Genomic DNA, 62,126 nt, shown 5'->3' with positions numbered 1-62,126 from the left:
CCGATGTACAAATAAAGGATCTATTTTGACATGAAATGAATATATCCATATATCTCTGACTCATATTTATGAGATGATAAAATATGGTGAAACCTATACCAAGAATTGGTGGACCGGCATTTTCGCCATTGTGTTCCACTAAGTTGAGCTGACTTGATAATCTGAGTCATTGACTTGATTTTTGGATCCGATCCGTTGTCCATTTGACTTTGAACTTTGACCGATTTTAGACCCTTTTAGTTTATGATAAATTCAAACACGGTTGGCTAGTTCAAAAGTGAATAAGTTTCTAGATCTTGCATGAGATTTTCTTATGGTGCCACCATGGAAAGATAAAATTCTATCCTACTATGGATGATGGATGCATAATACATTGCTTTATATGCAATACACTTGTCTTTTCATGAATTTAGCCAATCTTGGGTAATTTGACTTGCTTGTTAATGTTATACAACCTAAAAATGTAAAAAACTCCTTTGAAAATCCTTGAAACGCAAAAATGGCAAAAATAAAAATAAAAATAGAAAGTGATCATTCGCATTCATAATAGCAAAAATCGTATGGACTCAACATCAAACAAAGCCCCCTCGACATCAACATGCTGTTGAGTTGAGCACCTTGATGTTGACTCAGGCTTCCAATGTCAAAAATGACATTTTCATTGTTGAATAACCCATTTTGCTGTCAAATTCAAAATTAATAAATCAGTGGGTCCAGCCCCATGATGACTTGGCACATTTAGCACGTCAATACGCACCTTACACGTGTCCCATGACCGCAATCAAGCAAGATCCCAATCTCTAATCATGCCCGCACAATCGATGATTACCAACTTGGGATCTCGATCAACGTATCCCGCACGCCCCTATAACGACAAAATTCTCAGTATGCCCTCACCACAGCCAGAGCTATACAGCCACCTGCGATAATTATAAAATTACCCCTACATCACGCCCTGTCAACGGTGAATTACCCAAAACGCTCATACTATTGGAGACCATCAATTACACCATGCCCTATCAACAATAATATTTTCCCAGTACGCCCATACCATGATAGATACTATTTACAACCCCAACAAAAGAACCCATCTATCGGCAATCTCGCCATCCCAGCCAACACAACCTATACTACTAACTGTCCTGACTTTACTACCAGTTCAACCAATGGAGTCACCTGCGCAGGTACGCCTCTATCTCCCGCACTCCAATGTCCCTGAGTAACACACTGGCGAGTTTTCGTTCAATCCAATAATTCAAAGTGTTCGGCAAAATCACTTCTTTGACCTACGACTGTTTCACAGTCTCAGTCAAAGAGGGGTATTCTATAACACCTCATTTTGTCATTTCCCCTAGAAATTTTCCGCGACGATGATGAGTACCCTCCAAGGCATAGAGCCGTTGTATCTATTGATGTAGCGTCAGTGTGTACTGCACAAACCCATTTAGCGATCGTTTATCCCCTTATCGGAGCCAATAATCAGAGCCTCTAAGCCCTCCAAGATCCCTTGGAAAGGCTAGCCCTGGCCCAGACCCAGACCCCTTGGAATCAGCTTGGCCAGAATAGATCTTGGCCTAAATAGCTCAACGATTCCTGTCAACATCAACCCAACCTTCCATCGACTTCGAGCCATCTCTACTCACGGTCGAGCAGAGCATTTCTACTGTCTAACTTACCTCGACATTCAAAACATTCGCACTAACACCCAAAAATACCCTCTTCGATGTTGAGTTTTGTTCATCGACAGCCACTCGATTTTGACCTTATCTCCCTCTGATGTTGAATCGACCCCTGTTTACTGTCAAATTTGTGCAAATTCGAGAAACCCAAACTTACCACCATGTTTAGCTTTGATTTTGATTCTTTTCATGATCAAGCCCAATTTTGGAAACTTGTATGCGTATATTGGCTTCCTTAGGCCCCAAGAAACATTCCCTTAGACAAGAATTCATATGCCCATATTCCATTGGCGATTACCTTAACCAAACACCCACCGTCGATGCAAAGACAATCCTTTTCGACGATCTAGATTAAACTCAACATCTTTACACGAATTTGAGAGTGCACACACCCCTCTACATCTATAAATACAGCCCCTCACATTGAGGAGGGTCTTGGTTCTTCAATTGCTCAATTGGTCATCCCTTCCAATAGTCCTTGGCCCTCTACTTGACCTTAGTCTATTGTTTCCCCTGCCTTTTGAGTCACATTTGAAGCTTCAAGATCACAGCTTAGAGTCACTTACCCGGTGATTTCGGTGCTTGACAATGAAGTATTTCTTATAAGGAGATAAGAGAAGTCACCATAAACGGCGATACTTGCTCCTATACAAACCTCCTGAATCATACAAGGGAAATCGCCACATCTTCGATTTTCGATTTTCTTCTAACTAGGTAGGCGATCTTTCTCTTCTTTTGTTGAGGGTTCCAATCTAGTTTTATTGTTTATTTTACATCTCCGATGGAGTATGATCCAATCTCTTTAGATGGTGGCCATACGTCCCTTTCTTTGTTTTATTTTTCTTGCATGCAAGCATTGATCCATGATTCCTATCCCCTATAGTCTTAGACTCCCTCATTCTCGCATTCGTGTTATGAATTTTACACATATTTATATGCCATGGCCATCCTCTCCATGCCAGGCATGTAGATTAAGCTGTCGTTCCCCTCGTTTTCATGCACTCATTATTCTATCATACTTAGTTTAGCATTGACTATGCTTATGTCACATAGGTTACGAAATCCTTTATTTTACTTTCATATATACTAACTAACATTTGTTTTGCAACCGAATCTCTGGGTATGTGTTCCTTCACTTTTCCCTGTACTTTACTTTCTTAGTGTATTTTTTTATACTTTACTTTCTCCCTCATGTTATGGCCCTACCCTGTCTAGTAATAGAGAGACCGGCAAGTCCGAGCAAACAGGGGTGGCTAATACCTTTCTTGGACCGTAACTTGACCCATACCTAGACCAACAGACCATTTGTTCCCAAAAGTGCATTTCATGAAATTCATTACTAGACCCTCCTCTAGTGGCGACTCCTACAATAATTCAATTCACCTTTCTCTTTCCCCAAAAGAGGGATGAGGTGGAGGACACGAGGCAAACCCTCGCCATGTCATTGTCCTCACAGTGGCGACTCTGCTGAGGATACTTTTACTTGTGTAAAATAAGTCAGACTTTTGATGTGCTTGACATATATGTTGTATTGCTACAACATGAATTTTCTTTTATTGTGTGCTTTTGGATGTTAATTTGGTGAGCTAACTTGCGTCATATTTTGTATACTCTTTTACACATTGTTGGTTATGCCTACAATACATGGTTTAACCCCATTTTTACACCTCATGGCGTAACCCTGGGCCCTATGTATAGACACGCGGCTTACCTTTAGTATATAAAAAAGGCTTGCACCGTCGTACCGTTTGATCATCTTACTCGTAGGAGTGGTGAGAGTTATATAAGAGCATCTTATTAAGATAATCATTTTTTATCCTATTACCCTCAAACTAGCATGCATCATGTAGAGATTTAGAGCCCAACCCTTAGGTAACAACACACTAACTGTAATATTGTTTGAGAATTGAATCGGCACTTTATTGACCTTATTCTTAACCAGCCTGATTATTCGTAATCTCATCTTGTGCACGTCTCGCCAATATACGACCCTCAATGTATGAACCAACCTAGAACTTGATCAACTTAGCGTTCATACTAACTAACCCATGTTTGGGATTGACGTGCTTGTTGTGAAATTGTTCGTCCATCATATTACATATCATATTTCCTAGAGTGACATATTTGGGGTACAAATTTGTCTTAGGCCTAAGTTCTTCCCAAAGACACTTTCATTCACAAAATGTTTACCCGTTCCTAGCATATCCGTTTTGGTTTATAGAACCTTAGTCATTGATGTACCAAAGTACGTGTTCACATTTTGCAGTGACAAGATCCTCTCAGGTACTGGGTCTTGGTGACACATATCTATCCCAAACCTACATCTGACAGTAATACATGAGGAAATCGACATGAAAAGATTCTTTATCAATACACATCCATATGTATACTTGCATTCATACCCTAACATCAACATGTCTAGGCGTATCCAACTCGATAGCCATATAATAAGGGTGCCCAACCCAAACCCTAATCGTGACTCTAATTTAAAGTATAGACTTAATGACACATAATGCTCAAAAAATTTATATCTCATGTGATAAAATTAAACCAAAATAAGTAAATGATTTAGTTTACAATATACCAGGTTTGATGAGCACATAAATCCAACAGAGAATGTACAGTAGTGGTTCGAGTTATAGGATAATTTTTAATAATATAATATTCTCCATATCCTCCCTATTTTATTGGCTCATCTAATCGAGTTGTATAAACGTTGCATAGACATTGTGCAACGTATCTCAACTTGGATTCCATCTCTCATATTTCTAAGGAGGTGGATTAGTGGGATACTCACTCCCTATAATTTTTAAACATTATGGGAGGCTAAAGGTTATCCATATAAGAGGAGACCTAAATCCTCCCTCTAATATATGCATACACAAGTCCTCATTATCTTGTAAGTATTACTGATAAAGGTGAAGAGGGAGAAACTAATCTCCATTAAAGCTTCAACGAAGGGTTATTATGGTACAAAAAGGATGACATCAATGATTTCATCATTGTCGCCTACGGGAATCAATAATTTGATGGTGAATAGTACAGATCAAAATCCCAATATCTTAGTGATTTAAATATATATGATAAAATCATACTAATTGTTTATTTATCTAAAAGTCATGAATGGATAAAGCCTTTCAGTGGTATCAGAGCACTAGAATTCTATGCATATTTAATTCATAATGATGTTTATGGGATTGTTTGATAATAGCGGTTTGCTCTCATGGGAAACCCTATTATGATATCAACGTATTATTGATATATTAATGTTGAATCTCACTTATAGTAATTATCATTAAGTTGCAACAATAACCGACAAAACATATAGGTTGTTGTTGTCCCTTATAAAACTCTTCTTATTGTTTCCATTGGGACCTTTCTTCCTACTACTACAATTATAAAAAAAAATCCTGCTTAAGCAGTCAAGACCACCATCAATGGGTAGCTGAGGTTGCCAGTGTTGTAACACCTTCATCAGCAAAGTATAGGCATGTTGAAGTTTAAAAAAAAAGACATGGGCAGTTGAGGCCACAATTGTTGGTAGACAAGGTTGTCATTAACAAACAACATAGAGATCGATAGTGGTGGTCCCCGGGGTGAGGTTGTCCTTTCTCTGGTGACCTGTAGTAGAATAAAAACTAATAATTTGGAAGGTCAAACGCTGGTATTAGGATTATCGGAGTCTTGCCACCGTTCGTCGAGGCCAGAGGGTGTTGGTAGAAACCGCAAAATCGAAAAAAAAATTTTAAGTGTTGTATAAGTCCTCATCTTCAATCTCCATCCAAACCATGAAACAAAAAATCCTTTAATGGGATCAAAGGCACACATTTCTCTTGATTATGTTGATTTATTTATGTTTAGTTCTAAATATAATAGTGATATGTCTCAAATAAAAATACAATTAGTTTAAGATTTTAAGACATATAATTAAATACAATGGGAGTATCCAAAGGTATACGTTCCTCTTGGTTGTGATGCCCTTGATTGTTAACCCTAGACATAACTGTGAAACTCATCAATCATAAACAAACTTCTTTAGGGCATTATGGCAAAATCATTAGTCTAGCAATCAAGCTAAAATGGGATTGTCCAAAGGTATACATTTTAATTTGACTGTAAAGATAGATTTTCTAGCCCTGAGGATGACCTCCAAGTACTGTTAACAAAAATATGTTTAAAACTTCGTTTTAAACGCGTTCTCATTTTTTACCGTTTTAAACACGTTTTGACGTATGCTTCCCAAACATACGAATAAAAGGGCAAATGGAAAGCATTCTCGTTTTAAATGTGTTTAAAATATGTTTCTATTTTTTTGGCATTTTTTAAGACCTTGGACTTAAGTGACCATATATCTCTCTCCCAAACTCTAATCGGCCAGATTCTTTCACCAACGTAAAGATGACTCGAAAGGCTACATTTTTTATGATATGACCTTCAACTCAAGGTCAATACACAGATACCTAAATTAGAAGCGTGTATTTCAAATAAAAGTTCCTCAATTTATATGAGAATAGTGCCATTTTTTTTTAAATATAAACGTTTAAAACTCGTACCATCCTTTTTTTATCATTCTCTATTTTTTTGACTGTTTTATTTAACCGCCCATTTGAAAATTTTTACCGTTAAAAATCCGTACTATAATACTCCATTTTTTTGTCGTCCCGTTTTTGCTAACTATGCATTTTTTCAACATCTGTTGAGTGAACCATTAGTGTGTTTCAGTCTAGATCCCAAAGAATAGATTGTAATAATACAATAGGTTGCTCCTTTCTAGAATTAATAGTTCTAGTATTACTGAAACTCAAAGCATTATTGATAGTAAGCATGTATTTTGTTCTATTTCAGTGGGACCATCACCTATTACCGTTCCAAACATTGTCCCTCTCCTTATGATTTGTGCTTGCGCAAAGAGAAACCAACTGAACTCACCAATAAGAGCACTATGGCTGAGAAGGAATATCATGAGAAGTGGGACCGATCAAATTGACTAAGCCTAACTTATATAAAGATGTTGATCAGAAAGAATATAAAAATTCAATCATTGATTCCGAAGATGCAAAGACATTCCTAAAATCTGTTGAGGATAAATTTTCATTAGCTGACAAGTCTCTCGCAGGTACTCTTATGACTAGATTTGTGGCAATGCAATATGATGGTAAGAGTGGTGTTTGAGAACACAATTTTGTGATGTCGAATGTGGCAGCAGAATTGGAAAAGCTGAAACTGACCTTTAATGAAGCATCCCTCGTATAGTTCATTCTGACATCTCCATCTCAAAAGTTTGAAGCATTCAAGAGCCACTACAACACGACTAAAGACAATTGGATCTTAAATGAACTTCAAATCATGTGCGTTCAGGAAGAGATGAGACTGAAACAAGAGGGAAGCTAGGTCGTCAACTACGTATCACATAAGAGAAAGCGAGGAAAGTACAATAAAATTGCACCAAAGAAGAGGACATTCAATCCACGAGACAATGACAATGATAAGAAGCCTGACAAACAGAAATTTTTATTCTGCAAGAAGATGGGACATCTTCGAAAGGATTGTAATGTTCCTTGTAACACAAGGTGGATTGATTTCGGTGCCATTGTGCATATCACAAATTCCATGCAGGGATTCCTTTTAACCCTAAGACCAAGTCTCAAATGAGAGTGTTGTTTACATGTGGAACCAGACGGAGTTTGAAGTTGGAGTGATCAATACTTACAAACTCATTATGGATACTGGATACTAGCTGGAGTTGACGAACACTCTCTATATTCCCTCTGTATCTAGGAATTTAATTTCTTTGTCTAGACTTGAGTTAGGGCTTCCATTGTAGTTTTGGAAACAATGTTGTGAATGGTTATAAAGATAATGATATGATTTTTATAGGATATGTAGTCTTTATAAATTAAACTTGGACTTCGATTATGAGAAATCTCTTCTTTCCCTATATGTGAATGTTGGATCTAAATGTAAATCCAACGGTGATGATTCCTTGATCTTATGGCATAAGCGCTTAGGTCATATCTTAAGACCAATGGAAAGGTTAGTTAAGGAAGGTGTGCTACCTACACTAGATTTCATTGACGTTGGAACATGTATAGATTGCATTAAAGGTAAGCAAGCTAGAAAGAATAAAGTGGCTGCCACAAGGAGTGATGCACTTTTAGAATTAATTCTCACTGATATTTGTGGACCATTTAAGTTTTGTATTACTGGTGAAAGATATTTCATCACCTTTATCGATGATTTCCCTCGGTATTGCTATATCTACTTGCTAAAAAAAGGCTGAAGCTAAGGATGTCTTTGAGACATTTTGTGTTGAAGTTGAAAATAAGTTAGATAGAAAGATTAAGACCATGAGATCTGATAGAGGGGGTGAATACTATAGTAGACATAAAGATTTAGGATAAAGTAAGGGACCCTTTGCCCAATTCCTCAGATAAGAGTATAACTTCTCAATACACATTTCCTGGTACGCTTACACAAAATGGAGTTGCAGAAAGGCATAATCGTTATCTGAGTTTTTATCTGAGTTTTTGTGAGTGAGGCTTTGAAAACAGCCGTGTATATCTTAAACCGGACTCTCAGTAAGTCAGTTCCTAAAATTCCTTATGAATTGTGAATGAAAAAAAAGGAGAAATATCATCCCCCTCCCCTCTAAGTATCCATAATATCAAACCCCACCCCCAAGTTTTGAATAATGATAATGCCCTCCTCTACTTTTGAAAGATTCTATTAACCGTACCTTAATCATTTAAAAACGCTATTAAGTGATGACGTGGGCATTTACAATATTTCTAAAACCCCAAATTACCCTTAATATAATTTTATTCCAATTTTGCCCTCTTTAACCCCAAAACCCCATTTCCTCTTCTTCCTCCTTGCGTTTCTTCTTCTTCTTCTTCTTCCGTCGGCACCACCATCATCGCCACCATTGCCACCGCCGATCCTCTTCCACCACCAGCACCACCACCACCGCCGAAATCCATTTCCATCTTCTAACCCAGCTCCTCCATCCCTTCTATTTTGTTTCTATATTTTCTCCAATTACTTTAAGAGACAACTGGGAAAAGGGGGCTGGAGAGAAAACGCAGCTTCTAGAGTAGAAAGTATCTCCTCTATCTCCTTCTCCGATCGCGTTTCAACGAAGAAGGTTTTATGATTTGGGTTGGAAATTTGGAGTGATTGTTGTGAGAGAAAGGTTCTATTTATTTCTGCAATTTTTATTTTTATTTTGATGGGGAACAAAAATACAGTTCTGGACTTCTGATTCAATTCATGGTTGGTGGGATTTTTTCCATTCTACCCACAAAAGAATATGAAGCTTAGATTTACTGAGATCAATTAATTATCACCATCAACCTTCTCTCTCTCTCTCTCTCTCTCATGAGCCCCAACGAAACACAAGATCTCCTCCAGCACCACCCCCACCACCACCACTTTTACTACCACCAAATCGTGGAGCAACCAGAGGAATTGCAACCTTCGCTTCCGTCATCGCTGTCTCAAGTACAGCCACAAGAGCCCTTCTCTCTCCCTTCAATGCCCAAAATTGTGGGTTTTTTTAGATGAGGACGACAAAGAAGAAGATGAAGACAAGCACGACGACTCACCAAGCCCTAGCTCCTCCGAAGCAGATGACGCTCACCACCACTCCACCACTGCTAGAACCATTCCCCCCAACATACACCAGTGTGCCCCTGTCTACATCAACCCTGAGCCTCATATCTCCTCTCTGTTCTACACCTTTAACTGTGAATCCCAATGCTCTGATGGTCCAGTGTATTCTAGAGCGCCGCCTTGATATGCCTAAGGAGATCCGCCATGCCACTCCTCGACAAGTCCTAAAGAGTTGGCTCTTTATCTGGAAGGACCACAACGTATACCCCTGTTTTCTATCATTAGTAATTTCTAATCCTAACTCTAGATGTAGTCTTATGGGCTTGTTCACTATCTTCCCAAAAATTTCTTATGTTTTATTATGTTGTAGAAAGCTAGATCGATCTACTGATATACTTTTCTTCCTTAGTAAAATTTCTCTACGTTATGCTAGTATATCAGTTGCTTGGAGGAGCATCTTTAGACTGAGACAGGAGAGGTGAGTTGGGAAAGGTCTACTTCTGAAACTAAAACAGGGTAAGGGGTTTCACGTTGGAATCAAAGGGTTTCACGCGGAAATAAAAGGAAGAAAAACAAAGAAAAATACTAAATGTGAATGCCTCTTCTTTCAGTTGTAAGAGTTGAATGGGTTTCGGAGGTGGTAGTAGCGATGGTAGGGGTGCTAGCGGTGTTGTAGGCGGTGGAAGAGGATCGGCGGCGGCAATGGTGGTGATGATGGTGGTGCAGGTGGAAGAAGAAGAAGAAGCAACGCAGAGAGGAAGAAACGTAGAGAGGAAGAAGAGGAGATCTGTGTTGAAAGAAAAAAAAGTTAGAAAACTAGAAGAAGAAAATGAGGAAAAAAAGTATGAGGTTAGCCAATTAAAGGGTAATATCGCCTTTTGAACTACTGTTAGCCTAGGGTACGATTGATAGAATCTTTCAAAAGTAGGGGAGGGCATTATCATTATTCAAAACTTGGGGGTGGGGTTTGATATTATGGATAATTAGAGGGGAGGGGGATGATATTTCCCCACAACAAAAAAAACTAGTTTGAGACACTTACACGTATGGTGCTGTTGTAGATGCTGAATTTTGTCACCCCCTGCGATGATGACAACAGGATACGGATAAATTTCGGCATCTCTCTCAAAGAGGACTCTTACACTTGCACCTAAGCCATATCATCCTCACATCCCTAAAAATGATTCAAAAACCTTTTTTTCCAAAAGCTGAAGGAGGTACTATTCACCTTCTTCGACCACAGCTCCCCGACAGAAAATTTAATGAATAGTCAAAAGAGACCTAAAACCCAAACAAAGTGTGAGCTCCACCGAGTCCTACATGAGGTACAGTTCATTTTATTTATTAGCCACCTAACATCACAACTAAGGCGGGTTACTGCTACTACAATCCCCAATACATGTATCCCTGCTACGGGCTTTTAACCCCTTCCCGCGATACACCCATTCAGTTGTCGGGAGAGGACCGATCAGCTCCCACATCAGTCACCAAGGTCAGCTCGACCAGCCCTCTGGGATTAACCTGTGAGGCATCCATCCTTTCTTTCACATGTCACATTTCTTTTCTGGCTTATAGCCCATAACCACCTTTCCGGTGCATAATATTTCTCTTTTCTTTTCTTTTTCTCTTTCATATGGTCACTGTCACAGGCATCCAACACCTTAACCCCTGTTGGCAAGGGTGCGTAACATGGGAGATGAAACTTTAGCCCAATGCATCTATATGGTTTCATATGAGTCGGGTGGTATCAACTGTATCCCATTCTACGGGCTACCACATGCCTCATTTCCAAGCCGGCTACGACATCTAGTTTAGCAATTCACATACAACATTTAATGTGTAATCACAGAATTCACCAAACAAGTATTCTTTATTCAATAGAATTCACAGTAATTGAATTAAGTGAACAGTGTAATAGTATCATTATAATTTGTGTTGACATATTAGCCGCGTCGCATTTACGTACACGGTGTAATTTCACTCACCTTGTTCCGGTCCTACTGGTTCAGCTGTAGCTTCTGTTCCGGTTGGTGTCTGACTGTGCACCTCGAGCACGGGATCAAAACCTAATTTATCAGATCATAAATGTGTGTCAATTAATATTTGAAGTTACATTAATATCCTAGTGTTGGTCTAGGCTTACTGGTCTGACTTTGTGTTTATACTGATGTTACTTGGAATTCTCTGGGTCTTGCACTGGGCTTTCGGGTCTATCTCTCGGTGCATCATCCAGAGATGTGGAATTTATCTGACTTGGTACCTTGACAGTATAGTCAGCCAATACATGGCCCAAATAGTCACACAAACCAGTACCCAGGTCAGCAGTTCAGCTAAAACCAATCCTGGACATGGTTACTTAGCCCTGTGGGGCCCACTTGGTTACCCAGGGTATGGATGACAGCAAGCATAAGTGGAGAGGGGTATTTTGGTCATTTACCACCTCATCACATTGTCCATAGGTCACTGGTGAAGGTTCAAAAAGACAGGACACAAATTGAGCCCAATTCGTATCTTTGAGTGTTTCACTGGGTGATGCGCCTAGTGCATCGCCCAGAGCTTGTTTGACACGGGTTTGGGCAATTTTTCTTGGATTTTGCAGCAAGGGCTGCCATGAATTCGATCAGGGATGCATGAGGGATGGTCATGGACCACAATTGAAGTAAAATCCATTGGTCATAATGGTTTTGGGTTTGGTTTCCCCATTTGGAAGCCAAGAGCTGTTCTGACAGTACAGAGAATAGCTGTCCAGGCTGAGCTCAAGCTCAAGGATTCGGTTTGGGCTGCATGTAGGGCCTGTTTAACGTATATCTTCATGGTAGGACACTGATCCTAAGCTAAGGTATGCAAGGATCAGCTTGCATGCAAAGATCCATGCCCAGACTGCCTATTCTGGGTGCAACTGTGTTGTGCAGTCAAGCATAGAGACTGACTTCAGTCTCAGCTGTAAAAACAGCAGCAAATCTGATGTATTATGATCAGATCTTACATGCAATGGCTTTGCATGTTAGATCTGATGCATCCCAAGGCATTCCCATGGTGTTCAGGGCATTACAAGTCTGGGATACAACCATCAGAGCAGAGATCAGGGAACCAACACAGAGAACAGCAGCATACGGGGATTAGGATCATTACCTGGAGGTGGTATGCAGCTGGTTCAGTGCTCAGAATTGCAACATAGGTCTCCTTCCTTCTCCTTCTCTTTCTCTCTTTCTAACTCAGCTACAGCAGCAAGGACGAAATAGCAGTCCCCCTCCTCTATTTATAGAGTTGGGCTGACTGAGGCCTGTTTGGCCTTAGGCTCCCTTTCCCAAGAATGCATTTTTGGGTGCATTCTGGGCCATTCTGGCTGCACTAGTGGGGTCCACTTAGCTCCAGGGGTGGGTAATGGTTCCTAAAATTCCCATCTACCCCTAGAGGGTGTTCATGGTCTGTATGGGTGGTCCCCACATGTCTAGAGTCCAATAAACCCATTTTAGCCACTTTGGACGATTCTCCGAGACTTTGGGCCAATCGCCTAGTGCATCGCCCAGAGAATGCAGCATTGTTGTATAGGCCTTGGGCTTGCACAGGTGCTTGGCCTATGGCTTGGGCATTGCACCAACACCTCATCCAGGGTTTGACACACATCTGAACAGGTGTGGGCCCCACAAATATGGATAGGAGAGAGAGTACCTAGGGTTGATGCAGTACATCATGCTGTGGGCAGTGCAGCTGCATGGGTTTGCAATCCATCTTCTGACAGATATATAGGAGGACATCCTCGGGGGTTCTCCACTGAATTCAACCACTGGAGTGATGCTCCACAGTGTGTTTGGGTGACTGGTCACAAGTTCCTGTCCTTCATCCAAAATTCTAGTCAGTCAGGGGTAGGCTTGACAAGGGAGACGGTAGAAGGTGGTGACGGATGGTGGTGGCAGCGCTAGGTGGTAGTGGTGGCACTAGGGCAAAACCGAGAAAGAGAAGAGTCGATTAGGGTTCAGAATCCCTAGGTCTATACCACTCTAATACCATGATGGATTTGGGGAAAATATGATTTGTGTCTAATGAGACACAACTAGCTTTATTTATAATAGAAAGGAGAACATTTTAGAATGGTTACAAGACAGAATTACCCCTATTGACAATTCTACCCTTGTATCCATATTACAACATTACCATTGCGCCAAGGTCCGAAACATGGCACTATATATATTCAGTAAGAATTTTAGTCTGTGTAACAATGGTTGGTTATAGTGAGACTGTCATCATGACAGTGTTGCCCTCCATATAATAGAGACGGTCTTTTTTGTCATGTAGGGGCATAAATGGTAAATATAAATACTATTATAGTGTACAATAATATCATATTTAAATTTTAGAAATTGTGTCCAATGATTATTGAACCACAAATAAATGGGTTAGTCCTTAAATCACATTGACTTTAATCATATTGAGCTTCCAGGCAACAAACCCCAATCATCATCAAATTGCAGTTTTTGAGTGTAGTTGATTGGTTTTGTACATAATTCTTACCATAACAAGATGGAGCATTAAGGCCCTAAACAAACTGGATTTTTTCGAATAGAAGCAAATCACAGGCACTTTTCGCATCCCATCTTTCCCCTTGACTTTAAGAAATTGGGTACACTATATAATTCAGCAGCTCATAAACCAACAGTCACCATATTAAAATACACATAGCCATACTTGCATCAACTATTTAATCTGTTAGTTTTCTAAATTTGAGCTGCAAAACCATGTATCTTCACTATGATCATATCTCACATATGGAATGAGGTGTAGACAGGGAGCACCATCCTCTCCAAAGGTATATGTCTTTTGATTTATGCTGCTGCTTAACTGCAATTTCCTTCATTATTCTGCAACAAAGCTACACTCCATCAGTTCCACTAACACTTCCTTCTCCTCTATCCAAATCACTTTGTGTTCTAGCATCTGAAACACCATCTCTATCAATAGGAGACGAGTCCGGTGTATCTTTAGCGTTTTCATCTTCATTATTTGGTACAGCTAGATACTCAAGAGCAGTTACGACATCACTGATCAAAGGCCGGGTGCTAGCTTCCTCTTGGAGACACATGGCTGCAACCGCAAGAGCTTGGTATAGAGCCTTTATAGGGTAGTTTCCTTCAAGCAGTGGGTCCGCCATTAATGTAAATTTTCTCCTATCCCTAAACAGTGGTTGTGCCTGCAAACAGGAACCAGAGCTGATATTAAGCCATGCTTTGGAAGATAGATTTGGCAAAATGTACCACGAAATATATAGTACATAAGGACACTTTTAGTATCAAAAGGGATGAGAGAACTCATCAATGCAGAACTAATTATGTGGAAAAACAAATCCGATGGCTTTCACAGACATATTGCTTGCAACAAGATATCATACAATGGCAGTAACATCTGATATATCAAATAAATTGTGATAACTAGAACAATACAAGAGATAAGGGGTTCTCCACCCCATATTCTAAAGCAAGGGCAGTTAACCAGCAAGTAGGATGGGGAGGGGTGGATTTTGAACCATTTTCTGGTATCAACACTCTCAGATTTGCATGGATGATAGCTAAGAAATATATTACTTGCATTTTGGCATGAAGTCTATACTAGGAGATGAACAAACCACCCACTCTGCACATGCTTATCCACCAATCATAGCACCATGCCAAGTGTAGATCACATTAAAGATCTATGATGAATTGATCATAATGTAAGCTTGTATTTTATCTCTTATTTTTGTTTTTCAGGTGAGGAAAGTGTGACACATTTCTATGGCCCAAGGGACCTCGGATGACTAACATTAGTATAATGCTTCACCACACAAATATGTACTTGAATACAGGTGATAATATAAATGATGTAACACAGTGTTCACAATTAAAAGAAAATAATGTGATGCAGCAGCACTACCGATGCACTGATCTGTGAACCTCTGAGACTAAGTCCAATTAGCAATTGCACATAGATGTTATAACCCATGGTGGCTTATAAGGAGTAAGGTCATAAGAAACACCAAGTGGGATCAATGTATACATATTTCTCTTAGGAAGAATCCTTAGTTGATTAATCTACATTATGAGTTCCTGGATTTGTTATTCTATATCACTATTGGTATCAGTACACTAGAAGAAACTGCTATGGTTGTTTGTGGAATTAATTGTTAAAACATACCCAAGTAACAAGATTCTGTTCGCATGTAGGTCTTGTATTGTCAACAACTCTCCTTCCTGTGATTATCTCCAGAAACACGACTCCAAAACTGTACACATCGGACTTTGTTGTCAATTGACCTGTCATTGCATACTCAGGTGCACAATAGCCATAGGTCCCCATCACTCTTGTAGACACATGGCTTTTATCACCAGTTGGACCCAGCTTGGCAAGACCAAAATCAGAGAGTTTTGGGTTGAAATCCTCATCCAATAGTATGTTAGATGCTTTAAAATCACGATAAATCACTGGGGGGTTGGCCGTTTCATGCAAGTATTCAAGACCTTTGGCTGCACCTTCAGCAATTTTCATCCTAGTAGTCCAATCCAAAGGCTTCTTATTTGGAGGCAAATCTGCAACATCAGAGCAGCTTCATAATTACCTGTTAAGAAACTTGTACCAATAGAAAGGAGGGCTAAAAAAGGCACCAATTGGGTCTTATAGAGAAAGGATAACCAACCAACTACATGGGTATGCAGCAGTGGTCTTTCCTATTGATGACACCTAAATTATGTGGTATAGTTGGTTAGGATGGTTAGGACGGAATTAAGTCACTGCTTTCCTTGGCTAAGGAGATCTCCTAATGTGATCCTTCAAAGGGTCTGTCCTGCTCCGTGCATCTACATCACATGTAATGTTTTGTTTTCTACCAGGAGTGAACATAGTGTCTTTAAGCATTCGAAGGTGATTTTCATACAATAGAAAATTGCAAAGGGTGTCCTCATGTTTCAGAAAGTTACATAAAGCTAATATATCATACCGAGAAGGTGATCTTCTAAAGACCCAAGTGCCATGTATTCATATACTAAAATCCTTTGATCGCCTTCTGCACAGTAACCAATCAGGTTCACAAGGTTTGGGTGGTGAAGAAGACTCAGCATCAAAACTTCCACAAGGAACTCTCTGGTTCCTTGCAATCCATTCCGGTCAAGTTGCTTAACAGCCACAACCTGAGCAAGTTAGCATTATTACTTTAGCTGATTCAGATAATTGCCTTTGATTTTTCAATGTGGAGGAAATGAAAAGGTAGAGAGACAGACAGAGAAAGAGAGAGTACTTGGTTTGTGCTCTCGATGTGTCCCTTGTACACTCTCCCAAAGCCGCCTTCTCCAAGCTGACATTCAGATTTGAAATTTTTAGTTACAGCTGATAACTCACGGAATGTGAAGGTTTGAGCAGCAATCTTCCCATTTCCAACTTTCAGTATCTCTTCAGCTATCTTCAGCCTGGTGCTTTCTGCAAAGCAAGAATATTTGTAAGCACTATTTTATGCGTGAGGTGTCTAACTAATTAAAAGAAATTCGGGTGGCAGGATAGATTTGAACTGCTCAATGGGACCACATGAACGAAATCCCTAAAGTAAAGAGTGACATTGTTTGAAATATTGAAGATAAGCAATCAATTCTCCCTTATAAATGGGTTTTCATACAGAGCCCCTGCTATGTGCCTAGATGTATAAATCTGAATGGGATGGCACGAACAGCAGTAAATGTTGATGTGAGAAGATCTTAACTTAAATTTTGATTGGTGGCCTAACTTTGAGACTCATCTAAGAATCAAGAAAACTGAAAGCCATCTCAGGAACACCTATGATCTCAGTTTGGTTTCATTGTACGTTCTTCTTCCAGAATGATTTGGGGAATATGGCTTGTCTCATATCACTGGTTAGGTATTTAGACAGGCTTGAATAAAAATAAACATCTGGGATGGAAAATTGGTCTACTCAATCAAAATATCAAACTCTATGAGGACATCAATAAAATTATATCATCTTGAAGGTAAAAGAAATCAAGCCCATTTTGAATTACTTTAATAATGAAGATTGACATCGAAACAGAACCTTACCAGACTTAAAAGATATTTTTTTGACGAATGAGGCTAATGTACCTCCGTCTTTAAATTCCTTATTGCATTTCTTCAACGACTGCCCATTTTCATCCGGATTACAGCATGAAAAACAACTCATCTTCCACTACCTCGTGCCTTAAACAATCATCAAAATCTCTTCTTCTTTTCGTTAAAACAAGAAATTCGTGTTACCATCACTACCACCACCATCACAGGGGAATATCCATCACCATTAGAAATTAAGGCCCATACCAAGACAAACCCAGACAATCAAAATCAAATAGGTCGGAAAAATTAATCACGGACTGGGAATGTGGCTTGGAATTGCAGAGAAACCGGAAAGTTTTAACTCCGGGCAGAAAAAAAAAGTTTCCTGGTTGCTGAGGAACAGGAAACCATATGCATTCCTTTTCCTCAATCTTTCCAAACGGACCAAACCCCACCATAAAATCGGGAAAAAGGGCTTTGACGCAGTAGTTCTTGCTAAATTTAGTTATCTTTCGGACTTATCTTGAACGGGAGAGAGAGAGAAAACGCGGGCGGCCGTCAAGTTTCAACGACTTTATTTCAAGGATAAACGGATTTTAAAACTTCCCACCCTTTGTCTTTCTCCCTGTTTATGTTCTGTATATGGTCTGGATTCGGGGCGGGTCATATCAGAAGGCTAGGTTATGATTTGACCCACAAATCATTATCCTCTCCTGTAACTGCGGGGTGCAGTATTGCATCGTACGCCGCAGCAAAGGCCATATAGCACAGCAGGCCCCACATGATGCACATGACCTCTGCAGCCGTCGCACGATGCATTACTACACCGTGTAGTAACTGCATAGGATAAAAATTCTTTAACCCACCGATCCTCTAACTCCTAGAAAGAAAGCACAGATCATAATATTTAGATCAGGTTCACAATTCACAAAAGAAACAGGTAGGTATCGATATCGTTCTCTGTTGATACTAATCCATATCGGTCTATATCGGTTTAGATTTTATTTTATAGTTTTATCTTTGGTTGTACCAATCCACCGATACAGGATCCGCTAGGAATCGGTATTAGTCTCCTCTAATAATAATACGAATTGATCAATCCAATATTGATTCCTCAAACCGTTTACCCCACAGGTCATACATATTGATCTTTGTATGCGTTTAAGTGAAAATTTAGGAGGGGAAGTGATTAAGATTGTCAACAATTAAAATCATTTGCAGTGCACCAATCTGTCCGGAAGACAAGCTAAAAAAACATAACCAAGAAACAAGGCTTGCTTAATTTTCGGGAAGTTACAAGTTTTCTTAAACTTGCGGAGAAAAAGTCCAATAAATGATGTGTAATGATAATTTAGAGTTTTTATTTTTAATTAATGATTCATTATGTAATTAATTATGTGGTCCATGTAGTTGGGCCTTTTTTTTTTTTCTTTTTTTTTTTTTGAGTAAATAACATCCATGGTATCTAACATTTTGACAAAATGTAACATAGGTACCCGACGTTTCACATTTTGCATGTGGGATAATTTTAGTTAATCCCATTACCTATATATTTTCTTTGTTTAATTTACCTGTATTATGTAATTGAATTTTTTATTCTTAAATTTAAAATATTAAACACATTATAAATAGAGCAAGAGATCGTTGTCTGGTCGTATAGCGCTTGCAACAACACAGGGGTCAATGAGAGCGGATGTAGGGACATCAACATAGATGCAATTTTTTATTTCATGAGCATTAGTGCAACACTTTTGCATGCTCCTATGTCTAGGAGCAGCAACCACACGACCAGAATGGGGTAGCTTTAAGAATGTAGAAGAACCAATTTCTGTCACTTGTAAGTTGAAACTCATCTTAGATGGATGGGGTAGCTTTGTTTTTTTTTATGGTCTTCAAAGTTTCTTCTGGTCAATATAGATACTATGGCATGTCCAATACATGCATAATCCCACTTCTGAGCACCGGGTGGTGATAAAGCGAGTGCTAAGTAGGCTTGTAAACGGATTGGATTCGGCTTGGATACGGATCGGATGTAATCGGATTTGGATATTTCCTGGTCGAATATGGATACCTCTAAACGGATTCGGATGGATTCCGATGCGGATCGAATTTGGATTTTCGACCATCCGTTTACACCTCTGCATTGTGTAACCCGAACCTTCCTCCCCCTAATGGATACAATTCACTCTCAATCCATAGTTTTAGATCATGATTCTCTTCTCCTCATATTCTACAACATGTTGAATCTTCAAAAACCCTCAAAATCGTTATTTACTTAATTTTTTATAATTAAGTATTCGGATTTTTATCGAAGTATTCGGATTTTTTTTCTGGATATCGCTAATCGAATACGGATGCCCCTAAACGGATATGGATGCTGATCGAATTCGAATTTTCGGTTATCCATTTACAGCCCTAGTGCTAAGGTACTTACATTTTTCTGTCTACGAGTGGTCATTGTATTTATCTTGGTAACAATCTTATCTCCTAGTCTTTTACCGAAATCATTTGATTGCAATCCGTCTTTATTAACCTCTCATTTTATGGTGTGACAACATAAGAGCAACTTACATAGTTGCCAATCAAGTTTTCCACTCCAAAACCAAGCATATTGCTCTTGATTATCACTTTGTACTAGAGAAGTTAGTTGGAAAACACTTAGATGTCAAATATATCTCTACTCCTGATCAGGTGACTATCACTACAAAGGCTCTAGCATTTACCTGTTTCAAGTTTCTTCGAGACAAGCTCACAGTCTATTCTAGACCATTTCCCTTAAGGGGGGGTGTATAGAAGATCAAAACTAACATGTGCTACATACATTAAAAAAAAAAAAAAAAAAAAAAAAAAAAAATAATGTATCCAGTGCATGAGGCTCCTGCCACTATGGATTCTAGGGAGGGTCATAATGTACGCAGCATTACCCTTGCTTACGCAAAGAGGTTGTTTCTAGACTCCAACTCATGACCACTTGGACACAATGGAGCAACCTTAACATGTGCCACATCATCTCGATTTAAAATCTAAAAAGCAATCTTCTTAGATGTTACAATCGTTAACGATATTGTACCACATTATCTCAACCCTTACAAAATTCAAAATCTTCTCAAATGGAGAGCAATCTTATCAGTTGTTACCGATGCCACAATCTTGTATTCTATCCATAGATGTATAATGTAACTGAATGTAAAACCACCGATTAGTTTTTTTTTTTTTTTTTTTTTTTTTTTTTTGTCACTTGTAATTTGTAAGTTGAAACTCATCTTAGATGGGGTAGCTTTTGTTATGTTCTTGGAAGTTTCTCCTCGTCAATATGATTAGGATTTGAACCCGTGATCAAATGTTCAACAAGTGAGCACTTGACCAACGCACCAAGCACGACCTTCATATATTGGTATAATATATATATATATATATATATATATTATAAATTTTAAACGTCACCCATATTTTGTTATATATTATATTATATATAAAAATAATAAGTGATATAATACATTTTATTATAGTGTTATTTTATGTAAAATTGATAATTTTCTCCCCGGCCCATCCCAACCCATGCATTCCTTCCCCCTCCACATGATTAGGGCCAATCAGGGTCAGCCCGGCCCAACCCTAAGGGCGAGTCAGAATTGGATTTTTCAGGCCCTGAATCATGGTCGGATTGGGTCTGGGCCCAGCAAAGGGGACTCAGGGTTGGGCTAGGGTTCTATAAAGCTCGGCCCAACCAGACCCTGTTGCAGCCTTAGTCGCTTCCATGTCTGTAAATTTATGTGCCAGAATATTTCACTCCCCTACGGAAAAATGATGCTTCTCTGTCTGGATAACCTTCTGTTTCAAGATAAAATTTGGATTTTTTTTGCTGTGAAGCTGAAGCCTAACACTTCTCAACTCATACACTGTATTTCAGGGTTTCCTAATTAACAGGTGGCCAAAAAGGTCTAATCTTAGTAAACATACCTAATCAAGATAGTCCATCCAGCCCTCTAGTTTTCATACTCCATCCCAAAACCTCTGTAAAATGAAGCAAAAAATTTAGAGATTTAAACCCAAAGAGAAGTGAAGTAAGCAATGCCACATATCATTCTTTGGTTACTGAAACCTTTTAACATAACTGACCAATAAAGAGAATGAACATAAGCTGCACACCCCATTCTCCCATTCCATGCTGCCTCACGGTTCAAGTCATGAAAGCTGCTTTCTCAGAATTTTTTGTTTTTTTTTTTTTGACAGAGACTAATCAAACTTTGAAAATCCCCTGCGGCTTATTTTACACCTGAATATGGTTCAGTGTTTCACAGTAGAATTCCAATCCAGAATGGTTCAGAATGGTTCAGAATGGATCCTGGGACAAGATAGCTCCAGCAACTAGTCTGTATACTCTATACTTTATGAATATATTTTTCCAAATATGATTACAGAAACGGCCAACCAGCTTTCAATTTTGCTTGTTTCAATTGGTTCTACATTATAACTTCAATTTTATTTCATTTATTGAAGTTCCTCGTCAATTACCAGTCAGCATCGTCAAAGCTAGTGTTTCAGAATGGACCCAGCATCCTCAAACCTTTAGATGAAGTCCATGAGCTCACCAAAAACCAGTCAATAGTTTCTAATGAATCATGATTCTGATTGCCAGATGCATGTACTTTGATTGGCATCCAAACCAAAAACCAATTCAACTCAAGTATAGTTAGGCATCACTCATTTTTTTCGCTGATCTTTTTTCAATAAATAAGAAATCAAACAACTGCCAAAATTTTCTTTGGTTGAACAAAACTGTCAAAATTGGGGGTAAATAAAATAGCAAATTCATTACAAGTCATGAGCAAACAAGCTGCCAGCATCTTTGAGAGTCTTTCGAGCTCGCCAAGAGACAGCATTGGCAGTTTCTGATGTTCCAACCTGTAAAATTGACAAAAACACTATCAGATCCCCATCAGATAGACGCCATTAGTTTTTGTAAATGTTCCAACCCGCAAAAAAAAAATCCACCCCCCTACCAAAATGCATATGAAAGCGAGAAGTGCACCAAGAGAGGATGAAGTCCTGCCTCTCTTTGCATTACATGGTTTAATTTAGGGCAAGTGCAGCCAACAATTCATAGGGTTGCACCTAGAAATTCTTTGTCGAGCTACCTGAATAGAATAGTCCTAAGAATCCAACTCATCCAGCACTTCTGAGCCATAAAAAAAGTGCTAATGCTCAAAGGTTGGCAAATTTTAGAAGATTTCCTTGGGAGGTCCATTGAATGGGATTAGCCTTTCATTTGATCAATATATGCAATAGGAGAATGGAAGATGTCCTCCTCTGTTAACCTATCCTCATGCACAAATTCCCTACTGGTACAGCAGAAAGAATATCACCTTACTCTCCATTGAGTAATAATCTCGCCATAATCTCGAGTCTTGGCTGTAAGTTGCAAGGGCAGATTCATACAACTTGCGAGTATTTATAAGACCACCATTATCACCAACAAGTGCGAGGTTCGTTTCCAACTCGATGCAGTTCTTATAGATTGCAAGACTTGGATGAGGTAAAGAAAGGAATCTGGGGAGGGGGGAAATAAAAAGAGTTTGTCAACCATCAATGACCAAAACACAATGCTAATTACAAAGATAGATTTTGTCCTGCACAAGTGATGAGTAATTAGAAGGACCGTAAAACTAGTTTAGATGAATACGTAAAAGATGTAAATTTCGGCCACAATGATTTCTTGACAAAGGTTTTATTTGTATCAATAAGTTATGGGTTTTACAATCATAATATAGCAACATACCGTTTATACATCTCCCTTGCTCGTTGAATACCTTCCTTCTCAAGAACCCAGTTGACAATAGCAGAAGAAAGAGAAAATTGGCTACCACTTTCACCAGCTCTAGCCAGTAAATTGAGAGAAGTCTGCACCAGCTTGTCAAAATAATCTTTTTGATTTGAAAAAAATTTGAGGGCCTACATAAAAAGACACGAAGAAAAATACACTTAGAGAATTGCTCATATATGAACTGCAATGGTATACCATTTCACAAATTGTGACTGTTAATGCTGTCCAGGTCTCTCTTCAAAACAGAAATAAAGTAGGTTGTTGCAGCAAGCAAATATAGTATCATGAAGGTTGCCTAGAAGTGAGTGAAAAGAGCTGACAAGACCTACGATTTGTATAAAAAAAAAGGCGTACCCAGTGCACAAGGCTCCCGCCACTGCAGGGTCTGGGGAGGGTCATAATGTACGCAGCCTTACCCCTGCTTTCGCAGAGAGGCTGTTTCCAAACTCAAACCCGTGACCGCTTGGTCACAATGGAGCAACCTTACCGTTTGCACCAAGGCCCACCCTCAATACCTGCAAATTTGTAATGACTCAAAAAACATTCGCACAATGAGAACCATTTAAATTGGAGGGCAGGGTGGTTGGTTATATCAGATGTTAAATAGATTCATGTCAGATATGGATCTGATGCAATATCTTTTAGCTGGATCCAGTCAGGATCCAAGCATGGCTTTGCTATAGAGCACACAGAATATGCAGAACTGAAAGCTTCAGTAAGGATAGGCAAGACACCGAATGCTTCAATATGAAATCTGATCCATTAATTTAATCGTAGTAACATATCCATTTGGATTTCTAATTTTCGATGGGCCAAAGGTAGGTTTTGATCTGGCTATCGCTCTCATTATTTTTTTTTTTTTAAAAATACAAATCTGGAGCTACATGAATCAGATGCAATCAGTTATATGCCCACCAAGTAGCATCCATTGTCGATCTAGTAAAGGTGCTTAGAGAATAGTTGATTGACAGGAATCATCAAAATCTCTCAAAATTTATAAAAAAAAAAGTAGCCATCAGAGACAAATTAAAATGCTAATGTGCTGAACTGTCACTGTTACGTTGATCTGGGGCGACTAGGGAACTTGATGGCTAGTGTGGTCAACATTGGTCAACAAGGATTCTCATGGTCTCTTCTAATGAGTAATTATATCTAAGCTTTTGATTTTTTGTACTTTATATTCACTTGTCCTTGGATGGTATAGTTTTACTTCTTACAACAAAAAATCTTTCTTTTCTTTTTTTGGGAAAATGTTTTCTATCTGAGAGAGTGACCTACACCAGCGCTCCTGTGTCTACCTCTCTCCTCCTCCCCTATGAAATGACATTTATGCCCCTATTGGGGCAGCAGAGATAGACCCAGGGGCGCTGTCGTACGCCACGCTCCCAGACAGAAAACTGCTCCCCTTTTTTTAATAAATAACAGCTTTTATTGATAAATGAACGGGAACAAAAACAACTGTAGAGCAGCCCAAACAAAGTAGTTCAGAGCCACCACCCAAAATGGATTACTAAAATCCATATTACAATAAATTACAATCATGAACACATGAATACAATCCCAGACTAGTCTGCCACGGCAAAAGAGTGGCAGCCTTCCAGCTAACTCTACCAACCCCTGGCTTAGCCAAGAGATCTGCCCTGTCATTCACTGTCCTTGGCTTGCAGTGGACTGAGCAGTTCACCTGAGAAGCAATGTGCTTTATGCATTTAAATTCCATAAAGTGGAAGTATTGGATGTCCAAGGGAATTTCCAGAAATATTTAGAGCTTGCCTGGATGAAATGTGGTTGTTTTAAGGTGTGTTTACTTGCACCCAGGTGCAATTTCCTACATTCTTCTTCACTCTGACATTTCTTTCAAATTCCTTGCTGCTCTACCCTCATTCACACCAGACAACTTAGCCGAGTAACACTCATTCATCTAGTTTCAGACTTTCAGACCATAGCAACCCAAGCCACCAATCATAGCCGATGTCTATATAACAGTCATAGGACCCCAAGCTTGGTGATTTTCATGTTACAGTTAAAACTTAAAACCACCATAAAACCTCTCTATCCTGCTGATGCAGAATCCAGATTCCAGCTCAAATATCAAAGGAGAAAGAAGAATAACAGGCCAGAATAACGTGCAGTTCAGCCTGGTCCGATTTTGGCCCAGCTTTTCAGCTTTTCTGGGCCTTGCAATTTCCAGTTTCTGGTTCTCTCCGAAACCAGAATCGTGGGGTTGTTTTGGGAATCTTATTTTCTTTATTCTATTATTACTAAGTTGCTTTGCTAAGGCTAGAATTTATTGATTCCAGTCCTTATTTGAGTCAGTTTTCTATTATTTGTCAGTTTTGTAGTTGCATTAGGAAACCTCCAAATACAGCTATCGACTGGAAGGTTTCCCAATCTATCTTTGTTTTTGGTTTGTCTATTCTGCCTAGGATTGATTTAAGCCTTTTCTTTTCAGAGTCTGAGTTAGTCACTTAGTCTAGCACATATCTAGAAAGTGCATAGGCTACAGCCTACTCCATAAAATTTTATGGATAAGAAAAGCTCTCTGCTGCTGGTTCTGAAGATTTCAGATCAAATACTGCTGTGAGATTCAGCAGTGAAGCCCTGGTGGACTCCAGGAAGGCTTTGGTGAGATTCTAAGCCTGCAATCAGGTGGATTCCTGATTTGCTTTTCTCTCTCTTATCTCTATTCTTCCTTTCTCCATCTATTCAGGTCAGGTTTTCTGAACTTCTCCTGCACTGTGACTTCAAGTTTCTAATTTTACTTAATCCTGTTTTGCTATACTTATTAGCTGTCCTGCTGAATAGAATTCTGCCCTAAATAATTTAAGTTTATTATTCTGGTCTACTAGTTCTAATTCCAGTTCAGTTCTTGTTTTAAATGCTTAATATCAAATCGATATCTGGTTTCCTATCTGAACTCTAACTCTTCAAAATTTCAGTTTTCTGGTTTGATTTTTTGATTCTGATTTCTGGATACTGTTATGGTTTCTGTTTACCATTAACAGTAACATTAGACCATTACTTGATTTGTTCTGGAACCCTAAAGATCTGCCATTGAATTCTTCTGTTCCGGGTTTCTAATGAAGAATTCTAGTTCCGGTAGGATTTCTCAATAACTTGAAAATTGACAATCAGAATTCGCTCAAACTTTGCAGGCTTGTTTACCCTTCTAAACTTAACATTTGACCTGAATATCCAACCATTCTGAACTGTTTTTGACTTGCTTTTTGAATTTTCTCTCTAACTGGTTTTGTTCCTTACTTGTGGTTCTGGGTTTTCTTGGGTTTTCCAAATCCTAATCCTTGAGTGATTAGAATTACCATTACCAGCTGCACCCAAACCACCATTACAGAGCTTTTCTGAACCCTTTTTGATCAATTCAATTCCTAACACCTAGCTAATCCCATGAAACCTTTCTAATCCACAGTACTTTCCATTTTAAAATCCCTCTATGTTATTAAATGTATGTTTTAGACCCATGATCAGCACAATTTTTTAACTAATTTAATATATAATATATAATGTAGGGCGATGCAGCCTTGTAAATACATAAGTTGTACACTTGTAACACCCCTCCCCACTTTTTCCTCAAAAACCTCAACCTCCACAACAGTTCCAATCCTTCGTGTATATCATATACATGGCAGGCCATTAGGAAGCATTCCAACCCCCTCCCCCTTTTTCAAAACCTTCCATAAGGAATAATACCTTTGGTTCAAGAAAAGCAAAAGTTATATTGTGATGTAATGCAATATCCCTATAGTCTAATGTGTTACAAGGGATAATACATTCAATTTGAGTGACCAATTTTGGAATCCTCTAGAATGCACGTGCTAATTTTCTTAATCCACTTTATTTTGATGATGTGGTTAATATATAGAGCCCAAAATTGTTGGAGTTTATACAACCCATAATGGGTTTGTAACATATTTGGTAAGCAAAAGACCCAAGCCTGATTCCTTACAATCATGACTTGGAAAAGCCCCAGCTTAGCTACTTTGTCACATTAATAAGTGATTTGTATTCACACTAATAAGTGATTGGTCTTTATCGACCTGGAAAAAGCCTATGACCAAGTCCCTAGAGATCTAATCCAGCATGTTCTAGTGAAGAGGGGGGTGTCAAGTAAATATGTGGATGTTATTAAAGATACGTATGAGGGCGTGGTGACTAGTGTGAGATCTGTGGGAGGTCAGGGTAAGGAATTCCCAATCACGATTGGATTACATCAGGGTTCAACCTTAAGTCCTAACCCTTTTGTGCTTATCATGGACGATATAACCAAGAGCATTCAAGACGAGGTCTCATGGTGTATGCTCTTCGTTGATGATACCATTTTGGTAGATGAGACAAAAGAAGGGATTAACTCTAAGTTAGAGCTTTGGAGGTCAACCTTGGAAACACGAGGATTTAAGATTAGCAAAAACAAAGACAGAGTATATGATGCGTAATTTTAGTCACACTTTGATGGATACTGATATGGTGCGAATTGAGGAAAGAGAGATACCGCAAAGTGACTATTTTAGATATCTGGGGTCAATCATAAATAAAAAAGGTGACATAGAGGATGATGTGTCATAGAGAATTAAAGTGGGATGGATGAAGTGGAGAGGTGCGTCATGAGTGTTGTGTGACCGACGTATTTAGCTGATTATCCTAACATGTTGGGTTGTGCCTTTTTCCTCTTACTACCTTTCATCTTTCTTTTATTTCCCATCTTCCATTTGTCCTTTTCCTTTGTCATTTCTCATCTCTTTCCCCATCCCTCTTCTCCCATCATTTCTTCACCTTTTATCTTTGAGTATAACTCTGGTTTCTCTATTTTGTTTAGTTTGGATCCATGTAGCCGAACCCATTAAATTGGGATAAGGTTGAGTTTGTTGTTGTTGTTGTTTGTATTCTTCATAGATTATGATTCAATCACCCACCCCATCTAATGGATATGATGCAGTATGACTTATTGGTTTAGGCTCAGCTTCAGTACCTGAAAACCTACAGGGCCTTGCCTTGGTTGTCTTGTAAACTCAGCGGGCCATGCACATTCATGATAGGGCAGGGTAAGTTAGGGGTCAGTATAGTGTACATATTATTAGCAAAACCCACTCTACACTTCCCACTTACCACCAACCCTAGCATCGTCATACCCCAACCAATTGCTAGCTATATTTTTGAATGATTGGCCCCCCAGATGAGATCCTGGCTCCACCCCTACTCTTAACATAACAGTATTGTAGGCTAATCTCGAACCAGAAAATCCAACAGAAGAAATATAGGCCAGAACGAGGAGAAAGTTTGTAACTCATGACAGATAGATTGGAATAGACAAGAAATCAGGTCGAATGGTCTATTCTAATAGAACAGATGATGCAGTAAAGAGTGTCCAATCGGGCCAATAAGGCCTTGGAATACTTTATTTTGGCCTATGGTTCAACTCTATGGGCTTTGGGCCTTTTATTTTTGGGTTTAACAATGTAATAGGCCTCTTTTATAAGCCCAAAAGTTGAATTTAAGGGGGTACACGGGAATAAGTATATAAATAAGATTGTGTGGGACCCATGTGTTGTTCAGTAATTTAATTTAGTCTAGAAAGAGGTTTTTTTAGTTAAATATTTTATGTCTTAATGTTAGGTCAGTTTACTTTTAGTTAGCATCCTTTTTTGATTTGTTTCTATTTTGGAATAGTTTCTATTTTCAAGATACATGGGATGGTGTGGTCCTATGAGTTGTTAAGTAAGTTAATTTAGTCTAGAAAGAGTCTTTTTAGTTAAGTATTTTGTGTCTTAATGATTATGGATGAACTAAATCTCGGTCGAAACTGACCAAAATCTCCAAGGCTACATTTGGTAACGGTCCGAAAGCTGTTCTTTGAGAACAAAAAAACATGAAAAAGTGTTTGAGTTGCTGGTTCGTTTTTTTGGTCTTTCAGAACGAACCGGAATGAATCTTTGCTAAAAGAAGGTTCTTTACAGACCGTGTCTGAGACGGTGTAAAAATCAAACAAAACCCGTGAAGGTCTTGGTTTTGAGAAAGCACCTTGTGATCAAACGTTTGGAAGAGAAGGAGCAGAGGAGGAGACCTCTCTCTCTCGTTCGTCCCTGTTGTGTGAAGATCTTCATTTTTTCTCCCATTGTGTCTCAGGAATTGGATCACCATCCCTATAATTGGAAGGATTCAGCCAAGAAGGTATGGATTTTACGGATTTCTTGAGCAAATTAGATTTTTAGGGATTTTATTGTTAGCTACTGTTACCTAAAATTGATTTTTAGGTATGGATTTTTGGGTTAGATCGATCTGTAGTTTAGCTAATGTTGTATGTGTAATATGATGTCTGATGGCTATATGATGTCAAACCGAAATTCTGCCTGTGTTAAAATATTGAAATTTTTGTCGGACAGAATGTATCTCTTCCTTTCCTCTCCTTGATTTGATGCTAAAACCTACTAAACCTTTTATTATGAAGATGATCACATGTAAATCAACACCTCCATGCATTTGCCTTTGCCCTTTAAGAGATAAATAGTTGTGTGGGTTTGAAATTTTTTTAATTGTAGGATCAACAAGGTATGATACCCTGATATGGGAGAACACCATGGTGTATTGGTGTCCATAAGCAAATCGTATTGCAGTTGTGTTCAGTGATGAAATCAGATATGATACTTTAGCAGATCATGAAGGAATACCAAGAAAATAGGCTAAACAAAAAGAGGATCTCAAGGAGTCCACCTCCAACACAAAAAGTCCACACTGCAAATGCTGATATTTCAGCAGTAAAAACTGAGGAAAACATACCTATAAGCCTTTGTAGACAACTTGCCAAGACTGACTCCAAGTGGAACTAGGACAACTAAATACATAAATTTACTCACTTTCCAGATCTCAGGAACACATCAAATACTGTCCCGCACTTTCCCATCTACTTCCCATTTGCCTATTGAGATCTGGGGAGATATTCTGATTCTTGTGGATCCCTTGGGTAATGCCGGCAATATGTGATTAAATGGGGAGCCTTGCAATTAGGTTGGGATTGACAGGCTTTAGGGTTAAAAGTATCTGGTCTTTCATACTACCGGCCCCTATTTGTTGCATCTGATCAGCTTATAATGGCAGGCTTTAGATGGTGAGTTTTTTGTGATATTTTGGATGGACTCCATTTTCTTACTTATTAAGAATTCCAGATCTAGACAAGTGAAGATAAGAAAAAGAAACAGAAACCATATGCTCTGTCTATGTGGAAAAGTTGAATTTGTTATTTGTATGATTATGATAGCTCCGGCATTTTTGAGTCCATGAGTTCTTATTGAGTTATTTGAGTAAATAGGAGGGCTTTAGGTGTTGCTGTGAGAAAACTCCACTGTCCATACTTCAATTATGGAAATCTTGCTTACTAACTTTCTCATACCTCCTTCTCTCTACTGTTAAGGAGGCTTGGGACAAGCCAGTTTTTGCTTTTTCCACCCCCCTGATTGCCTTCTCTAAAAAGCTTAAAAATGTGAAAGCAGCCCTTAAAGATTGGAACATCAATACCTTTGGAAATATCTGAGCAAGTCAAGGATTGCAAGGATAGGCTTGCCTCCATTCAGTTTCGGCTTCAGACTGATCATCTCAATGTTATTCTTGCTGATGAAGAGAAGGTGGTTTCCCTTGAGCTCTCTACTTTGCTTTCCTGGGAAGAGTGCTTCCTCAAACAAAAATCTAGAATTAAGTGGCTGGACTTGGGTGACTCAAACACTGCCTATTTCCATTGGTCTATGAAAGCTAGAGTTAACTCCAACTCCATCCTTCAGCTTACTTCTCAGGATGGTTCTGTTGCCTCAACAGTTAAGGACATCAAAGATCTGGCGGTTAAGCACTTCAAGGATCTCTTTAAGGGCTCTCAAGAGGTCTCTAGCCCCATCCCTAATGGCTTACTCAACAAGTTCCTCCCAGCTACTCATTTGGACTCTTTACGCTCCATCCTTAAGGAAGAGGAAATTGTGGCTGCTATCCAATCCCTCAAGGTAAATGGTGCCCCTGGTCCTGATGGTTTCAGTATGGGATTTTTTCTAGCTTCCTGGGATATCATTAAAGTGGATCTTATGGCCGCCATTGAGAGTTTCTTCTTCAATCCAAGCCAGATCAAGAGCATCAACCACACTTTCCTTTGTCTCATTCCTAAGAAGGACGGTGCTTCTTCCTTGAATGACTACAAACCTATTGCTTTGTGTAATCTTCTTTACAAGTTCATTGCCAAGATCCTCGCTAAAAGTGTTTTGGATCTTCTTGTCAGTGACAACCAATCGGCCTTCATTGGTAGGAATATTTCTGACAACATTTTTCTTTGCAATAATATAGTCCGAGGATTTGACAGGAAGAACCATTCTCCCTCCGTGCTTCTGAAGATTTATCTCCACAAGGCTTTTGATTCCTTACGATGGGACTTTATAGTTCAAGTGATGACCAAAATGGGGTTTCCTTTGATCTTTGTCAACTGGATTCGCTCTTGCATCTCCTCAATGCTCTCAGTTTTAGTTAATGGAAGCCTGGCTGGTTACTTTGAAGCTTCAGTGGGGATTAGACCAGGATGCCCTCTCTCTCTGTATCTATTCACTTTGGCTTTGGAAGTTCTCACAAGGGAAATTCAAATTTGCACTGACCACCATCTCATTTCTCCCTTGCCCAAGTGTAAAGCTCTCAAGCTCACCCACTTGGCTTTTGCTGATGACCATATGATTTTCTCGAAGGCCTCCATTGCCTCTCTTGAATCCATTATGCTTTGCCTTCAGCACTTTCATGAGCTTTCAGGGCTTCGTATCAACCCTTCCAAGTCTCTATTAGTCTTTGCTGGGGTACCTGACCAAGACAAAGTTGGCTACCTTGCTACATCGGGATTCCTTGAAGGGCATTTACCGGTCAAATATTTAGGGCTTCCTTTGATTCCAGCAAGGCTTTCGACTCATCATTGTACCCCCATGTTAGATCTCATCAGGAAAAGACTACAGCTATGGAAAGGCAAGTTATTATCCTATGCAGGCAGGTTAGTCCTTATTAAATCACTCTTGAAGTCCTCTTATATCTACTGGTCTAGCACCTATGGTCTCCCTCAATCTACTATCAAGTGCTTGGAATCTCTGCTGGCTTCCTTTCTTTGGAAGGGAAATGATTCTTCTAGATTTTCCCATCCTCTAAGTTGGGTTGTTGTTTGCCTGCCTAAGAAAGAAGGTGGTCTCGGGATCAGAAGAATTAAAGAAGTGAACTCTGCTGGCATCATCAAGCTAATCTGGAAGCTTGTCTCGAAAAAGAAAAGTATCTGGGTCGATTGGATTTATTCGGGCCTTCTTCGCCAGGATTCCATTTGGATTGCTTCAGTCTTGATTAATGCTTCCTGGATTTTGGCACAAGATCCTAGCTTCTCGTCACCTGGTGCTTCAATTCATTCACTCTTGTATTGGTGATGGCTGCTCTACTTTCCTTTGGTTAGACCATTGGCACCCAAAGGGGATTCTCCTTCACTCAGTCACCCCCATGATTGTTTATGCTTCTGGTCTTCACAGGCTCTCTCTGGTTACTGATATCCTTGATCTGTCTAGTTGGACTCCTCCCACTTCAAATGCCCCTATGCTGAATCTTATTTGGAATGACCTTCATACAATCTCCAGAAGACCCCCAAGTCGTGGTGACTGTGTTTCGTGGCCGTCAAACAATTCAAAGTCCTCCTCTAAAGCAGCTTGGGAGATTATTCGTCAGAAAGGTCCTTTGGTTCCTTGGAGAAAGCTTCTTTGGTTCAAGCATCACATTCCTCGTCATTGCTTCACGGCTTGGAGGGTCTTCACCAACTGTCTTCCAACTCAAGCCTTTCTTCGCAATCGTCAGATTTCAGTCTCCCCCCATTGTGGCCTATGTTGGAATAACGTGGACGAATCCGATCATCTTTTCTTTGATTGTCCTACTTCTGCTACCATTTGGAAGGGTATTCTCAACAAATGTTGGCCTGCTCCTAGATAAATCCTCCCCTTCGCTAGAGAGTGGATTTGGATTGATATGACTTTTGGGGGATCCTCTATCTATGATTCGATCGGAAAGATGGCTTTTTGTGCAGCATTAAACCACATTTGGATGGAGTGCAATATCAGGAAATGGACCTCCAAATCTCGGTCCTATCAACAGATTTGGGACTCCATTTCCTTTGAAATTTAAAGCCAAGTTGTCTTCAACTCCTCCCTCTTCTTGTCCTAACACCCCAAGGAACAGGCTCATTGTTGTCTCCTGGGGTCTCTCTTCTGTTTCCCTTGTAGCTTCTGCCCCTCCTCCGTGAGGTTTGGCTCCTTATTTTTGTTGTTGCTCCCCAAGGGGATCCCTGTATTTTTTTCTTCTCTGGTAATGAATTTTTTATTCACCCCAAAAAAAAATTTCTCATGCGAAGATTCATTGCATTGTGACTCTCTTGATGTATTTCTTTTTTTGACCTTTGCTCATTGCTTTCCTCATGTAGAGATTCATGCTACTGTGACTTTTTTTATCGTATTTCGGTTTTGGATCTCTAGTTGATGGGTCTTTAGCTCAAATTGGTAGAGCACTTGGAACATGAGCATGTTCCAAGGGGATGGTGGTTCGAATCCACCAAGGCCCTCTTTATTCAACTGTTCATAGCATAGTCAGTTATGCCATTAATCCACACAAGAACCCAATTTTAATGGCATCTTTGAAATTTGACATATTTTTATAATTACTTTGGTTATGTTAATGAGATATTTTAATTTTATGCTAAGGTTGGTAAGAGAAGGATTTGACAAGTATTTTTTGGTATAATTTACAAGGAAATGGCATTATTGTAATTAATATCAAATAGGGAAGAACAGGTTTTACCAAACACCATTTTCGTTATGAACACATTCTTCAGACCGTTACCAAATGGTCTTTCAGTCACAGAAAGATGTTCCAGACCAGAAACGCCAAAGAATGTTTCTAGTCAAGAACAGGTGTTCTTTGTTCAGACCGTTACCAAACATAGCCCAAGTGTCTCGGTTTCGGGCCTGCCCGAAACAATACCCAAGGTCAAAACCCAAGTTTCAACCTAATATCAAAACCTAAAAATGAGATCTGGCATGTCTCAGTTACAGGTTGACCGAAACCGGCTTCGAAACTGAGATTTAGAATCTTGTGTTTAGGTAAGTTTCATTTTAGTTAACATCCTTTTTAATTGTTCCTATTTTGGAATAGTTTCTAGTCTAAGTTTTCTATAACATTTAGGTAAGATTGGGCCTATATTGAGTTACTAATTTAGGTTATTCCTAATTTGTTAAAGGACTGCTCAATCTGGTTTTAGAAACTCCATAAATTCTAAAAGGTTTCTATTTTCAGATTTCTTGGTTCTAAAGTTTAGGAATTTAGGAATGTTCCTAATTTGTGAAATGTGTTAAGAATAGAAAGTTGAGGGTTAGTTAATCGATAAGTTAATGGTGTGATATGCTATGTAATGGAATGAGTTAAGCTTTACTTTTATTTTGAAGTGGAGGTTGGTGCCTCTCCTCTCCTCTCTCTCCTCTTTTTTCTTCTAAAATCACTGCACATGGGTATTGTTCACAGCCCCGGATCTTCTATTTCTTCTTCTCTTATCCTCTCTCTTAAGCCCACCACAGCAGATCCTTCTTTCAATCTGCTTCATTTGGTACCAAAGAAAACCTGGCCGATGGATCTAACCCTCTTGCTGGCTATTCGTCAAACTTTAACTTATGAGAGAGAATCTTGAAGAGACTCAATGACAATGCAAGGAATTCAAGAACCAATTGTTGGTCACATCTAATCATTGACCAAAGGGTGGAAGAGCCAGAAGACGAGCCATCAATGATGGGGAACGAGATGGGGACCGCTGATCGTTGATGATCAACTTGTGGAAGAGAATAAACCAGCTGAGTGAACCAGTCGATTTAATATTTCCAAGTTGCTACTTCAACGACGATCTTTGTGTAGCAGATTTCGTCTTGTTCAAGCGTTGTCTGATTGATGATTTCAAACAGTCAAGGATGGATGCCGACAGAGTGATGATTCTCCCGTTCTACAAACTCGAGGACTACGTGGGGCAATTGATGCAGTTAAAAGTGTCCAAACAGGTTAATTAGGCCTTGGAATATTTTATTTTGGCCTACAGTTAAATTCTTTACACCCTGTGCTTTTATTTTTGAGTTATATCAATGTAATGAGCCTCTTTTATAAGCCCAAAATTTAGGATTGAAGGGAGTACACACGATTAAGTATATAAATAAGATTGTATGGTTCCCATGTGTTGTTAAGTAAGTTAATTTAGTCTACAGCCTTTTTTAGTTAAATTTTTGTGTCTTAATGTTTAGGTCAGTTTCTCTTTTGTTAGCGTCCTTTTTTTATTTGTTTCTATTTTGGAATAGTTTCTATTTTCAGTTTTCTAGAAGATTTAGGTAAGATTGAGTCTATATTGAGCTACTAATTTGGGTTATCTCTATTTTATTAAAGGACAGGTCAATCTGGTTTTAGAAACTCCATAAGTTCTAGAAAGTTTCTATTTCCAGATTCCGTGATTTTCAAGTTTAGGAATTTAGGAATGCTTCTAATTTGTGAGTTGTCTTAAGAATAGAAAGTTGAGGGGTTAGTTAATCAATTAATTAGTGGCCTGATATGCTATGTAATGGAATGAACAGATAATGGAGGTCTCTCTCTCCTCTCTCTTCTCTCCTCTCTTCTTCTTCTAAAATCACTTTTCACGGGTACTGTTCACAGCCCCATCTCTTTCTTCTTCTCTTATCTTCTCTCTTAAGCCCACCACAGCATATCCTTCTTTTGATCCGCATTATTTGGTATCAAAGAAAACCTGGCAGATAGATCCAACCCTCTTGTTGGTTATTCAACAACAACTTCAACTTATGCGACAGAATCTTGAAGAGACTCAAAGACAATGCAAGGAAATTAAGAACCGACTGTGGGTCATATCTGATCGTATGGACTCTTCCTTCAACAACTTCATCTCAGTCATTGAGCAAAGGGTGGAAGAGCTAGAAGACGAGCCAACAATATGGGAACAAAATGGGCACGGCTGATAGTTGACGATCAACTAGTGGAAGAGAATAAACTGGTTGATCTCTTGAGTGAACCAGTCAAGTTTATAATTCCAAGTAGCAACTTCAACGATGATCTTTGTGTCGCAAATTTACTGGTCGATCATGGTCTGATTGATGATTTCATACAATCAAGGATGGATGACGATTGAGTGATGCTGATTCTTCTATTCAACAAAACTCGAGGGTGAGTTTTTCTCAACTACGGGGTATTTTGATGCAGTTAAGAGTGTCCAATCGGGCCAATTAGGCCTTGGAATGCTTTATTTTGGCCTATGGTTCAATTCTACAGGCCTTGGGGGCTGGGGCTTTTATTTTTGGGGTTTATCAATGGGCCTCTTTTATAAGCCCAAAAGTTAGGATTTATGGGGGTACACGGGATTAAGTATATAAATAAGATAGTGTAGATCTCATGTGCTTAAGCAAGTTAGTTTAGTCTAGAAATAAAATTTTCTAGTTAAGTATTTTGTGTCTTAATATTTAGGTCAGTTTCCTTTTAGTTAGCATCTTTTTTTTATTTGTTTCCATTTGGAATAGTTTCTATTTTCAGTTTTCTAAAAGATACACGGGATTAAATATATAAATAAGATTGCATGGTCCTATGTGTTGTTAAGTATGTTAATTTAGTCTAGAAAGCATAGTTGTCAAGGCGATAGGCAAATCAAGGTGGTCGAGGCATAGTTGTCAAGGCGGCAAAGCGATCCAAGGTGCTGGAGGGGTGTCTAAGCGCTTAGGCAACCAAGGTGCCCCCAAGTGTTATTTTTTTAATATATAAATAAGATTGTGTGGTCCTATGTGTTGTTAAGTACGTTAATTTAGTCTAGAAAGCACAATTGTCAAGTCGATAGGTGAATCAAGGTGGTCGAGGCATAGTTGTCAAGGCGGCAAAGCGATCCAAGGTGCTGGAAGGGTGTTTAAGCGCTTAGGCGACCAAGGCGCCCCCAAGTGTTATTTTTTATTTTCCCCTTTTCTAACATTATTTAGTATGCTACAATATTTTAGTATGCTACAATATATACCTATATCATCAAAAATCAACATTAAGCCTCCTCAAGTCATCAAAAATCAACATTAAGCCACATTAAGTCACATCAAGTCATCAAAAATCAATATTAAGCCACATCAAGTCATCAAAAACCAACATAAAACTAGAAGACAACAGAATTGAAGAATCAAGCTATTGGAAGTTTGAAACAATCAAACACACATTTGGTTTATACTAGTCTTACATTTGGTTTATATTGTTCTTAAAAAATATGATCTTATCTATAAGTAATTAAATTGTTCTCAATTTAGAGAAATGTTATTATTCTCTAAGAAATTTAACTACTCATATGATTTTAATTTTACATGAGACTTTTAGTATTAAGTAGAACACAAAACCAGCTTTCCAACAAATCCAAAAGTGCTTAAATCTAATTTATATTGAAGAAGTTATGTTCCAGTCAAACCTTATTTGGTATGTGCACTGTCAAAATCGCTCTGAATGAAAATATTTGTTTAGATATCAAAACAAATGAATATTTTACCACACTTTTGGTTTTTAGCAATGTTTTACCATATTAAGATTTATAGAATTTTTCGATTTGAGAAAAACCGCAGCATTAGAAAGTTGAAAATTTTACCTACCGTTGAAAATCCAGTTTTTGTTCTTGAACTGGGGGATTGACTTTTTATCCTATTGGAATTGATGCAGTTAAGAGTGTCCAACCGGGCCAATTAGGCCTTGGAATGCTTTATTTTGGGCCTTTGGCCTATGGTTCAATTCTACAGGCCTTGGGGGCTGAGGCTTTTATTTTGGTGTTTACCAATATTATTGGCCTTTTTTAAGCTCGAGTTAGAATTTATGGGGGTACACGGGATTAAGTATATAAATCAGATTGTGTGGATCTCATGTGTTGTTAAGCAAGTTGGTTTAGTCTAGAAAAAAACCTTTTTTAGTTAAGTATTTTGTGTCTTAATGTTTAGTTCAGTTTCCTTTTAGTTAGCATCCTTTTTTATTTGTTTATATTTTAGAATAGTTTCTATTTTCAGTTTCCTAGAAGATTGGGTTTATATTGAGTTACTAATTCGGGTTATTTCTATTTTGTTAAAGGACTGCTCAATCTGGTTTAGAAACTCCATAAGTTCCAAAAAGTTTCTATTTTCAGATTCCTTGGTTCTCAAGTTCAGGAATTTGAGTTGTCTTTAAAGTTGAGGGGTTAGTTAATCTATAAATTAGTGATCTGATATGTTATGTAATGGAATGAGATAAGGTTTATTTTATTTTAAAGTAGAGGCCCCTCCTTCGAAAGTCATTGTTAATGTTACTGTTCACAGCCCCCGAACAGTCCTTTATCTTCTCTTTCTTCTTCTCTTATCCTCTCTTTTAAGCCCATCACAGTAGATCCTTCTTTTGATCTATTAAGCCATTAACAGACCAGCAAAATTTGAAGAAATTTTGACAAAAAAATATGGAATTACGAACAATTCTTATTGCTACTAGGAAAACTAATAGCAAAACTAGAACAGCAATATCGACCAGTATTCTTAAGGAATCAGCACCAGATTTTGAGAGAAAACAAGATCAGAAACTAGTATGTGAAATTTGAAGTAGAACAAACCAGTAACTGGAGAGGTATTGAAGAAGAATGCAATCTAAAAATATATCTAAAATATGGGCATTGCAGATTAGAAGAAATAATGATAAGTGGGAGAAGAAGAATGGTAGAAGAGAAGAGGTAACACTTGATTTGACGTAGAATTCAGAACTAAAAGAAGAAGAAGAAGAAAGCAGTAAGCCAGAAGAAGATCCTTCACCCATGTTTGCAGAGCTCAACAACTCAAAAACTCTTGCAAAAAAACTCCAATTCTATTATTCAAATCATGCTTCTACATATAACCTTTTAAAATTCCTAAACTGACTCATAAAATGACTCCTAATCCTCACACACTGAACTTAATTGACTTGAAACAAAACCCTATCTAGCTAATAAGTATCCTAACCTACCTCAGCGTCTTTTAACTTAGCAACCCAAGGGTCAGACTACTAGTCTACTACTATTCCCGTATGCAGATTTAACCCCCATAACTGGCCTTATAAATTAGGCCCGTTACAACAAATAACCCATAAAAAAGTATCCCAGGCCCATAAAACCTATCCATGGCCCGAATTCTGGACTTCCTAAGCCCAATCAGGCAGTCATGACTGCATCAAACAGTACTGGTGCAAAACTTAATTTAGCAGTTACCTAGGCACTTTAAGGAAGACCAACATCATTAAAATATACAAAAGATTAGAATTTAGAAAGAACCCCGGATAAAGATTTCACTCAAGAGAAACCTTAGCCAAAAAGGATATTAAGGCAAAAGCATATGAGTGCTCAGTGATCGATGCACACAATTGATGTGGTTCATAGATCTCAAAGGATTCTAGAGGCAAATTAATGCTTGAACCACAATTTAGGACCAGGATCAGATCTGACAAAACCTGAGTATCGATATGACCACAATTGAAGTAATTTGGATCGATGCACACAATTGATGTGGTTCAGAGATCTCAAAGGATTCTAGAGGCAAAGTAATGCTTGAACCACAATTTAGGACCAGGATCAGATCTGACAAAATCTGAGTATCGATATGACCACAATTGAAGTAATTTGGATTGATGCACACAATTGATGTGGTTCAGAGATCTCAAAGGATTCTAGAGGCAAATTAATGCTTGAACCACAATTTAGGAGCAGGATCAGATCTGACAAAACCTGAGTATTGATATGACCATAATTGAAGTAATTTGGAAGATTTCCAATATCTAACAAAATACAAGTTAAAATGCTCTAATTTTCTGGTCGAGTATGCTATGAAGGATGGCCTATGTACTGATGCTGGAATCTTCATAAACAGATGCAAGAAAATAGATGAAACTCAAGCTGCTTTACAAGAAAGCTATATTCAACAACTGAGAAATTATAATAGAGATGAATTATCAGATTTAATGAACAGATCTGGGACTATTCAAATAGGCCTCAGATATTAAGCTTTGCAGATCAGATTTAATAATCAGCAATTATAGAAGAGGATGCAGGATGAAAAATTTGAAGCATTAGAGAGGAAAATGAATAAATCGATGGCAGGAAATAAGAAAAAAAGAGATTGATAACAGTACTAGAAGTAAAAGAGAGGCTAGATCACACCTGATAAGGAATTGATCAGAAAGAGAAGGAAAGGAAAGAGCAATCGATCAGATCATAGAAGTAAGAAGAAAGAATAGATCACACCTGATAAGGAGTTGATCAGAAAGAAAAAAGAAGCAAGGAGAATCGATCAGATCTAGAATACCAGTTAATGTATGCACTTGCTCCACACAACATAAAACCTTTATATATATAGGGAAAATCTTGTTGTAACCAAGGTTGGTTACAACAAGATTGTAACCTTGCTTTTTTGCCCCTTGTCTTATTCCCAAAAGTCACTTAATGCTTTATTTAATGCAGGGGTAAAAAAGGTTCGTCAAAAAGTTGAAAGTCATTTAATACAGCATTTAATGCAGTTTATATGTGAAATGACAGGATTACCCCTGCATTAAATACAGCATTAGATGACTTTTGGGAATAAGACAAGAGGTAAAAAAGCAAGGTTACAACTTCTTAGTTCACCTACTTGGTGACAACAAGATGCACCCATATATATATATATATATATATATATATACAATCTGTTTGTAACCACTCTTCTGTATCCTTGTGAGATAGTGATCATTTTCTATGGGTTTGCGATTCAAATGCCATTTAATTTGGCACGGAATGTACGATTATCAACAAAAATTAAAAATCACAGCCTTAATCATCAGAGCGTAAGAAGGTCATTTGAAGCAATTTTCAAAGGCATCACCTAGGTGCCCTAGGCATGCAGTATATGACTATGTAATATAGCAATGATAATTTATATAATTATGCTTATATGCAACATAGAAGTTATATCAATGCAACTGATATAATTAAGCTAGTAATGACCTACAATGAGAAAACCAACATGTAATAAAGATAGCATAGAATATAACATAAGCATATTCATAAAAAATAAAAAAAATAAAAAAATAAAAACAAAACAATAAACATAAATCAACGTAAACTCGTAAAGTGTCAACAAGGCGTATTGGGCGAACACTACGCTACAAGCCCTTGACCAATTGGACCTGATTTTAGGATATTTTCTCTTTAAAAGAAAGTACCAAGACTATTCAGGTTGCCAAACCGGTAAAGAGTAGCTTCTTTTTGAAAAACGGAGGAGCTCCATAGGAGCAGGAAAAGAGCTAATGGAGATGGATAAGAGCCAGGACGACTAGGCAACGCCTTGACAACTATAATCGTGGGTGCTTTTTAGGACTCTTTAGTTTCCTATCTCAGGTATGTTTCGTCTAATCTTCTAGTCCTGGTTTCTATTTGATTCATAATCTTCTAGTTGCTATTCTGTCCTGAAGTTCTCCTAGTTTATGTTTGGGTTTATAGTCTTTAATCACAGATCTGTTTTAGGTTCAGAATCTCTGTTTTCTGGTGTGATTTCAAGTTTCTTACCTGAGATCAACTCTTCTAGAAATCTAAGACTCTGCAATCTGTTCTGAGTTCCGATTTCATGCTTCTGTTTTCTGGTTAGACCTTAAGGACATCTCAATTTCAAAATCTAATCTTCTTGGCTTAATTTCTGGTTATCGAATTCTGGGTCTGCCGTAAATTTTCAGTTTCCTTAATCAAATAAGATTTGATACGATCTTAAAATCTGATCATCAGATTACTCTGAATTTTCAATATCCTGTTCTCCCTAGTGAAACAAGCCTTCGACCAGGATTTCGCCCTTATCTTAGTTTCTGATTTTGCTTTCTTGGGTTTCTCTTGAATTCTGGAATTTCTTTATGCTTGCGATACTGATTTCTCGTTGGTTTCTGAAACCTATCATTTATGTGTCCTAGAACCATATTATCCTCCTCAGACAAGCAAATGACTGAGGATGTTGCACATCTCTCCAGTAGATGGAAAATAAATATATATTGCATAAATGTACAGATATGATCAAGTCTATACATTAGACAAAGTAACACATCCAATAATTAATAATTAACAATAATAAAGAGGGATAAAAAAGCTGGATTGAGAAACGCATAACTGGAGAAGATTCAGTTAGCAAATACCAGGAAAAGGAGAATGGTAACTTTCCAGTCTCTGCAATCAGAGTTTTGTTAAAAGAAAAAGAAAGAAAAGCATTGCCAGCATACCATTATCCACAAGCTCTCAGCTTCTGAAATGGAATTTTTTGTCAAAACATTTCTCAGGAGTTCAAAGATACAGCGCAAGTCATCATTACTCGGAGCAGCAGATTTCCTTGTAATCCATCTCATCTCTATTGAAACCCTTAGAACCCACAATTTTACTGCCCCAGAAAGTGTTCCATCACAAAGCTTTTCTGCCAACTTCCTGGCTTCTTCTAATCTCCCAAGTTGCAGGTAGAAAGAGATGTATTGGTATCCAATATCCTCTGTAATGAGTCCCATTGTTTCAGCTATTTCATACGCCTTCAACAGATGTGATATGAATTCTACCTCATGAGCAGAAGTACTGGGAAACCATGAATCTTGGGAATCTTTTCTTTCAGGAGCTATTATATCCATTAAATATTTTGCATACAAGGAAAACATCTTTGCAGAAGCCACAACCTTCAAGGCTTCCTCATAAATCTATATACAGAAGCATGTGAAGCCAGAATTAGAAGAACATAGAAACAGAACAGAATATCACTTCACTACTCCTACATAATTTAGCTGCATACTGAATTAAGCATGGTTTTCAGAGGCTGTCAGGAGGCACATATCAAATAGACGAGGCCAAATAGATAGTAAGAGAATCCATATAAACCGTCAAATTAGTCATCAAAATTATACTACATAACTAAGCCCTGGATAAATTTTTCATCATATTCTCTTGTCTTCTCCTTTAGTTGGGATAAGGCTGAGTAGTTGTTGTATTCTTTTGTCTTCTCCATCTCAAACATGCGGATGATGAACCACAAAAGCAACTCTATAATTAGTGGTAATAAGCTAACATTCTGCAATTGCAGTCTTGGAAGCTGAGATCCATATTTTCAATGAAAGAAGAAAAGCATCTAGTTTATCCACACAATATGGAAAATTGCAAACAAGATATACAACATCAACATCACCATCACCATCAGGCAACATAAGAGGATCGATGCCCATGAGCAGAAAGACAAGATATGGAGAATAAGTAATCTGATACAACTTCTTACAGATAACCAGTTGATCCACATCCTTCTAGTGGCTAGAAAATTAGGTTTCCTTCTGTTGTTGTAACATAGTGAATCTCCAAGAACTTGTTTCTGGCCTCAAATCCTAATACATAGGGGCAGGTCTTTGACAGGCTGCTTTCATGAATTAAAGAAATTTAACACTCACACTTTCCATCCCTCTTTCCCTATCTCTCTTATTTTTTTTAGACATCAGTTTTCCCTACTTTGTTTTGTTTGGATCCATGTAGCCGACCCAATTAAGTTGGGATAAGGCTGAGTTGTTGTTGTTGTTGTTGTTGGTGGTGGTGGTGGTGTGAGTGAAAAAAAAAAACATAAAATTACAAAATGCAAACAGAGCAAATACATGACCGATGAAAACCATGGCTTTTCATTCAACCTGTTGAGGATCCAGAAAAATATAAACTTAAAATACAAGAATCAACTTAAATCAGATTTAAGATGCAAAATTTTGGATAAAAAAATGTACGTAAGATTACATTGAAGTATCACTAGCAATTGAACACAACCAAGGACATGAAAAATCATGGAGAAATCCTCCTCTCTGCAATTGACTCAATAAGTTCAGGATTACATCCCCTTTTCTTCTCTGTCTTTGTCCTCCCTCTGCTCTATCCTAGTTTTACGGTTTTTCATCCAGCTGAGTAAAGGGTGTCTTCTCTTTTATAGCCTTCCAGCCACATCAATGGTCTCCTCGTGGTAATGCACTTACTGATGTTCAAAGTACATGATAAACTCCTGAATGTGTATCTCTTCTGCAAGTTTCCCAATCGGTTCAACATTATCACTTACATGTTCTGCTCTTGCCAACTTCTTTCTATGAATTTCAGCATAAACACATAAATGTACCATGGTCCATGCATATCAACAGATATAGTTTTGCATCTTTTTTTAAGAAAAGCGAACCACAGTTGGATCCAGATTTGAATTTTTTCAGTTCGTCTGTTCACATTTTATGATCTGAAAGCAGTTAAGTCTGCATTGAAAAATCAAATGACAATCAGCTGGGTAGAGAAACCACTCTTCCGATTTTATCTTAGTAGGTATAGAAATAATGGATGGCAAGTTCCATTTTGATTTCTTCTCAATAATCGACGATACTACAGGGGTCTGTTTCTGACAACTAAATGAACAACTATTTTTATATCTCTATTTCAATTAGAGTTTTATTTTCCTCTATTATTATTTATTATGTAGGAAGTTATTCCCCAAACCCTCCCCCCTTCACCTTTGCTATCTTAATATGGTTACATCTAGAATATCTCCCTCCTACATATATCAGTAAGGCTGCCTAGCATGCAACTTATTTGTAGTAATAGAACTTTCTGAAACCACTTTGGGCCTTTCTTGGCATATGCTTTCGGATAAACTGTCTGGTCCTGTTACATCATTGCTGATTATAATGCTTATACCAACAAAGAGAAATAGAATTAAGTACTTATCAATTCTTCGGACGTACTTTGGTTTTATCATAGCATACTATGCTAACTAATACATACTGTTGTCATATAGGAACTTCTCCTCCACATTATGATAAAAACAGAATCATTCTTCCTGTTTGTTATCCACCAATTACCATTAACAGATAGAAGCACTTGTTATGCAAAGTTTTTGAAAAAATTTCCATAGGTCTCCACAAGTGATTATTAAAGGAGAAAATCTCCTTGAAAAAATACACCCAGAACAAATAAATGGGAAAGAAGAAAGAAAACATAAGAAAACAATTATAGTCAGATCTCACTAGCAACTGCACATAAGTCAACAATTTTCAAGAGAAGGTTTCATCAGTACAAAAGATATATACCTCAACAGCCTTATTCAACTGACAGGTCATAGATTCTTTGCTCATGCCTCTTACATTTGCAGGGTTACTAATTTTAAGCCTTGCAAGCCAGTCCCAATATTCTGGTTCATTTGAGAAATCTCTCTTCATGCTGCTTGTTATCTCTTCCTTCAGTTCTTCAGAATGTTGCAAATCTGTTGCATCTACTATCTCTAAAAATCTTTTTCGCAAACTAATACTAGATGGAAGAGCCTCAATCGCCTTACTGTAGATAGTTTGAAGCAAAATTGATCCTTTCTCACGAAATACATCTTCTTTCTTTTCAACCTCCACTTTTTGGACATCTGATCCATCAGCATTCTCTCTTTCTTCATTAAAGGCCATAAACAAATCCTTGTTTTCATCTCTCCACTGTTTTTCAGCAGCATCTCCATGATCTCGAGCCAAGGTACCCTTTTCTTCTCCTATAGCAACCTTTCGAGCATTCAACTTATTAAGATATGTAAGCTCCATGCGGAGATACTCAACCCAAAGATCTTCTGAACTTGGGCATGCTCTCAAACCACTATGCATGAGAGCACGAGCAGCTGCAACGTTTAAGTTATGGTCAAACTCCCAAGCTGCAGCATAGATCCATAGTCCAGGAACCTTTGGGTGGAACCTAATTACCTGAGCCAAAACCTGCAAAGAAATTTCAGAACATTTCCAACGCATTAGACTGCATTATAATTTAGTTTAAGCACAGCCTTAGGCATTAACAATACCAAAAATAATAATAAAAATGCTTGCAGAGTAAACATGTCCCCGATGTACTACAATATAACGTATAGAAGAATTAAGGAAATTGTTTCAACATGTCATCACCTGTTCTGAGGCCTAGCTCAATCGACCAGAAGGTTATTGTTGATTATACAATGCGTTAATTAGATTCAATTTTAGCAGCACATAGAAATCAATACATTGCTCAAAAACTGAATACCTTTTCCTGACTAAGTTTCCAAAAGTACCACCCCCCCCCCCCCCTCTCTTAATGCAAGGAGAGATGGTTCGCTGTAAGGTCCAATTTGTCTTCAACATCAATAAGCCAATAAGTCACAGACACAGACAACTAGTCCGTACAAGCCTGATATCAACTGTATCAAATAACTGATGCAAAACGAAGAAAATACAGAAAATTGAACAGCAACATAAAACTGTTACGGTTCATACCGAAGATTGAGCAGCAACATAAAACTGTTATAGAACCATAACAAAAATGCAGAATACATTTCAGTCCATCCGAGAGCGTAAGAATCTAATCCCATTACCCATTTATGAAAATAAACGCATCATTTCCTAACAAACTCCCATCAGTTTAGCAGGGAACAAAAATCTGCAAACGAGTACAATACTAACACAAACACATAAACAATATAATGAGCTTATCCCCGAATACCTGCTTCATCCTTCCATGACCTCGTTCACGGCAAAACTCGAGATAGCGAAACCAGAGATCGATGTCGCCTTTAAATCTCATCACAGCGAGACGGTAAATTTCCAGAATCCTAGACACGCCGGCAAAATCAGAGACAGACTTCCTCAACCTCTTTTTGCCCTTCTGCTTCAATTGCCGAACCACGGACTTCTTGCGAAGGCGACGGAGAGAATCGAGCTGCTTCTCGTACTCGATATACGCTATGTAATCCTGCTTGAGTGGGCTCGGACGCTTCAGTCGGTACTCGAAGTTCCTTCTCTTCTTTACAATCTCTGCAATTTCAGGGCGGGTGAAGAGACCTCTACGCTCCAGGTCATCGAGCTCGTCGACCATGCGCTCGAGCCTATACTGAACCACGTCCGCCATCTTCGATTGCTAGAAGAAGATTCGAGTTTGTTTTTAGCTCTTTCTACAGATAATTTATAAGCGGAGCGGAGCTAAGAGGGACGGGAAGATTCAAATGCAACCTTTCTCTTCGGTTCGTTGCTGCTGAAGTTTCAAGTTTGGGTTGGGGATTCGGCCATTGGTGAGCATTATATTGGTCCCTGACAGAGTCTCTCTGGTAATGGACATAATAAAGCCGAGAGAGAGAGAGAGAGAGATGTTTTAGGGTCTGGGGTTTTTCTCCCCCACGGGCCAGCACCCCCGGGTTCCACAAATTGAGAATCGGATCGGTGAATCGGTCGATTTGAACGGAATTGGGGCTGACATCAAATTCCGATTTTCACCGATCTTGATCATCACAGCTTGAATCAAATTAGGAACGGCGATTCTATGATGACTGATTCCTGATTCCTTGGTATTTTCAATCGAATCAAACTGATTTTTTAACCGATTCCAGGGTCGATTCCATTCCACCCATATATTGCTAAGAACCTTTTGAATCGAACTGATTTCTACTGGAAAAAAAAAAAAGAATCGAACTGATTCAGGTGAATTCATATTGAAATCGGCTCTGAGCGATTTTGTCACCAATTACGCGTTTTAGAACCTTCCCCCCCCCTCCCCCTCCCCCCTTTTTTTTTACTTTCCTCCTGCTAACTTTATTTTTGTAAATCTCCCTTGGAATGTTATGGAAGGAGCAAGAACTAAATAAAGGAGAGAGTTATAGGATGTGTCCCGCACAATGTTGATGATATCAAGTGGCGACAATGGTTGATGACCTGAGAGATAAGACACCAAATCCAAGTTGTTTGATTCTACTATAATACGTTCAATGCCGACGGAGGTGCAATGCAATAAGCTAGCTTGTAGAGCTAAAGCTTCACCTTGAATAATGGACTCGAATTGAAATGGTTCTGATACTACCGCTATAGAGGTTCCAAATGAGTCTCGAATGATGAAGCCCAAGCCCTTTTTTCCTCCAGCATTGGACACATCTAAATTCAGCTTATAAGAAGGGGAAGTTAGAGGAGCCCAAGGATTAAGAGGATTACGATTGATGGGGTCATGCTGTCTAGCCTGCCAAGGAGGGGGAACATGGGGAGGCAGAGCATACAAAACTCTTCAAATTCAGCTTCAGCTCTTCTGCAAACTTCCAGGGGACTCTAGAATTTATTTTCAAAAAGCAAATCATTGCGATCCTTCCAAAGAGACTAGCAAATAAAGGAGCTAAGCCCAAAATTTTTCTTGGTGAGCTACTTATCGGTTGAGTGGAGGGTACCCCCGTTTTGTATAACTTTATGCAATTATGGTTCATTGTGTGGAGGGATGAAGGATAATTGAAAAGCAAACCACAGAGCTCTCGCGAATGGAAAATCCTAATTGATATGATCTAATGTTTCAACTCCTCCACATCAAGAACAACTTGGATCAATCGGGACATGTCTCCTCTCAAGTCTATTGGCAGTGGCTAAACCATCAGAACATGCTCGCCAAATAACACTTGTAAATGTCATACTCCCTTAACCAACCTTAACAGAAAATTAAAATAATATCATTAACATTCCAATGTCTAAAAATAATTATAAAAAGGGTTATTATTCATGTAACAAAGATGGGTTACATTTGGAAAAATAACAAAATGGTGAATTGATCAATATGCAATGAATTCATGAGGTATTAAAGCATTAAAGACTCAATTCGGTGGGGGTAAACTTGACATTTTAATTTTTTGAATTAGAATCTCACGAATTGACATTTAAAATGGTATTTTAGTCATTTCATTTTATTTCCATCCTTAACTCCGCCTCTCCCACCTAGATTTTTATCTGATCCAAATGGATAAATTTGAATTGAAAATTTTTATGCATTGAAAAGTTTTACTTTCATTTTTGACATACCTCCTCTCTCTTCTGTCACGAACTTCTCTTCCGTCTCTCTCTACTCCTCCCACTATCAAGAGAAGCCGCTGAAGACGTTGCTGCTGTGAGCGCTAGGATCTGCAGCTACATTATCTCTTCGAAGATTGGTGGAATCCGTCCTTTGAAGCGATTAAAGGAGGAGTTGAGCAGCTGAATCCGAGAAGAGGCAGAGAAGTTACAGGCGATCTAAACTGGAGAAGGCGTTGGATGAAAGGTCTAGGTACCGGAGACTAGGGGGAAGATCAGCTGGGATTCCGCCGGAAAGGAGGTTGTCAGATACGTTGAAGAGCTGAAGATCGGTGAGGTTGGCGATCTCTTGTGGGAAACGGGCAGAGAAAGAGTTGTACTGAAGGAAAAAGGCACGGAGTTGGGAGCATTTGAAGATGGATTTAGGTATAGAGCCGTTGAAGTGGTTGGACCGCAGACTAAGCTTGCAGAGCTCCTGAAGATTAGAAAGGCGATCAGAGATAGGGCCAGAGAGCTGTAAACGAGGTAAGCGGAACTCACGGACTCGGCCATTGTAGCAGAGGATACCACGCCAGTCGCATGGGGGCGGAAGGAGTAGGTGAATTCCAGCCGGTTAAAGCACCAAGAGGGTCGTTCAGATTAAGCTTGAAGGATGTAAGGGCTTCAATCTCTGCTAGAACAAGTGGGCTTCTTTGAGCGTAGCAAGAGAAGAAAACAGAGATTAGCCTCTCTCAAGAAGAGAAGGAGACGCCATGGATGATAATGAAAAGTGAAAATCAAAAGTAAAAGTACTACTCCCTCTATGTCTCTCTCCGCCGATCACCTCACTCTACTGCTCGGCTCTTCCCCTGCTGCTCACCCGAGCCTCAGTCCGCCAATCCCCTCACCTTGCTGCTTCCCCTGTGTTAAGGTGGTACATTTGCTTTCTCATTCTGCTGCTCCCTCCATGGTGGACGGCTCTCTCCGCCGATTGCCTCAGTCTGCTGCTAGGCTCTTCCCCTGCTGCACACCCGAGCCTCTCCCGTCTGGAAACCTAACCTAATCGATTTGGGAAGGTAAGGTTTCTCTGTTTTAATTTTTTTGAATTTCCTTAGCACATTTAGTTTGATTCATTTCTTATATCCTTGTTAGGTGAGATCTGTTCTGGCATGATTATTAAATCCAGGGGTATTTGTTGCATTTCTTTGCTTTATTAGCTATAGTATGCTATTGGTACTGGTATATCTCTATTGGCTCACTCTTCCTCTGTGTAGTCTCTTCGGGTGTTTGGTTGAATTTTACAATTTCTCTCTTTAAGAGATACCCATTTAGTCATTTCTCATATCCATCCTTGGCAATGCCATGCAGAGAGTCTATATGTTTGTATTTGCTTTTGTTTTTGGTACTGGTAGTTGGTCATTGTCAATTACCACTCTATGCTAAATGAATTCTTGCTTTCTGAGTTCTTGTTAGACTTGCATATGCATTTGTTCCTTATAGATGAACAGACTTATGCCCACAGTCATTCAACAAACCAGGCTCTTTCTGGGTTCTTAATTCTGAATTATTCTTGTTAGACTTGCATATGCATTTTTTCCTAATAGATAAACAGACTTACGACAACAGTTATTCAACAAACCATGCTCTTTGCTCTTTCTGAGTTCTTAATTCTGATTTATTCTTGTTAGACTTGCATATAGATGAACAAACTTATGACCAAATGCATTTTTATGTTAGCTAAACATAAAACAATGAAGCCCTATGGAACTCTGAAAGATAAAGTGTATACCAAGGGAAATTTGAAGCTGACCAACCAAAGATTAATGGAGAGAGCCACTATTTTATTTGACAGCCTCACCAAGAGAAATATTGGCATAAGTCTATTTTTCTACACTTTATAGTCTGACAATTTAGATTTTTTTTGATTGATTGCCCCTGAACTAACATGGATTATGCAGATATGTGAGTCTTTAGCTCAAAAAGGAAGAGCACCTGGGTTTGGTCCCAGGAGATGATGGTTCGAGTCCATCAAGACTCTCATGTATGATTGAGTAGGTTCTTTATTTACTGTTATTGGATTTCTATTTAAATCTGGGTTCTTGATGATGGTGGTGAGACTATTTACATGTCCTCCTACTTTAGTTTCTTTTACTGTGTTACTCAAGAATTCACTCAGTTTTGGGGTCGGTGATCCTATAAATCAGCTATTCACTGTCTCAGGTATTATGAGTGCACTAGGTTTTGGGGTTTTTTTGTAGATTTTTCTTCGTACTACTGGTATAAGTTTCTGTCTTCCCTTTTGATTTTCTTGGTGAATAAGATCTCTCAAAATGAAACTAGCTTGATTAGGTGTCTCAAGCTAATATGACCCATTTTGAACCTTCTTTCCTTCTTTCTTTCTTCTTTTTGATTTCCTTGTGAAAATTTGCAATCTTATGAAATGTGGGAACTGGTATATAACTTCTGATTTTGCTTCTTACCAGCTTTTCTTTCCATATATGTAGCTACTTATCAATGTGGCAGTTTAATCGAAGCCGTGGAACTTAGAAATGCTCCTACAAGTGCCATCAAAGACCCGAACAATGGAACAGACAAGGCCACAATGACTGCTAATCAATAATAAACTCTGAATCTGGAGGCTTATGGGCTTATTTTTTTAATGACATGGAAGCCGATTCTCAAAGCACTCACGATTGGTGTAATCATCAATGCATACTTTGTTATCGGATTGACCAAAGTGGTGAATATTGCTACCTTCGAGCTAAGTTTCCCAGTTGGCAGGTTCAGTGTCATTTGAGAATACACATTTGATCCATGCATAAGATATCCCAATATAGCCATTGGTGCGTAACTCATAGTACAAACAACAAAGCAAAGCAACACGACCTGCAACAAGAAACAAGGTTAAAAACAGAAAATTAAAGCCTAGGCAGCCAGAAGCTGTTCATTTCAAGGTTAAGTACCTCAACATTCACTTGACAGATTTCTAGAAATTTATATAGAAAAAAAAAAACAGAAGAAATTGATTGTATTCCTTATCTCAAACATGTAGTCCTTATGAAATTGAAAGAGGGATAAGTTAAAAACAGATCTACAAATGGGAATATGCTTGATTTAAAGACTTGCTTCTAATTACCTTAGAAAACTGATGTTGGTGTTTCATTGAAGTATTAAGGTGGGGAAAACTGGATGAGCACAATAGCTGAAAGAATATAAACTAACAGCAGTAGGGATACCACTCAAATTCAAAAGCCTTCCTCTTCCATGAAACCCAACTCCATCAACTTCTCCAGTCTAGAAAACAGAGCCAATGATAACTTAATAGCATGGTTTCTTATTTTATTTTCCAAAGCCATTGGACTATTGGAAAAAGAGCTCAAGGGGAAGAAGTTCTTCACTGTGCTGGCAGCACAGTGCAGAAGATGAGCAGCCTTGTGCTGGTCAACAGCATCAGTCTTTGACAGTAATCCACACCAACAAGAAAAAGAATTTAAAAAATTATAATAATAAAGACAAGGACATTTCTACATTGCATACTAGATAACAATAGCTGGTAATATCATATCAGTTCAGCAGTATGAATCCTGATGGATTTGAACCATCATACCCTGGAATTCCCAGGTGCTCTACCATTTGAGCTAAAGACTCACCTTAAAAAAAACATGTTAGATCTCAATCAACATCTCCACCAAATTTTCAGGTGAAGTTTTTGGCCATATCCTAAAATAGCAGCAGCAAGCAATGTCATTCATGAGAACAAGAAAGAAAAAAAAAACGATTAAAGTACTTGATTTCATACTTCCACTGATTAGACAAAGGAAACAAACCTTTAAACGGGTTGAGCCCTCTATCATGAAGGCATAAGGTTGTCTGCCAAATTTTATTAAGTTATTCAGTTGCCATTTTATCTGTTTGCTTTGTCATTTACAAGAGTCCATTTTGGTTCTACATACTGGTTAGCAGGAAACTTTTCGGCTTGAACAGCAACACTTGAGCTGGTCAAGTGAGATAAGATTCTTTTACACTTATCTCCTATGGCATGCTCAACAGAACTCTTCAAGTTAGGGTGACAATTATTGATCTGACCATCAACTTTACATAAACCAAACAAAGAGGGTATTGAAACGCTAGCAAGAAAGGTGAGGAATGGGAAGGAGATCATTTATGCAGAGATGGTAATATGGAACCATAGAACAGATAATAGGAATGATTGGTCAAAGAAACAGTTAGTTTAGATTCATGTTTATGTTATATCTTAAGTAGAAACAGCAATGACTGAAGCCACACCACATCTCAAGGCTTCTGTTTCTTTAGTACCTCCTCCACCACACCTCATCCCTTTTACTTTAGTATTTTCCAAGTCTATATTTATTAAAGGGCCTTGGCTGGGTATATGGAAGTTTTAGAAATTTTCATTTCAAGTTAGTTTAGTTAGTGAAGGGTAAAGATTTTGCAATGGGTTTATCTTCAATTAAAACCAAGTGGCTTGTCCTTAATTTAAAAGGGTTTGATCAATCTCAGACATTACCTACTATTGTAAGATAAATTATTCAGAGAGAGGGGGGGGGGGGGGGAAGACATGATGTGCACATTAACAGTAATGACATGGCACAGGATGTCTGAGACATGCAATGTACTCAAGCTGTCAAGCATGATAAACTATAATCAATCCAAACGGCCTAGATTTTAGTGCTTTCATGGCGATACCTCTAAACGAATTTGAATGCAGATTGAATTCGGATTTTCAACCATCCGTTTACATCGTTGTTTTGTGAAACCCGGACCTTCCTCCCCCTAGCAGATACAATTCACTCTCAATCCATATGTCTTAGATCATATTATCTTTTACTTGTATTCTAGAACGTGTTGAATCTTCAAAAACCTTCAAGAATCATTATTTACTTAATTTTTTATTGTTAAGTATTCGGATTTTTTTTTCGGACAGATTTTATCGGAGTACTTGGATTTTTTCCCGAATATCTCTAAACGAATGTTCAAACTAACAGTTCACAGAAGAATATTCAAACTAAAGTTATGATTAGATGAAGATGGCAATGGTCTGATTGAGTTCTACACAGAAACCAAACCAAATCACCAAATAGGGTGTTCTGATTAACAAAACATTGAATTCTAATATCCTTCTTCATAGTTAGGGAGATGAGAGAGATGACAGAGAGATAACCTTACCGTAAATTGCAGCGGGAATACCTTCCTGAGAAATCCAAGCCCCCAACTTCTACTTGCTACCATCTCAGATTATGGGTTTTCAAACATTGCTCACAAATCCAGATTTGTTGCCTCTGGTTGGAACTTGGAACTCAAGAGATTTTGCTAGTTAGAATAGTTGCAATCATGAAAAAGGTGGAGTTTCCAGAAACTGAAGTGATGCCTAGAATGGGAAAACAAAACATATTTCCGTTTTCAGTATTCAATCAAATGGTTTTTTTTTCCACATAAAATACAAAAATAATGAGGAAGAAATCAAAATTTTGATATGAGATATGGTTCCTTTCATTGTTCGGTCTTTCTTTTCTCCAGAAATCATTTATTCTCTTCAGTGCAACTTCTAGTGATATGTTTAGCTTTGCTACCTAAACCAGCCTAGTTCGGAACAATGGCGTGAAGATCCTAGTGATATGTTCAACATTGCTACCTGCACTATCGAATTCCACAAATCCAATTTCTTCTTCTCTTGTGGGTTTCTCCAGAAATGGACTCAAATTCGTCCAGCAAAACAATCCTCCATTTCCTTTCAAACACTCAATGCCAGCTTTCCTCAAGCCTTCTATGATCATTTATTATGTAAAAGCACATCAGCTCCAAACAGCCCACTAGAAAGGAAGTGAGGATTAGGAACATTAACATGGACCCAAGGATTTTCCTCAAAATATCCACTGCTTCCTGATTTCCTACCCTGTTCAACAAATATAAGAAGAAAAATAAAAAACTTACAACAAGAATATTAACAAGAAAAATAGAAAAATAAATAAAGAGATAGCAGGCTAAGAAATATATATGATGTGCAATTATATGAAACTAAGCCACTACATGGTTGTAATCGAAGAAGTAAGACAAACAATGATACAACAAAGGCTATCTAGCTTCTAGCACATCACTGATTCTTTCTTCCTAATCTGATCTTGGTGTGAAGGAACAAAAGCAGAGATCCATATAATGCATGCAAAATGGAGATAGAACACTGGGTTAGACGGAACATGTATTAAGACAGTCCATCAGAACATGAAATTAAAGCACATAGATTGCACAAAATTACGACAAACAGTGGCCCTAAAAAAATGAAAACAGGACTAGAATAAGATGAGAGAAAAAGATTGTACGAGTCCCGATGGGTTCGAACCATCATCTCCTAGGAACAAACCTAGGTGCTCTTCCTTTTTGAGCTAAAGACTCACATACCTCCATAAACCATTTTAGTTAAAGTCTATAATAAAAATTTAACGAGTCACACATGGAATGATGTAAAGACCAAATAGTTCAAAGTTCAAAACATATTCTTTCTTTAATTGGCTTCCATGATTAAATAATCAACTAACCGAATCTTTTTTGGTGCACTGATCTAGGAGAAATAAAAAAGGAAAACTCGAACTAACATCTTTCTACCAACTAAGATGCAAGAACAGAGAAAATGATACTGTAACTAACAGCTTTAATCCATTTAAAAAAAAGAACTACATTTGTCGAATAATTCTTGATTAATCTCTGCTATAACTTGACTACAATCTGCTTGAATAATTAATGAAATCAGTTCCTTGATTAACAAATCTACTTAGCACACATAACATGAAGAAATCAAAGTAACATATTTACAGCATGGCTTGAACTATAAAATTTTAAAGAAATATTACTCTAAGAAATTTAATTCATAGGTCCGGAGACCTTAGATGATTATTCCCCCCCACAAAAGCACTAGTGACAAAGGTCTACAGTAGTATTCAGATAAAAAAAATTGAAAACTAAGAATTTGAGATCCTTGAAAAAGGGATTAATTGTTTCATTTCAGATGCGAACTCCAAAACTGAAGGTCAAGAAAGGGGGAACAAAAAAAAGCAAAGAAAAGCTTTGAAACCCCATCCTTCTGCATATTTCTCCTAAGGTCTTTCACCTAATTTTTGCAAGCTGATAGGTTGAAAGATCAAACCTTTTCAGTCCCTGCAGGAAATAAAAATTAAGATAAATCCTTAAGAAGTACAAAGAAAAAAACAGTGAAGTGACCATCACTTAATACGAGAAAATCATCAAGCACAAACACTAACACTGATCGGCAACCATTTTTGAGGAAATAAACAGAAGCGAGCAGAAACAAAAGCTTATAGCTTTTTGGAAACAGATTCCCCAATCGTAGTGGATATGATTTCTCAGAGACAACAATTACGAAACCCTTGTTTGTGTAGATGAGAGCAGGTGCAGAGGAGTGAGAGAGGCTCTCATATCGGGTACTTGAGGATCGAGATTCAGAAACAGAGTAAGAGAGAGAGAGAGAGGATACCGTCAGGGTCGCCTGGAACACAGAGAGGAAGCATGAGAGAGGACGTCGCCGTCGGAGAACTGTACAGAGTTGAGAGCTCATCGATAGAAAATTGGAGAAGGTTTCTACACTGATCGAAAGTCTCCAGGATACCAGTCATATTACGTTTATACCCCTAAATTTAAAATTTAGACCTTATGTTCCTATTTTTATTGTATTCCAACTATGAAATGATCTTTCTATCCCCAAATTTTATTTTCTATTTTGTCCTCAACTATAGTTCAACAAGAGTAGTTGACGTCTTGTTATATTTAGATAAATAACAAACCCTTGTAACGCTAATAATTTCCCTTATAAAAATATATCAACAGCAACGGAGAAATGAAGTGTGGAATCAATTGAGACATTAGCTAATTTCAGAGTACAGGTCTGCAATGCAACAAAGAGATTTAATTAAAAAACAAAAAAGGGAAATTTTCATAGACACCCCCTGTAATTATATTAGATATCACAGACGCCCCAAACATTATCAAAATATCGACTTTCCACCCTGATATTAAACACAGTTAGCTTCTACAGTTAAAATATCCATTTTAACCCCATTACTTAAAATATCTCATTCCGTCTTCTTCCCTCTTCTTTCTAATTCTTCCCCTAACGTTAAGCACAACAGGAACATTTTGTTGTTGAATGCTTCACCAGAGTAGAGTGGAGGCTCTGGTGGAATGGATTAATGGCTAAAATATTAAAGAAAACAGAGGATTCTAGTAGGGTTAAAAACACTTGCATTTTATTCGAATCACCATATAAATGAATTTCTACTCGGTTTTATGGAAAAGATAAGATCGAAACTCAACTCCGACGATAGACGCAGAAAGAGAAAGGTTGTGTTTCAGCAAAAGGAGTGAAAGAGATATGTTAAGCATTTGTGGCAAAAAGGAAAGCAAAGCAATTAAAGAGAGGCGATGTGGGTTATTTATTTCGCTGTCCAGGTATTTAATGCTAAAACCGGCCGCTTTAGTAAGACGTTCTGAAGAGGATCTCATCTAACAAATAAAAATACCCAGAGAGAGCTATTTTGACTTTTATGACTGCCTTAGGGTAAGATCAATGCACCTTTTTTTCTTCCTCTTCTTCTTCTTCTCTCTCTCTGAAACCAAATATATAGTATCTTCTCCTCACCGTCCGAGCTTTGATTTATCCCTTTCTTTCATTAATTCCAGTGAGGATGTTTCTTTTTCTGTTTTTATTTAGTTTCTGAATTCCACAATCTTGAAACGCCTTCTTCCTTCTGCCCAACGAAGACGATGAGATAGAATAGGGGATTTTACCTTAAGGGTATTATGGGGAGTTCATACTCTGGTAAAGGTAATTTTTCGATTTACAAAAATTAACAGTTAAGTACTTAACTGCAGAGACCTAACGGAGTGGATTACATTGAAATAAAATCATAAATTAGGGGTGTCTGTGATATTTTGATAATATTTAAGATGTTCATGATATTTGATATACTTATAGGAGATGTCCGTGAAATTTTCCCAAATTGCTATCAGCAACATAATGACTATTACAGCAACACAAAAGAAGGAACAACTGCCCCAAGTTAAAGAAGAGTGAAATTGAAGTTCCTTAAGTGTAGAAAGGGTTGGGGCTCTCCTTCCCAAGGGAAGACAAGAATGCATTGTGGTTGTTTAAACGAGCAGAATTATGAAACGTGGATGGGGGAATTGAGCCATCAGTTTCTATGAAGAGGGGTTTTGCATCTGGTGGAAGTGGGCAAAAACAATAACCGTTATTGTGGAATGAAAAATCAATATCAGGACATTTTCATAAATAAATAAATAAAAAAAACCTCTTCCAAATCACCAAATTTCAGCAATTCCAGTTCAAGGAAGGTAACTAAAAGGCAAAAAAAGGTAAAAAATCTCAATCAATTATCAAGAGAAGTGAGGTCCCTCATACAGAAACTGAGACAAAGAAACTCGTCAGCTACATGTCCAAAAGAGAAGAAATTTAGGTGGTCTCTCAATTCTGTTGTGCTTAACTACTCAAATAGAAGTCAATCATCATCAAAGAGAAAAAGACAACTTCAAGAATCTGAAAGCAGAGGTGCTAGAAAGGATTGTACTTTTGTTCCATTAGATTTAAACGACTGCGAAGTGCTTCAAACAGAAACAGAAAGAGCAATAGAACTATAGTGCCAAGTGAAGAAAGGGAAAGCCTCTGTTTTGCTCAAGGAAGAAAAGGTGGACACTGGTGGGAATACATAGGAAACTATGAAGAATAAAAAGTGGAAGAAGCTGGTTATACTTTAGTGTAGAAATCAGTATACTTTGAAAGGGAAATGATATATCAACAATGGAAAAGGAAATCACTGACAAACTTTGCTTGTTGATTTTATGGTACAAAATGAAAACAAGAGATTGATGAATGCATTATTCTACCATTATCAAAGTGTCAAGCATAAGTTTTACTAATTGTGTTTGTCAACATTTCTATATAAATCTCTTGTTCCAATGTAGTTGTAGTAAAGAAGCCATCAGCTCTCCAATGTGATAATGTGTGAATTATCACAAGACAGTTTAGCAGCTATAGTGACATAGGACAACAAAGAACAATATTGAATTATAAGACCAACCAAAAAAATCTACAAGCAACACAAAGTAGGAAGTTGGAGAAAAAAGAAGACGAATTATCTGTACGTAAGCTAAGAACTGATGAAGAAAAAGAAAGAGATGGGGACTTTTCACCATTGACGATGTTATGGCTTGAACCACTTTAGAAGAGAAGATCTCTAACACACATACATACAAAATCAAACTCAAATACTCCCATATACACCGTAAAACTCAATTAAGTTAGAAATGCATATGGTTTTCTCTTTTCTGATAAATCAAACTCAAAAAATTACTCAGAAATTTAGGTGGTCTCGCAATTTGTTGTTCTTTTATTAGAAGTTGTGACAAAGGATGGGAAATGGTTGTGCTTAAAGCTAACTAATGAGTGGTGATTGCAAATTTATACATAGTGTATGGATATGAAGTTGTTGCGAAAACGTGACATGCCTGAGCAAAGATAAACGGACGCTTTTCTTGGATATGGGTCTGATGATTCCAACATTTCTCTGCTGAATTTTAACAACCCTAGTCGCAGGTTAGGGTTTCGGTTTACATAATTGGCAAGGAGAGGAATTGACGCCGGTAGAAGGATCTCAGCTATGGTTTCAGTTTAGAGAAGGACATCAGCCAGGGTTTCAGTTAAGAGTCATGCACAAAGAGCAAGAGAGAGAGAGAAAGAGAGCTTTAGCTTCGATCTACGGTCAAAGATGGAGATGTAGGAGAACTCTGAAGTTCCTTCGGTCTAAGGTGAAGAGAGAATGACGTCCAGCAAGCGAGAGAGTCAAGTTTTACTTGACATTTCGATTTAGTTGTGCCCTTTATGTTGTTCTATGGAACAACAAAACACTTCTAAGGTGTTTCGTCAAAGGCATTCCACAGATCAATATCTTGTCCAGTTTGTTCTTTAATAGTTCTTCCACACTTGAGCAACGAAGGGATTTGAAGTAGATCAACTATTGAATCTCTAAATCAAAGTTAACAATCAACTTGAACTAGCACCAACAACTTGAGATTCAAAACCTCAACGCACCACACCGCAATCACACTTGATGAGAGAGAGAAATGGAAAAGAGAGAAAATTCGTCCAGGGAGGTGGACAAAAAAATTCGGTCAAGACTGCTCTCCCCTCCCTTTGGTGCTATTATATATAATTACAACCACTTAGGATTATGTTGAATTCCTTTATTCACTTTCCTAAATTGAATAGGAAACTGTTGATGAAGATAAGTTTGACTTGCACTCTAACTTGCTTCTAAAGAAAGAAGATATAGAATCTACAAAGGATTTTGTGATATTTTAATTATAAACAATTATATTTGTCAAATAAAATTAATGACAAAAAATAAAATATTACCAACCAAATTTTAATTTTTCAATTAAATGCTATACATAATTAAACTCTTTAATTTGCACATAGGATCCTTCGCTAAAAATATCTCATGATGGACTATAGGGTATGTAATAAAATACTGTCAAACCCCAATCCATCGTACATGTCTTTAATCAGAGATCATATGATCATAATCGGATAACAAAAAATGTAAAACATTATTTGAAATAATATACTACTATGTTTAATAAATAGAAAATAAATTTTGTAAATCATTTATAAAAATGCCACAGGATCCAAATTATGTCTGATTAATCACATGCATTCTTCTCTACTTGATGTTTCTCAATCAAGGGTAGTGGATTCTGTAGACGCTGAATTTTGTTACCACCCTCGACAATGATGACAACTGGACACAGATGACTGATGACGTCCCCCAAGAACTCCTGCCCCCGCACACAAGCCATATCACACCCATATCCTTAGAAATGATTCACAAGACCCTTTTACCAAATGTTGAAGGAGGTATTGCTCACCTTGCCCAATCACATTGGTCCCGCTAATTGGTTAGCGGGTCGTGGGGGTTGTAGGGGGCGGAGCCCTCCGACAGATATTTTTATGAAGAGTTAAAAGAGAGAAAAACCCAAAAAACCCGAGCCACTCTAAAGCACCACCTTTGTAACACTACACCCGCGGCGCCACGATATTGCTTGAAAGTTGAAACCCTTTAATTTACACATAGGTCTTCACCCCCCCTTATTCGAAAGAATTCCAAACTTCGGGAAGAGTGTCCCTAGAGCCTTTTTTCACCCTTTTCGCCTCCTAAGGCCTTCTTTTGTCCGTTTCGGGGTTTGCCCCACCACCAATTCTGAGTCCCTGAGCCTTGTTACCCTGTTTAAAGTTCGGATCACCCAAACCCGACTGTTTGGCCCATTTCTAGTTGATTCCCTTGAAGACTTGAGAATTTTCTATGGTGTAGGTACTCCATCCAAGGATCAAGAATTTGGCTCCCAAAACTGTTACTTTGCCTGAGGTTCTAAGATTCAATACTTGTAAGTTGTTATTGTCACACCCCAAACCCACCCCCCTAGGAGGATTCGATGTGACCGGATGCCAAGTAACACCCTAACAACCACCAGGATCGCTAACACAGTACTCCAACTCATCAACCATCACAATACAGAAAAATCAATGCAGCGGAAAGCAAAGTCTAACAACATAATAACAAGTTTATATTTGAGTTCTAAGTAATACTTATAATTTAATTACATAAGGATTGTTATTTAAACTTTACAATCAGACTGCAAAAAGGTTTATTTACACAAAGAATAACTATAACAACAAAAAGAGGAACCAAGTCCCTTGGGCCCTATCATTAAGACATGCAGTAGTCGCACACACAAGAAAGATCATGCCCCTTGGGCTCTACCTCTGCACAATCATGATCGGTAGCAGCACCAGGAACATCCTCATCTTTCAGCACTAGAATATCGTCACCTGCAAAATCATCTAAAAAGAGAAAATTCTGTGGGGGTGAGCTCCACAGAGCCCAATGAGTGAAAGTAAACCATACAAACATGCACATCAACATACGTATATGCACGAGATTCAATTCTATCTTTTAATCCACCTAACATCAAGTCTAACTCACTAGGTCTTATGCTACTACAAC

The 62,126-nt window shown here is 38.2% G+C and overlaps 2 protein-coding genes, 2 long non-coding RNA genes and 1 pseudogene across 4 annotated transcripts; 2 read left to right on the top strand and 3 right to left on the bottom strand.

The window, feature by feature from the left end:
- Window positions 1-13,899: 13,899 nt before the first annotated feature.
- LOC122641543 (probable serine/threonine-protein kinase PBL23) lies at window positions 13,900-17,486 on the bottom strand. The gene is made up of 5 exons (XM_043834811.1): window positions 17,343-17,486; window positions 16,555-16,733; window positions 16,258-16,447; window positions 15,459-15,850; window positions 13,900-14,478 (listed from the first exon to the last, which is right to left on the bottom strand). Exons 1-5 carry the CDS (start codon window positions 17,461-17,463, stop codon window positions 14,161-14,163), a joined length of 1,200 nt encoding a protein of 399 aa, XP_043690746.1. The 5' UTR covers window positions 17,464-17,486; the 3' UTR covers window positions 13,900-14,160.
- A 4,578-nt stretch (window positions 17,487-22,064) lies between these two features.
- Window positions 22,065-47,281, bottom strand: LOC122643004 (U3 small nucleolar RNA-associated protein 6 homolog). Its single transcript, XM_043836632.1, has 6 exons — window positions 46,733-47,281; window positions 45,319-45,978; window positions 42,469-42,927; window positions 23,113-23,285; window positions 22,700-22,883; window positions 22,065-22,238 (listed from the first exon to the last, which is right to left on the bottom strand). The coding sequence occupies exons 1-6, from the start codon at window positions 47,135-47,137 to the stop codon at window positions 22,149-22,151; spliced, it is 1,971 nt and encodes a 656-aa protein (XP_043692567.1). The 5' UTR covers window positions 47,138-47,281; the 3' UTR covers window positions 22,065-22,148.
- LOC122643005 lies at window positions 33,777-35,794 on the top strand. The gene is made up of 3 exons (XR_006330141.1): window positions 33,777-33,791; window positions 34,145-34,151; window positions 35,620-35,794. It is a non-coding gene; the product is annotated as an uncharacterized LOC122643005 (long non-coding RNA).
- Window positions 36,895-41,233, top strand: LOC122643006. Its single transcript, XR_006330142.1, has 2 exons — window positions 36,895-36,925; window positions 41,104-41,233. It is a non-coding gene; the product is annotated as an uncharacterized LOC122643006 (long non-coding RNA).
- A 4,250-nt stretch (window positions 47,282-51,531) lies between the features above and the next one.
- Window positions 51,532-62,126, bottom strand: part of LOC122643549 — an 11,382-nt pseudogene continuing 787 nt past the window's right edge.

This window comes from Telopea speciosissima, chromosome 10, assembly GCF_018873765.1.
Source record: "Telopea speciosissima isolate NSW1024214 ecotype Mountain lineage chromosome 10, Tspe_v1, whole genome shotgun sequence".
In the NCBI taxonomy this organism is placed as follows: Eukaryota; Viridiplantae; Streptophyta; class Magnoliopsida; order Proteales; family Proteaceae; genus Telopea; species Telopea speciosissima.
The sequence above is the reverse complement of the archived record's forward strand: the minus strand, read 5'-3'. Positions and strand labels throughout refer to the sequence as shown.

Bases quoted from the DNA above. Each gene is read 5' to 3' on its own strand.
- LOC122641543 (XM_043834811.1), bottom strand. From the start codon at position 17,463: ATGAGTTGTTTTTCATGCTGTAATCCGGATGAAAATGGGCAGTCGTTG. The intron at 16,448-16,554 runs GTACTCTCTCTT...TAACTTGCTCAG, and splicing joins ACATCGAGAGCACAAACCAA to GTTGTGGCTGTTAAGCAACT. The intron at 15,851-16,257 runs GTATGATATATT...CTGATGTTGCAG, and splicing joins TTTAGAAGATCACCTTCTCG to ATTTGCCTCCAAATAAGAAG.
- LOC122643004 (XM_043836632.1), bottom strand. From the start codon at position 47,137: ATGGCGGACGTGGTTCAGTATAGGCTCGAGCGCATGGTCGACGAGCTC. The intron at 22,884-23,112 runs GTATGTTGCTAT...CCCCCTCCCCAG, and splicing joins GCAAGGGAGATGTATAAACG to ATTCCTTTCTTTACCTCATC. The intron at 22,239-22,699 runs GTGATATTCTTT...TCAATTTTACAG, and splicing joins ATTACTCAATGGAGAGTAAG to GTTGGAACATCAGAAACTGC.